Source organism: Nicotiana tabacum, chromosome 5, assembly GCF_000715075.1.
Source record: "Nicotiana tabacum cultivar K326 chromosome 5, ASM71507v2, whole genome shotgun sequence".
NCBI classification, from domain to species: Eukaryota; Viridiplantae; Streptophyta; class Magnoliopsida; order Solanales; family Solanaceae; genus Nicotiana; species Nicotiana tabacum.
Window position 1 is genome coordinate 23,145,364 of NC_134084.1, and position 72,089 is coordinate 23,217,452.

At 38.2% G+C, this 72,089-nt stretch overlaps 2 protein-coding genes and 1 pseudogene across 8 annotated transcripts; 2 read left to right on the top strand and 1 right to left on the bottom strand.

Moving 5' to 3' along the window:
• The first annotated feature begins 9,890 nt into the window (after positions 1-9,890).
• LOC107810407 (DNA-directed RNA polymerases II and IV subunit 5A-like) lies at positions 9,891-15,277 on the top strand. 2 transcript variants are annotated; one of them, XM_016635184.2, is made up of 5 exons: positions 9,891-10,039; positions 10,790-10,997; positions 12,602-12,781; positions 14,701-14,814; positions 15,071-15,277. In XM_016635184.2, the coding sequence occupies exons 2-5, from the start codon at positions 10,797-10,799 to the stop codon at positions 15,194-15,196; spliced, it is 621 nt and encodes a 206-aa protein (XP_016490670.1). In that variant the 5' UTR covers positions 9,891-10,039; positions 10,790-10,796; the 3' UTR covers positions 15,197-15,277. The 2 variants fall into 2 exon arrangements, with proteins under 2 accessions (XP_016490670.1, XP_016490671.1); XM_016635185.2 differs by having other exon boundaries at positions 9,894-10,039; positions 10,787-10,997.
• A 200-nt stretch (positions 15,278-15,477) lies between these two features.
• LOC107810406 (uncharacterized) lies at positions 15,478-27,387 on the bottom strand. Of its 6 annotated transcripts, XR_012709437.1 has the most exons (13): positions 27,290-27,308; positions 24,500-24,514; positions 23,887-24,209; positions 23,704-23,757; positions 22,779-22,862; positions 21,819-21,944; positions 20,673-20,740; positions 20,020-20,089; positions 19,848-19,913; positions 19,696-19,773; positions 19,261-19,557; positions 17,483-17,701; positions 15,808-17,401 (listed from the first exon to the last, which is right to left on the bottom strand). XR_012709437.1 is itself a non-coding variant. In XM_016635182.2 (10 exons), exons 2-10 carry the CDS (start codon positions 24,160-24,162, stop codon positions 19,516-19,518), a joined length of 864 nt encoding a protein of 287 aa, XP_016490668.1. In that variant the 5' UTR covers positions 24,163-24,209; positions 24,500-27,360; the 3' UTR covers positions 19,068-19,515. The 6 variants fall into 6 exon arrangements, 1 of the variants encoding a protein (XP_016490668.1); XR_001653638.2 differs by lacking the exon at positions 15,808-17,401 and adding an exon at positions 15,478-15,763 and having other exon boundaries at positions 24,500-27,360; XR_001653640.2 differs by lacking the exon at positions 15,808-17,401 and adding an exon at positions 15,478-15,787 and having other exon boundaries at positions 24,500-27,360.
• Positions 27,388-27,531: 144 nt separating this feature from the next.
• LOC107810404 (uncharacterized) lies at positions 27,532-42,619 on the top strand (annotated as a pseudogene).
• Positions 42,620-72,089: the final 29,470 nt, after the last annotated feature.

Consider the following 72,089-nt stretch of genomic DNA (forward strand, 5'->3'; position numbering starts at 1 on the left):
AGCCTTCAAATCAATTACCAAATATGGTGGGGAACCAATAAGCGTCACAAATGGAGACCAGCACACTCTGAATTGAGAGAGATAAAATGAGAGAGCCTCGGCGGTGAAAATCTTCGGGCACCACGAGGCGACGGGAGTAGAGAAACCAAAATGAGAGAGCTTGTATAGTAAAAACTCGCAAAGAGTGCTATCAAGCGATGACGGGAAGAGAAATAAGAGAGGTCAGCCAGCGAAAACCCGCAAAGGGCGTTGTTGACCGAAAAGGAATGACGCCACCCCAAGAAGGTCTCGGCAAAGTTCCACCGGTTTTGGAATCACAGATCTGTTCTGGTTCAGGAAAACGCAAGTTCATGGAAGGTCGGACGTCCGGTCCAAAGAGCATGTCATGTCATTTAAAGTCAGCGTTATCTTCCTCAGATAAGTCTTTCTCGTCCCGAAAAGGGTATTCCTTTTCTGATTTGTTTTCCCTTTCGTTGTTTCTTTTCGAATCCCTTTTTGCATTTTAGCCCCGAGTTCAGGACACACCGTAAAGGACAGGTGGCATGGTTTGTTTGCACGGATTCCCGTCTCATGAAGGAAAGCGCCTCATCTCGTTGGTATGATTGCCCAAGCATGATGAATCATGACGTTTGATGGCGTTTCAGAGTAAAGAGAAAGAGAGAAATCTTGAAATCTTCCCCAGCAAGTCCGCCTTCGGACAAACCCCCACAGAGTCTCCCTCTGTACAAATCCCCACAGAGTCTCCCCTTTTGAACAATCTCCCACAGGGTCTCCCCCAATATGAAAAAAAAAAATCCCCAGCAAATCCCCAGTGAGTCCTTTTGTAAATATTCCCCAACAAGCTTACTCCAACGAACCCTAGAAAGCCCGCTTTGAAACAAATCCCCAGCACGTCCCCAGCGAGCCCCTTTGTAAATATTCCCCCCACAGAGCTTCCTTTTGTACAAATCCCCACAGAACACCTCCAATAAAATCCCCGTTGAGAACCTTCAATCAAAACGGGACAAAAGAAAAAAAGGGCCTTACGAGGCAAATCATCGTAGAATCTGGAAATACAAGCCTGAACAGCCTAGAAGGGTTTCGCCATTCGAATCAAATCAATGGCGGAACTTCACAACAGAAATAAAGACGCAAGAAAGCAACTGGGAACGATCAAGGTCACCAAACCGACCGTCATTTCCGAACTAACAAACGATTCTTTGTTTGAAAGGTTGAAACAGGTCTAATCCAAGACAACCGTGCAAGAAGCAGGTGTCGCCCAAAGAAGAAGGTACACGAGTACAGGAAGTACTTCGGCAATGATGAATTCACTCGAAAGGTAAGCTTCCACGAAACTCCCTTTTATCTTCTATTAAAACAAGAAAACTCAAAAAATAGATCGTGTAGTATTCTCGAGCCTTATCCCCAGCCAGTCAGCATTAGGGTTTTAAACCCTAAACTGAATTTTCCCTTTTATCAGCATTAGGGTTTTAAACCCTAAACTGAACTTTTTCCTTTCAGCCAGCATTAGGGTTTTAAACCCTAAACTGAGCTTTTTCCATGCAACCAACATTAGGGTTTTAAACCCTAAACTGAATTTTTCCTTTCAGCCAGCATTAGGGTTTTTAACCCTAAACTGAGTTTTTCCATGCAATCAGCATTAGGGTTTTAAACCCTAAACTGAATTTTCCTTTTAGTCAGCATTAGGGTTTTAAACCCTAAACTGAACTTTTCCTTCCAGCCAGCATTAGAGTTTTAAACTCTAAACTGAGCTTTTTCATGCAATCAGCATTAGGGTTTTAAACCCTAAACTGAATTTTCTTTTTAGTCAACATTAGGGTTTTAAACCCTAAACTGAACTTTTCCTTCCAGCCAGCATTAGAGTTTTAAACTCTAAACTGAGCTTTTTCATGCAATCAGCATTAGGGTTTTAAACCCTAAACTGAATTTTCCTGTTAGTCAGCATTAGGGTTTTAAACCCTAAACTGAACTTTTTCCTTTCAGCCAACATTAGAGTTTTAAACTCTAAACTGAGCTTTTTCATGCAATCAGCATTAGGGTTTTAAACCCTAAACTGAAATTTCTTTTTAGTCAGCATTAGGGTATTAAACCCTAAACTGAACTTTTCCTTCCAGCCAGCATTAGAGTTTTAAACTCTAAACTGAGCTTTTTCATGCAATCAGCATTAGGGTTTTAAACCCTAAACTGAATTTTCTTTTTAGTCAGCATTAGGGTTTTAAACCCTAAACTGAACTTTTCCTTCCAGCCAGCATTAGAGTTTTAAACTCTAAACTGAGCTTTTTCATGCAATCAGCATTGGGGTTTTAAACCCTAAACTGAATTTTCTTTTTAGTCAGCATTAGGGTTTTAAACCCTAAACTGAACTTTTCCTTCCAGCCAGCATTAGAGTTTTAAACTCTAAACTGAGCTTTTTCATGCAATCAGCATTAGGGTTTTAAACCCTAAACTGAATTTTCTTTTTAGTCAGCATTAGGGTTTTAAACCCTAAACTGAACTTTTCCTTCCAGCCAGCATTAGAGTTTTAAACTCTAAACTGAGTTTTTTCATACAATCAGCATTAGGGTTTTAAACCCTAAACTGAATTTTCCTTTTAGTCAGCATTAGGGTTTTAAACCCTAAATTGAACTTTTTCCTTTCAGCCAGCATTAGAGTTTTAAACTCTAAACTGAGCTTTTTCATGCAATCAGCATTAGGGTTTTAAACCCTAAATTGAATTTTCCTTTTAGTCAGCATTAGGGTTTTAAACCCTAAACTGAACTTTTTCCTTTCAGCCAGCATTAGAGTTTTAAACTCTAAACTGAGCTTTTTCATGCAATCAGCATTAGGGTTTTAAACCCTAAACTGAATTTTCCTTTTAGTCAACATTAGGGTTTTAAACCCTAAACTGAACTTTTCCTTTCAGCCAGCATTAGGGTTTTAAACCCTAAACTGAGCTTTCCCATGTGATCAGCATTAGGGTTTTAAACCCTAAACTGAGTTTTCCTTTAATCAGCATTAGGGTTTCAAACCCTAAACTGAACTTTTCCTTTAATCAGCATTAGGGTTTTAAACCCTAAACTGAATTCTTCCTTTGTTCGGCATTAGGGTATTAAACCCTGAACTGAACCTTTCCCCAGCTAGTCGGTATTAGGGCTCCAACCCTGAACTGAGCATGCATATCCTCTTTCATCAATTTTATGAACTTCCTGGTAAATAATTAATGAAATTTTCCTAGTGAAACTGGGGAAGAAAATTTCGTTCGTTTGTTTTCTCCCGCAGGTCTGACCTCGACCCACATGGATCGAAATGACCCACGAGATGAGTCCCAGTACGGAATCAAAAAAAAAAGAAGAAAAAAGAGAGATGTCCCAAGATATCGGAGTAAATGGAAGGCGGATTGACTCCAACATTTGATTAAGGTCTTGAACCCTGCCAACCGCGTCTCACTCAGTATCCCGGAGATTAAAACAAGTCGCCGCAACTCGCAAGCATCAAGATTCAGATCGGAGTCTGCAAGCAGAATCAGCTAAGACCCAAGATCAAGTCGTAAAAGAGTCATAGATAGGAATCTTGTAACTAGCAGTTGACATACATATAAGTATTTAGTTCAGTTTCTAATTTTCGTTTGGTTGTAATAAGGCGGTCAGTGACGCGGCAGTGACAACAGCAACAGCAGTAGCAGCAAGCATTGCAATCCCATGGTAGTCCCAGCTACCAAAACTTCTCGAACTACATTGACCTGATTCCTGTTTAGCCCAGGATATGTAGGAAATCTTTGAAGCAAGATTCGGTCAGATCTTTCAAAAAAATGCTTCATACGGAGTGGTCCATAGGCAAAAATCGCTCATATACGCTCACTTTATCTTTGCACGAAAACTCTTCGTGTTTCCGAACAAAGAGGGGCAGCTGTGAGCACGTGATTTTTGTTTTTGCGCAACAGTCGCTCCAAAAGAATAAAATTGGTCCTGCTGTACAATTTTTGGATTTCTGTGCGGCACTTTGTTGATTTATTTGTGACTTTGGCCCGTTTTTATTTATTTACTTTGTTAAAACAAAATTCAAAAAAAATGTGTGTACGGGTCATGCATAATCTGAACCGTAACACGGTTTAAATAGAAAAGCATAAACAAGCATCTTTGTCCGTGATTTTTGTTTTGTTTAATTTTACCTGTTTTGAATTATTTTAATGTGTGTGCAAATAATTGTACTAGGTGTTTATTTTTTAATTTGATTTTACTTATTTTTGTATTTTTCATAATAAAAGAAAAAGAAAAAAAAATATAAGAAAAGGTCCCTTCCCTTCCGGACTTGGGCCAATTTGTTAAAATTGGCCCAAACAAACAGCCCAAAACCCAAGCCTGCCCAGGTCCAACACCACCTGATACCCAGGACGTCCAAACGACGACGTTTTGGTCCAGTGTGATCTGGGCCGTTGATCTCAGATTGATCAACGGCCAAGATCATTTCCCCACAACCCACTGAGGAACCCGACCCGTTTACACCCGGACCGAACCCAACCCTCAACACTTGAAACGACACCGTTCCACTTAACCATCAGATCCAGACCGTAAATCTAAATTGATCTAACGGTCGAGATCCGTCCACCTACTAACTATATAAGCCCATAATCCTACCCGGCCCCCCTATCCGAACCCCAGCCTTCGTCTTCAACCTCATCCCCTTCAAACCCTAGAGCCGCCCCTGTATCCCCCACCATGAAAACCGGCGGCATGAACGCCGGTGACCTTCCCCTTAACACCCTATAATCCCCTTGCCTTCCTGAACATGAATCTGTTAACCCTGTAGTTCGAATCCCTCCCCACCTTCTCGAATCTTCATTTGAAGATTCGAGTCAAAACTCGATCTACACAGTTTAACCCCAACTTCACACCAGACACTCCCCAGACCCCCCTCGTGACCAAACCATACTTGGTTTGGTCCGAATCTGACCAAGGAAGCATGAACCCCGGATCTGAGTTTTGGAAATTTTTGTAGTTCTTCGTCACTGGTTCATACCGGTTCAACCGAAGAGATTAAGGTCTAATGGACTTTAATCAAAGTGTTTCTCATCTGATAAACACTTCGATTAAAGTCCATTCAGCCTTAAGAAAGGTCTGTCCGAATCCGAGTCAAGGTTTTGATTTTTCAAAGATTTGAGGTGAGTCTTGTTTTCTTTTCTTTATTTTTGTTTTAGTCCATGTGATTTGTTTTTAAAAAGTCTGTTCATATTTGTTTTAATTTTACCAACTTCTGTTTGTCCACTTTGCCTGAACTTCTGTTTGTTTGAATGAGTATTTCTATTTGCCCTGATAATGTGTATGTAAGTGGTGTGCAATTAGCTGATTCTCAACATTGAACTGATCAATTGGCTTCTCGAGCACCACTTTGCTTAGCCAGTGCAATTCAAATCATATGTCGATACTGTTGAATGTTTGATTTTTGGTTACGGTTGTATGTGTTATGATTAATATAGTCGAGTCGACATATGTCGTCAATTAGTTTCAACTGTCCGAACAATAACAAATCGACTTGCTTCTGTTGAACATTTGCCTGAATCAATTAAGAACCAAGTCCAGTTACTTATAGCTGTTAATATGATTTCAGAAACCTAAGGCTTGGTCTGTTAAATGAAATCTAAGTTGATGGCATGTGCACTTGTGCACAGCATGTGCATTGTGCACAGCCTGTTTTCCTGCATAAGAAGGCTTTTGATTTTAAAAATTGTTTGACAGCATATGCTGTCAGATATATTCTACTGCCCATACTTGCTTTTAGTTAATAAAATGGGAAAGATAAGTCTGCCAGGGAATGTTGATGGGGTTATATACTTAAATAACTAATTGGAATCTAAAAATGAAAAAAGGGCACATGGGAGGGGTACTGTGAGATTCTAAAGAGGCTGTTTAAAAGGAGTAATGTGAAGGCTGATAAGGGGTACATAGAGAGACACCTAAGAAAATATACAGGATTAGAGGTGAGAGAACCCTGGAGATTTGAGAAGAGAAAAGACACACACACTGTGAGGAATTTTTGAAAGAGAGAGTGGAAATACATACAGATATATACACACAGACAGGAATAGATAGAGGGAGGATAACACAGGAAAGAGGAACTGCATCTTTTCCTCTTTGTCTTGATTCTCATCTGGCCGGATTTCCCTGTTCCATATCATTTCTCCTAAGTTCTGTTTGAGATTTTTAGTTGTGTGTAGCATCAGTGCATCCCCAGATCTGTTTTTCGCCAAAATTTTGATTCATATTACTGGGAACTTGCCACACCCTGTCATCTTTCATTGGTTCCAGCTGCATCTTGCACGGGGATTCTGCTTTCTATCTGGTTACCTGCTGTTGCTGCTGCTATTTTGGTTTTCTGCTGCTGCTGACTTTCTGCTTCACTTCTTCTTTGCATTTCAGTATTCAGTGTTTTTCCAGGTACACATTTCAAATCCCACTTTGGTGTTAACTGTAACAGTTCAAAAGCATGAAATGAAAGGAGTTCTTGAAGAAGATTCAGATGTCTGTTTTGTACTGCTTGTGATACACTGATCTCTGTTGTATAAATTGATTAGTGTAATTCAGTAGTGAAAGATTAGTTAGACAATACTTAATCAAGTTTAGCTTTTGCATCTTAGTTTCTAGTTGTTTGCTAAGTACAAGATGTAATAGTATAATATATAGAAGGTGTGGATAATTGGCATAAAACTTTCGACTGGTTTCCCATCAAATAATGACATGTATAAGATAGAATATTTCCACCTACACAATAATGTTCTGTGTTATTTTCTTTCCATTTATCAAGACCGTTAGGCAACATATAGGTACATGTTCGAATCCCCATTAGTAACAATGCCTAGCATTCAATTTCCTTAACCTAGCTTAAATAAGTCTAGTTAAGCTCGATTCGAGGAAATGTTCGAATTAAGTATTGCATTCCATCCATCTCCATATAGCTTTTTTGTTCAACCAAAATATTTCGTAAGGTATGGCGTCTTTTCATTTTTATAAGTGATTAGAAATTGATAGTAATTCGGTTTTTTATATTTCAATTAGCATACATCTTTCCTTCTTCTATTTCTGGAAACGAAAACAATAAGAAATGTAGTCATTGTAGGTTTTATTTTTTTTAAAGAGACGAGCCTCGCCAAATAAAAAGAAAAAATGCAAATTGCGGGGCCTTCAACAACTAATCATAATATTTAGAATTCGGGCTAGGCCGTTTAGTGAATCTCATGGCCTTCTCAGAAATAGTAACGCGTTAGACCCTTCAGGCGCGGCTTAATTAGATTACATTCTTAAATTCGGGTGCGCATTTATGTGACCCAAATTCAAATCTCAATGGAGTCGAAATGTGTTAACAACTACGGGTGCATTGATTGTGACGTGGTTTGAGATGCATTTTCACGACGTTGCAATTCTATAAAAATAAATGATAATAATAAAAGCGGTTTAAACTTAATAAAAGCACGGAAGTCATAACATGTATTTAAATCAGATATTTAGCCATTATAACAATTTAAGCGACCGTGAACCACGGGATTCGAGGGTGCCTAACACCTTCCCTCGGGTCAACAGAATTCCTTACTTAGAATTTCTGGTTCGCAGACTTCATTTGGAAAAGTCTAAAATTTCCTCGATTTGGGATTCAAGATAAACCGGTGACTTGGGACACCAAAAGCCAAACCTTTCCCAAGTGGCGACTCTGAATTAAATAAATAATCCCATTTCGAATATTGTCACTTAAATTGGAAAAACTCCACCGGCGCATTTAACCCTTCGGGGCCGGGCGCGCAAAAAGGAGGTGTGACAGCGGTAGTAAGAGTGCTCATGATCGATAGATATGATTAGGCAAAGATATACAGAACATAACAGGAAAAGCTTCCATCAATAGGGGAAATCACAACCTTAGATCTTTATTTTATTTGTTTACAACTCAATCATAGTTAACTTTTAGTTTATTTAACTTTATTCAGTTATAGTTCATAAAAATATCACCAAGTGCTATTCAAAATATCTGGGAAGTTGATTACGGAGAATTCAGTGAGTCTAACAAAAGTAATTGGTAGGTTAATTTCCTGTGGGATTCGACTCTGGGCTAAATACCCGGATTATATTTGCAACGACCGCTTGTCTTTTTTATAAGACATAGTTGGGCGTGATCATAAAGTAATTGAGCTGTCAATCATGCTAAATATCATGTTTAGGCTTTATACTGATATTGTTTGTACCTATAGTGGTTATTTCTTATTGTCATCTCATTGATATTTTGTACTCAGTCATATTCATGCATTCATATCGTATCTCAGTTTCAGCTGTTGTTGTTGATGCATCATATCATTGTTATCGGGCTAGTTTCATGACATTTGAGCCCATGAGCGAGACTAGAGAGAATGATGACTGAGTGAGGCCGACGACCTGATTGTGAGGATATAAATTTATATATAGATCGGGTTGCAAGCCGCAACGATATATGGATCGGGTTGCACGCCGCAGTGATATACAGATCAGGCTGCACGCCGCAATGATATATGGATCGGGTTGCACGCCGGATCGATATATGGATCGGGTTGCACGCCGCAGTGATATATGGATCGAGCTATACGCCGCGGCGATATATGGATCAGGCTGCACGCCACAACAATATTGGGTCGGGCTGCACGCCGCAACAATATAGCACTTGGGCTATAGGAGCCCCTCCGGAGTCTGTACACCCCAGTGAGCACAGTCGACTATATATATATATATATATATGGGCTGCACGCCGCAATAGTTATCAGCGTTGAGTGATTTAGTGTGCTGAGTATTGAGCTTAGTAAGAGAGGATGCAACGTAATGAGATTGAGTACTCTAAGAGTGTGAGTACATGTTTCATCTCTGAGATACATGACATTCACATGCATACATGACATACATGCATAGAGATGCATTCTTTCTCATGCTATATAGTATCACGTCATTCATGACTTATTATATACATTGATATATGGGTATGGAGAGGCACTTTATACTTGTTATTTGGAAAGAAAATGAAACATTTTATTTATTATGGAAAGGATATTTGAAAAATTACAATTTTCAAACTTACTCGTACTTTTGGCATTTTCGGTAAGAGATCTGGGATTTTCTTTCACTGAGATATTTGAAAAGCATGACCATTTTCTGGAACTGTGAACGAGCTGAGTATTTTACTTTTGAGATATCTCTTTTATACTTGCACTTATGTTGTTATGACCTGTTATGGAAATATTGGCTTTGGACCCGATCCTGTGTTAGCTCGTCACTGCTTTCAATCTAAGGTTAAGTTTGTTACTTTTTGAGTACATGGGGTCGGTTGTACTCATACTGCACTTCCTATACAGTGCGTGCAGATCCCGGGTGCCGATGTTGCTACGTTCGATGGTTGCTGGATTTGAAGGTGTACTCGCGTTCCTGCTATAGCTGCCTCTTGTTCACGGTAGCCTTAGACTATAAAATTTTGTTTGTGTACTTTCAAACAGACTGTGTGATTGTTCTATTGTTGCTTTGTAAACTCCATTCGTAGAAACTCATGATTTGTACTACCAGTCCTTGGGAAATGTATAAGATTTAGATAATTCTCTTATTTAATTATTTTATTAAGTTAAATGAAACTGAATAATTGTTAATTGACTTACCTAACGGGTTGGGTTAGATGCTATCACAACTGATAGATTTTGGGTCATGACACCTATACTATAATGAAATGGACAATATTTTTCCATGTTCTTATCATTCCCTCAATCGTACCATAGGCAAGGTACTACAACATCACAACTAGAAACTCCTATAACAAGTTTTACCACCCAGACAACGGTACAACAAGCAGAAAAAGTGAGACTATACGTGCACTTGCCCGCTAAGCTGTAACTAATTTACATTTTTACCCGTGACTATATAAGATCATCTTTAGGCTTTAAAAACCCTACTAGAGTTCGCTAGTTTGCTCCATTCAATAGCTAGTGGAGCGCCAAAACTACTCCATTTTCGAGCTTCTTCTCTTCTTTCATGGAATTTTAGAATTATCTCCTGGTTTTTCATATCTTGAGGCAAGTACTCTGTCACAGCTTCCACTTTCTTTATTATTTTCAAATTTTATGAATTACGTTGTCTTTTATAACCTTAGGTGTTAGACCTTTGAATGACGACTAGTAGTATTAATTAGTGCCCATTGCATTACTAGTCTGTTGTGCAATTAAAATTGGAAAAAATCTGATTTTGATCTTATATATCCTGTAATTTCAATCTTGATTTGGTGAAAACTGGAACCTTCTATCTGAATGTATTCTGGAAAATTTGGGTAGATACACAGCTTATGAAATTTTGGATAGATAATACATTAACATATATAATTTTTTCTGTTAAGTCGATTACTCTAATAATGTAAATGATCATCATTCACTGGACTTCATGCGATACTAGTCTGCAAAAAAAGTGAGAATTTGTTAAACTGTCTAATACATTTGATCTTTGTTTTACGATGATCTTTGCCCAAACCGATAACTGACCAATAATCGCTAAAATCAATACCCAATCTGCCGATATCTTATCGGTTTAGGGTTTAGGGTTTGTTAACACCTTGGTATATTAAAAAACTGATTAATCGAACCAATAATTACTTAAACCGGCCCGCTGATAAGCTGCCCAATTGCTGGAGGATGGGGCCTTTAGCTAAGGGAGTCGAAGAAAGGGGAGGATTGGATCTTGTCTGATGTGTTCTCAGTGTATAACCTCTAACTAGGAGTTTTACCATATTCTTTACTTATAAATGCATTCTTTCTAATTTTTGAATTTAGTAGGGAAAAGATGACTCTATCAGAAGAGGAGCTCTCAAGACTTTTCAGAGTTCGTAAGACACTGATGGAAATGTTAGCTGATAGGGGCTACCTTGTGGGAGAGTTTGAGATAAATATGTCAAAACATCAGTTCCTTCAGAAGTATGGTGACAACATGAAGAGAGAAGACCTTGTAATTCAGAAAGCCAAGCGCAACAACAGCTCTGAGCAGGTGTGTGCTCTTTCAATTTCTTTCTTGCCTAATTTTAACTAAGGCATTTGCACAATAGTGGCATAAGATGGTTTAAATGGAGTAACGTGGTCAGTGAGGATGCTTATAGCCGATCCTAACTTGTTTGGGACTGAGGCTTAGTTGTTGTCGTTGTTGCCTAATTTAAGTAAGGTTACTGTCACTTTATTTGCAGCCCTTTCTTGTCTAAGGATTTTACTCTTCCCTTAAATTGATGAATGTTTCGTGGTTTTACTTGTCAGCAATAAATTTGAACTTTTCCAGGTTTTTTGGGTTAAGTCATCCTTTTCTACTAGTATGTCAGTTTACTCTGTCAGTTTAACTGAGGATTTCATTCAGATAGTGACGACGATTAAGGGTATCTTGTCATTGCTGTAATAGATGCTCTCAACACTGTCGCGTCAACATAACATAGTTATATTTAGCACAAACATTATGCATTAAGGCTGTCTATATCATGGTAGATTTCTTTTTTTTAAAAATATAAAGGTTCTGTAAACGAAAAACTGTTGCAGCAAACAGAGTTCCCATAATGGCAATATTTAATGTAGTAGCATGTTTTCTCTGCATAAGTAATTGCTTATCTTGATTTCTAATTTGATGCACTAGTCATAATTAAGTGATCAGTAAAAGGTCCCATCAAAATTTTATTTTCTTATTGTTTTAGAAATCAGCAAAGTGTATTTTTTGAAGGATACACCAGCAATAACTATGCCCCAATCTCAAGCTAGATGGGGTCGGTAGTATGTATCCTTATTATCCATGTCACTCTATTTGGACGTATTTTTTTATGGATATAACAACGAATTCAATGTTGGACTTGTTCACAACAAAAAGGAAAAATATCGGTGCATTTAATTTTGTTCTGTTGACATCTGAATAATACAGGCTGGAGGATATTTTTGCTCTCTGATTCCAAGTGACTCGACAATAAAGTGATTTGGAGAAAATGTATGATGAAATGGGCAAAGGTTAATTAGTAAAAAAATCTAAATATCTGTACGAACCCCCTCCACCCCCACCCTTAATATCAAGAAAAAAGGCACTAGATAGGGGGAAAGAATGTCTATATTTTTTGAAATGGAAAGGGATATCTTTTCAGTTTGTAGTTCAATAATGGAAAATAATATGCATGTAGTTCAGAATGCAGGAACACTAAAGTAGGGAATTGGAGTTGTAGTTGTGTTTGCAACTCTACCGTGCATCGCTAAATGTAAGGTTACAATCTCATTGGAGGCTCTTCCCGCATCTTCCTTTCCCTCCCCACCCCACTTTTCACTGGCATCCAACACCAAATGTTTCTAAATTGCTCAACATGAAAGCAACAAACTTTTGTAAAAATGTGTAAAAAGGTTTTGTAATAAATATAGTAACCAATGAAACAGCTGTTGGGTAATATGATGTGACCATTTGTCCTTTGAATCTGTTTTGGTGTGTGTGTAGTTTGACAATTCTCAGATATTTCTAGCTACTTCAGTTTTCAGTATTTGAGTTTCTTGTGTTTCGCTAAGGCATTATTTGCTCATAATGTGTAAAAAGTTAATGCAAAATTCTCACAGAAATTATTTGCTACCCATGTGAATCAGATATATGTGTTCTTTCCAGAGGAGGCAAAGGTTGGTGTTAAGACAATGAAAACTTATACAGAACGCATGAAAAAAGAAGATGTCTTCCAAGCAATCTTGGTTGTACAACAAAATTTGACTCCCTTTGCTCGTACTTGCATAAGTGAAATATCCACAAAATTTCACTTGGAGGTTTTCCAGGTGATTACTCTACTATTTCTACTTAAAGTTTGTCCTTACTACTTGAATGGAGGATTGAAATTGTTATGAAATAGCTGAGGAGCTTAGTTCACTCCTAGTGTTTAATCATTTTACTTTTTGTACCTTTTGATATTTGGTTTCTTCGATTTTGGACTAACTATTATTCACTTGAGCACCTGACGCTACTCAAGTAGTAGGACCACCAAAACCAGAGGCACAACATGTTATTATGATTTGCAACCATTTACATTTTGATAAGGGGATTATCTGGTAGGAGTACGAAATTTATGAGGTACATTATGTTATTATGAATTGCAACCATTTACGTTTTGATAAGGGGATTATCTAGTATGAAATTTATCAGTTTGTCTTCTTTTGTTTGCTTGCTGGTTGTTTTCAACATTGTAAATATTTATTCTTGTTTTAATTGTGGGGGGGGGGGGGTAACTCTATTTGCTTGCAGAAAAAGGGTCAATATTGCATCAAAACGGCATTGATCATTATTAGAATGGTGCTGCCACTTCATGTTACCCTAGATATGTCTTCTGAACGAGAAGTTTGTTGTCTGGCATTTCTCACAATTAGTGTCGTTCTTATTCTTTGGGGTGAGAGGGGGAGGGGGACACTTCAGTTATTCGTTTCACTGCAGAAGTTTTTGAAATTCATTGGGCTTCCAATTTGCTGTTATCTTGCATGACTAATGCAATTGGATTGCATGACTAGAGCAATCCAATTGGTCTGCTATACTAAGAGTGGTGACAGCTCATTATGAAAGAGTTATCATTGAGACTCTGAATTGGTAATGAGAATTGAATCTACACTAGGTTGAATTTTTTGAGATTTAGGAATCTGATTATGTTATGTAAGTTGCAAATGGTTGATACACCCTGGAAAGAAAGTCTTCGATGTGTGGCCTAGCTTTTGAAAATTTTATATCTAAAATATCCTCATCCAAACATCAGATTGATATCCAGAATCATCAAATCAAAGTCTATGTTAAACAAGAGTCTTTTGACTAGTTCTTAATAGAATTCGTCTAATCACTTTCAAGATATTGCTTATTACAAAGTTTGGAGGGAGATATTGGTGTCTATACCACCGAGTGTCGAAGCTAAAAGCAGCAGATTTCTATAAAAAAATTACTTGATCTTGGTCTCCAAAGTTCACCAGACCTTGAATCTGATTAGGACAAGACCTTTCCATTTGAGGACATTTTCAAGCTTCAGAAGGATAGATGTTCAATTTCTCTCTAGAATTTGAATAAAAGTGCAAGATCCCAAATGTCAAGTTTAAGAAATCCAATTCCTGAGAACAGTACAGGAAAGTGCGGCAAATTTGGGACTGACCTTCAACAGTTTTGAAGCCACCTACTGTGTGCAAGTATATCCAATATTCCTAGCAGCCGTAATGGGCTACCAACTCTATGCCACTGCCAGAAAGCAGTTAAAAGGACAGGCTGCTAAGGGAATCCCGACTCGGTTACAGCTAAAATGATGATGGAAATTAAAAGTGGATTATTCATGAAGAGGAAATAAAATATCTTATATACCATTATTAATTATTCCAGCTTTAGACAACCAATACTTGACTGCATAAGCCACAAGATAATGGCTTAAGACCATTATGCATTATACGAGCCAATCGACATTCTGTTCAGAATGACTTTACATATACTTTTTCAAAACAATCTGTTCAGACTGATGTGCCTCTTCATGTCATTCAAGGCTGGTTGGGTTTTGACAGAGGGTGATTCTACTGGAATTTTCACTCATATAAAGGGTTATTTGGTATTCCTCTTTTTCATTTTTGTGTGTTGCGGGTTACATTTCTGTTTTAGTTGCTTTATGTGATTGATAACTATCTATTAGATAGTAAAAAATGGTGTTTAAAATCACCGTGATGTGTGTTTAATGTTTCAGGAAGCAGAATTGTTGGTAAACATAAAAAATCATGTTCTAGTTCCTGAGCACCAGCCACTTACTCCTGAAGAAAAGAAAACCTTGTTGGAACGATATACAGTGAAAGAAACACAGGTTCGTGTTGATAATATTATTTGCACTGTTAAACTTTTGACCTCATATAATACACTAAAGACCAGGAGATACGTGATGCTTGCAAATTTTTTTAAGGCATGTTATCTTTTGCTTCTTGTTTTTGGCTGATTGTTTTATTCCTATTATCTTGATTAGCCCTGCCACTGTGATTTATGCTCGTAAGACAGGTGTGGTTGGTTACTATCATCAGTTTTCTATGTAATCGAGTGCCTAACAATTTCTTCTGTTAAAACAGCTTCCTCGAATTCAGATCACTGATCCTATTGCGAGATATTATGGGCTAAAACGTGGCCAAGTCGTGAAGATTATCAGACCAAGTGAGACTGCAGGCCGTTACATTACTTATCGATATGTGGTTTGAATTAGTTTTTGATGTTTTCACCAGTTGAAATGTAAAGCAGTGACCAGAAAAGTCAAGTGATGCGGTTGTTTGTTATTTGCTTTTTCTTCTTTGAAGGGCTTTTTTGGGAGGGAAGTTGGAGGGGTGGGGGGTGGGGGGTGGGGTGGGGGGTCCTAGTCTTTTTCCTATCCATTTTCTTTCTGTCTATTGCTGTTTTCTTTTCATATGAAAACTGCATCTCTGGGCTCTGCATCTGTTTTTCTAGGCTCACCTGTTTCTGACCTCTAAATGGTGCACAAAACTCGACAAATAATGACTTATAATCAATTAGCATAGTCATCATGTGTAAGAATCTGTTAGTTTGTATTGTTGCTTATGCTATACCTAGGAAGTTAGCTAGTAAAAACGCAAATGAACACATTCTATTGTCTCCCAAAGCAAGGCTGGCTCTGCTGCTGCTGGGGTTATTCTAGTAACTCCATGTAAGATCAATGTGTTCTTGTAATAATGAATTCTCGTTTCCTGTCCATACTAGAGCAAATTTGAAAATAAGAATGTATTTGTTGCTGCTGTCTTCACTCTGTCAATCTACAAGATAATCATGAAATGTCACTGCAAAATCAGCAATATTACACACCATATAAGCTATCTTTATATCATCGAGAGTGAGAATGATGAGCAAATAAAGAGTTAATTTCATCTTGTAGCCATGAAAAGCATCCTTATAACCAAGACCATCAACCAGCCAAAAAGAAGAGGTTTTGTGCCCTACTAAATTCTACTCCCGACTTCTAAATCTTTCCTCTTAATTTTTGTAACCATCTAATAAAAGGAATCCACTAACCTGACTAAGATGAAGATTCATGTCTTAAAGAGAGGCGGTTTCTACTGTGAATTTGTCCACTTTTACGACTCCTGAAACTTCTAGTTATGGTGGAGGTCCAGTCTCATGTCTCCTAAAACTTCTAGCTAAGGTGGATGGATCCCAGAATCTTTTTGAATCGTGACTGCCCGTTTTTGTATAAAGCTGTTTTGCTTCCAGCAAAGTTGACCATTTGCCTAGAGTACTTGCTACTAATAATAGAAAAGGTTCACAACAGGTTCACTCTGTAGTGACAAACAAAACGTTTCCGTTATATCCATCTCACCACATCCCTTAGTAGTCTCTCCCAGTCTATAAGGGGTCGTTTGGTATGAGGTATATATAAGAAGGTATAGGGGGTATAAAAATTTAATATCACATTAATACTCTGTTTGGTTAGCAAACTAGGTATAAGTTATCCCAGTATTAATTTTAACACTGGAATAACTTATACCTTATAGAGGGTGGGGTAATTAGCACTGGTATAACTTATACCTTCTTCTTAGAAATTATGCAATTGTCATTCTTAATACAACATACCAAACAGTAAATAAACAACAATCCCAGCATAACTAATCCCAGCATAACTTATCCCAATATAACTTATACCGGCATGTCGTATTCCAACCAAACGACCCCTAAGTCTAATAAGAGTAGATGAAGTTCAAATTAATTGAGAAACAATGTTCTAACTTCTTCTGGGATAATGCTGAGGGAGGGACAAAACATCATTGGTACTCATGCACCTCGTTATGTTGGGAGAAGAATGAAGGTGGTGCAGGCTTAAGGTTTATCCATGAGATCAATAAAGCCTTTGATGCAAAAGCCTTTGCTAATTGAAGCTTACAAAAGAAAACATATACTTTCTTCATGGAGGCTGACATCTTGCCTGAAAAGGTGAGAGCTATCCTGAAGACAGATAGCAATCAACTTACCAAGTTCCGAATTAAGTCTAAGAAGAACCAGTCTATTTTATAACTTTTGAGATTGGTTCCTCGCTCTTTTAGGTAAAAATTGCACGGAATGCCCTATTTGGTCGCCCCTATTTAACTATAGGTAAAAATTGCACGGAATGCCCTATTTGGTCGCCCCTATTTAACTTATACCCATATTTTTAAAATTATTTAACCTATACTCTAATTTTTACAACTTCAGGCGCCTCCTTCTTCCTGCTACTTGCACTCCTTTCTTCCTCCTTTCACTGTTTGTCCGCTGTGTTACTGAGACTACTAGCCCTTGCCACAGATAAGAAGCTATGTTTTTGTCTATACTACAGCAGGAAAACACCTCGGAAGCAGCCTCGTGACATTCAAGAATATAGCAGATAACTTGTTGTTTTTCTTCTTTTGAATAAGACCAGGTAACTGAAATAAGTATAAATGTTCTTGTGTTAAAGTAAAATGAATGAGTGGAAATGTACTCAAATGAACACGTAAAGTACATACCAGATAAAAATCAAGGAGATGATCCTCTAGCCCAATCTGGAGGGTGTACTGTAATTGTTATCGCATCATTTGTCATATCTTCATGCTGCGTTCTTATGAATTAGGGTTAATCCTTTGCTATCATGCTTTGTACCAACCACAAAGATCGGAAGGATTTTTATGAACTGTATCAGTAGAATGATGAGAAATTCCATCTTCAACGCAAAACAAACTTCAGCCCTGAAGTTCATCACAAACATAACAATAACAAAGCTTAAGCTAAAACATGCTGAAGTTCAGCAAATATATAACAAAACTTCAGCTAAAACATGTTGAAGTTAAGCAAATAGAGAATAGAACTTCAGCTAGTAGAATGCTTAAATTCAGCAATTACAAACAAAAACTTCAACCAACACTAAGTTTACGCGAAAAACTTAAGCTAAAACATGCTGAAGTTTAGCAAATAGAGAACAAAATTTCAGCTAGTAGAATGCTTAAGTTCAGCAATTACAAACAACTTCTGACCCGTCTACTAGAATGCTGAATTTTACGTGATTGCCTTCTACTTCATGAAGAAAAGTGGGTACGCTTGCAATTTTTTTTGCAAAGCGGGTATAAGTTAAAACGTGACCCAAAAAGCGGGTATAGATGCAAATCCCCCTCTTTTAGCTTGTTAATTATTCCACATTTTGTATTGGGCCTGCTCTATGGCACATGGCCATATATATATATTCGGTCAAAATCTACAATATATCTACAACTTAAATACAATTTTGTTTTGCATAGAATCCGATTAAAAACTACAATTTACATACAATTTATATATAATTATACATATATACAATTTGCTTATGTCTTCCCTTTCAAGTTTCAATCTAAAATTCCAATCAAAACCACCTCAAATCTTCACCAAATTCTCTCAAAATTGAGATATAAATTTCAAAGGATATTCTCAATCATTTGCAACATCTCCCAACCTACACAAATAACTATTATAATTAATGATTTGATTTTGCTTTCCCAGGCCATCAAAGAATATGGTGACGTTGATGTTTATCCAACAAATTTTAGATTAAGTTAAAACTTGATTAGTAAGAATTAATAAGTTTGATAAATAGTATAGATAGGTAAAATTCTCTTTTGTAAAGGATGTGTACAGTCACGTGTCTACTACTACTAGATTTTGCCCGCTGTTGTTAATACACAACGTTATGCTCTTAAAAAAAAAATTCAAATAAATACAGAGATTCAATCACAGCTCGTTGCGTTTTTAAGACCGTTTCCACATAATTCTTGTATTTCAAGATGGTGATTTTCCAAATACAAAAGATGAAGTTTCACAGCTTAGATGCAACAACGAGAAATTTCAGCATCCAGATGCTTCAGTTATATATATCAGTCATCTCTAGTCGGAGACAATGGTTTAGTTACCTACGAAATCGAGAACTTTTCTATATGTCCAACCATGTAAATCAATTTTCACATAACTGAGTTCAGCAGTGTCCTGCACACAACTTTTCATGTTTTAACCTATGAGTTTTCTCATAATACTCATTGTCATGACCTTCATGAGATGCAGAATAACAACTCTATAAGGTTTATGGTGTATGAGAAAAAAGAATCTAAATTTTGCTCTATTAGTTGTCATCTAGTCCATTTTGCTTCCGGATCTTAAACACACACAGCATGAAGGAAAAAGATCAGAGAATACACAAACACCAAGTGAGAAGTAAGCTTCTTTCTTTTCAAATGAAAAAGTGAAACAATTTTTTTTTTTTTTTTTCACACTGGAAGCTTACTCCAAGGGCAGCCTGGTGCACGAGGCATTCCACGTTCACGCATGATCCGGGAAAGGGCCACACATAGACAACCTACCCTAATGCAAACATTAGTGGCTGATTCCACGGCTCGAACCCGTGACCTATAAGTCACACGGATATAACTTTACTATTGCTCCAAGACTCCGCATGTGGAAGCTTACACCAAAGAATAAACAAACCACCATGAAATGGCTGTATGGAGCAGTTCAACATCCAATCTCTTTGTATTAGGATTTATCTTTTTCGGCAGATCGTCATACCATCACCAATAGGCACCTTAGCAAGGCCAAAGAAATGATGTCAGAACTTCATCCGGTGTTTCATATTTCTTGGTCTAAGAAAATTCAAATAGAAAAATAAAAAGAAAAAAAAATCCCCGAAAGAAGAAAGGAACAAGAAAATTCTCGTGCTTACCATACTGATGTCAACGCGTTTATCCTCCATCAAGTTTTGATTAAAATTTCTGATGCTAAGAGTCTTGGAATCAATCACCTAACAATAGAATGGTTAGGAGCTGAATAATTTTTTAGAATTGGGAAACATGTGAAAAATGAAAATGTTCTTACCAGTGGATCGGCAACTCTTCCATGCCATAGGACATTATCCACTACAATAAGACCCCCAACTCTCACCTATGGAAGGGGACAGAATTTATAATTTCAAAATTGCGAGGCATACTAAACTATGCCGCAATTTTAGATGTGAATGAAGATGGTTTGAGATCATGTAACTCCTCACCAGTTGTAGCAGCAACTCAAAGTACTCTTGATACATTCTCTTTTCTGCATCAACAAAAGCAAAATCATATCTGCATAGAATTGGAGTTATATAGTGAATAACTTTCCTCTTTTTGTCGATGTCACTGAAGGGACAATAAATGGTTTCCTCTAAATATAAATATTTGAGACATCTGAATTTGTACTCTATCTGACAGATAAAACCAATAGCTACTATCGTTTCTTCAATCCATCTACTCAGTCTCGTGAACAGTTCAGTTATTTTAAAAGGTAAATGGCTGACAAGAGGTTTGAAGTAGTGCAAGTTTATACACAGTGAAGAAAATTTGTCTGATAAGGTTTATAGGAAAAAAGTAACTTAACTGAAAAAAAGGGTTTACAATGTAGAAGTATTGCCACATTGTAGATTAGAAAGTATCTTAATCCAACCATAAGACAGCAGCTTTTCCAAAACTAGGTATCCGTCTCAAAATCACATCTTCTATACTTCGTAATGGTGCTAAGAATAGCTAAAACCAATCCTTAGAAAAGGAAAATAAGTTTTATAAAATTTGTCACTCCTATATGGAGTCGATAGAGGATCTACTTATATATTTATAAGAAAAAACTCAAAGTCGACAACCAAACAAGAATTGGCCCTAAGCCAATATGTACCTGCAACTTTCACCATTATGAATTAAAGACTTCAAAGTATCTGCTGCCAGACCATGTCTCACGTCCACCTAATAGCAGAATCAAACCATCAGTGATAGGAATATCAAGACATATTAGACATATTTGCCATGCTTCAGCCATAAACAAGCATGAATAATGATAAGTCGTAACAAAATGAGAAATACAGTTCACATTCCAGTAATTAATGTTAGGTTGCCATACAGAAAGAATCTAATGGGTTTAAAATACACTAAAGTGCAAGAATTCTAGCATATACAGAATTAAGACAAGACATGCACGTTTAGCCTCCATAAAGAGAACAAAGGGTGAAAGTGAGACTGAACAGGATTTTAGTGAGTAGATGCATCAATCTTCCAAGAGAATGGTATGCGAGATGACAATATAACAGAGGATAAAAAAGGATGGTTGAAAGATACTACAGGAGTGCTATAGTATCGTGACTAGCATGCTATGCGGGAGCAGATTTGAGGCCTCTAAGGCCCATCATATCCACAAGATACGTATTGTGAAAATGAAGATATGTGTGGACATACAAGATCGGATAAGATTAGATATAATTACATCATACAAAGGGTGATAGGAGCATATATAGAAGAATAAATTGAGGGAATGATGCCTGAGCCTGAGATCATTTAATCATGTCTTTAGTAGACTTCCAAAAACACCGACCCATTGATGCAACAACATGGTGAGTGGAGGTGCTAAATGAAACCCATAGATCTAAAATCACATGGAAAAGTTGTCTAGAAAACATTGAATTTCTATCGATCAATGGGACTTACCTAGGAGCATAACAGAATGTGAAAGAAGGATCCATTGACGCGATATCAACTAGTTGAACTAAGGCTTAGTTGACTTTACTCTTAAATCAGGTCCAGGTAGGATAAGTGTGAGATATAAATAATCTCTAGTGTTAAAAAGCCCCTGATTTCTCTTAGAAGAATTTTTTTAAACCATTATTAGGACGCGCCTCAACACTGAAACTGTAGAGAATTCATATAACAAACCCCAAATTTGGAATTGAGGAATGGTTGACTGCTTGATTGATGGATAATCACAAGGTCGACAACTACTTCATCTATAGTAGATACATCTTATGAATAAAAAAGGAGACACTACAATCACCTTATGTGAGACGCCAGCTTGGCCATAATATCTTTTTGCAACTTCAATTGATTTGCCATCTCTTTCACAAGCAACTAAATGACCCTCTTCTGGAAGGACCAAAGCAACAGCCAAGGATGAATATCCCTGTGACAAGATCGACTCATATTAATGATCGATAGTACCGCCAATAGCAGAGGAAAAAAACAGCACTCAATTTACTAACAGAGAACGTAGATAAATATCATGAGACCCTCCTATTCATGCCTTCTCCTCTTCAACCGTGAGCCTCTGCCACAACTGCACCAGTATTGAGCTCCCGTCCCCTGGGTTGCGATCCTTCCGGTATCCCCTCTATCCCTCCTGTCTTCTCCGTTTTTTCCTTAACATAATACCTACCCATTAGCCAATATGCAATTATATTCTCTTTTACGAATATTTTCAGGCCAGCTTTTCTTTAGGCCCTTCACCTCTGTAAGGGCCACCTTATGCCTATACTCTTCAGTATGAATAGTCGTATGGTGAATACACGGAAATATTTTTCCCTTCACGTAATAAAATTGGAACTATACGAAGAAGATATAAGAGAAGATCAAGTTCCCTCCCTCTCCTCTTTATCTTAAAATTCTTTTAGTTACTTTTGGCACCATAAACATACTTGAAGGATAAGAGAGGTTGGATAAGAGAGGTGGAAACTCCAATTTTGTGCCATACTCTAAGTACGACAGGAGAAGGTGTACATACTCAAACACAGCCAGCGCCACACTCAAATTACAAATCCAATCTATTCAATTAATTGTCTTCAACAAATTCCTGGTTTCAACCTCAGTTTTCCAGCTTTTGGCATTTTAAATTTGCTGCTTGAGTAGGTTTTGCAGCATAAATTGTCAGCAGTGCACCAGATATTTAACAAAGAGAACGTATATGAGGTAAGAAAAGCATAAGACAAATATATAAACCAAGATGGGTTCATATACATACAGTATACGTGCCCACTTCAATGCACCTTTTTGCCCCAAGAATCTGGACGAGCATAGCAAGTAGTTGTGCTTGATCCGGTGACACCTATTACTAAGAACAGTCAGCCAACATTGAAGTCCAAATAAATCATTTTGTCAATTTTGTCACGAGAAAAATCATCATCACTAATAACAATCCTATCTTATAAAGCAAAGTTCTAAAACACCAAAAAAGGAGGGAAATTTAAGTTCCAGTTGACCTTCAGAGATTTTTGCAGAGGGAGAAGATTTATCGCCTCAAGGTCTCAAATTACTAGCATAAAATAGGAGAAGGTAAACTTTCAAGACTCTCAGTTGAAAGAGGAAGAAGTTTCCTCCCCACACCACCCATTACTATCAAAGTACATGCTAAAAAAGTTTTTCACGACATATTCTTTCATAAATAGATTCGAAATAACTGCATCTCATCCACTCCATCATGTGATGAGTGACTCGGATTGTGTTTCACTTAAACTTACAAATTTTCTTCAATTAAACATGAAGAGTCGGTTTTCATATATTTACTCGAGTGAATTCCAAAGAATGAACTTAGTATACAACCACTGAGATCTTCCTATTCAAGTCGGACTCAGTCAGTAGTTGTCGTGTATGACTTGGAGCCACACATCCAATAAATTTCTGAGGGGGAGTCATATTTTTTTTCTTTTTGATAAAGAGAGCCAAGGGTCATAATAAACCATAAATAACCCTTTTTGGAAAAGATCCTTAGTTTTTTGAGGTATGAAGAGACTCTCGATATTCAAATACAGAAACTTAAGAGGTTCTAAAGTCTTACACCAGAAAGGTATCATGTGCCAAAACTATGAACAGCAGAACAGCAGTAATGTGTAACTTACTTAGGAGGTAAAGGAAAACAACAGTTAGCAAAGCCTAGGCTGACGAATTACCTGCATCTGACTGCCTCGCATTGTTGCTGTCTCCTCCCTAAGTTCACGCAAAATCTGAATGCAACCAAAAAAAAAAAAAAAAATGGAAATGAAGTCCAGATAGAGTACCTCCTTTCTTTCTTTCTTTTCCCAATGTTTGCTTCTCTTCTCAAATTAAAATGGGTTTGCAATCAGAGCATTCACCTTTGGTTCTCTAACGTTTGACAATATGTAGTCATAAAGTGGTGAATCGACACTTATAATTTGTTTACCACCATATCTAACATCACTTGCAACAGTAACTGGACTATCATGAAGTTTTGATGCCTGAAGCTGACAAAAGGAGAGAGCAGTTGCGGGCACATGCCTCGTCAAGGCTGACACATTTATGTGGTATATCAACGGAAAGAAACACCCATTAAATTTAGGTTGAGATAATGCAAATGAGTTGGTGCAGCGAAGCACCATTCGGCTGGACATGGGAGAAGTAATCAGCAGCCAATAGAGTTCAAGGAAAGTTGAACTCCCTGCAAGAAAACAAGTATAAAACGAAGCACTTAGGAGAGTTAAAAAATAGGACGCTAAAACTTAAATTAGCCAAGTGTTCAGTGTTCTGACAGTCTCCCAGTACCTATTGAGTGCTATGTTTTTTTATATTAAATTACAATTTACAGGCAATAGAAAGAGTTAATATGAAAGAAAACAAACTTCTTTCTTTTTGGGATTTATCAACTCATTTTATATAACAAAGATAATGAGGATATACTAGTGGTGGGTAATGTGTTATATGGTTATCCATCTAGCTTAGGCTTCTTACCATCTCCAAAGTGGACTCCATTCGGTTCCCATGCATCCAGGCAAAGAATGAGTTAGCTTCAGCAAAATAAACTCTTTATATCTTATCATCAGGCAAGTGCAATTCACGTAATGGCATATTGAATCACAAATTTACATGGGTTATATTGGTAACGGTGTTACTTTGAACTAAATTTGTACATTTATATATATTAAACTTTTTAGAATAAAAGAAAAGTAGGTAAAAATTTATTGTTTGACTATCTCGAAATAAGTCAACAAAACAATAACTGTTAGATATGAGTTAATCCAATCAACATGGGTAAAAAGGAAGTAATAATATGAGAATGTAGTGTAACAGTGAGAGTAATCATATAACATGTTTATTACTACTACTTGATGGCCCCAAAAAGTGCAGAGACCGAGGTATGGTTCACTATGAGGAGGCAAATTGATTTTCCATCCTGTTTAAGAGCGACTGGGGAGTATATTCTGTAGTTTCATATTCCGCTTTTTGGAGCTGACAGTTCATTTGTGGAGCGAAGAAGCAATCAGAAATTCTCTATTAACTAATTCTATAAAGTGCTATAATTAGTTAGAACAGAGCTGAGCCCCCTTGTAGCACATTCTGAAAAACTTTATTCAGCAAGGAGGCAACTGTTCGCTGGGAAAGCTGCACCAAAGTACCCAGAAAGAGGCACAAAATCCATGTTGACTCCTGCATCTTTTGTTAAAGAAGCAACAATATCTTAATCCATTGTCTATGGACTTGTAACTACTGGGGATAAGCAAGCCCCAGTTAGTTAAGATGTGCTCTTGACTTGGAACAGTTTGGGTGTTGGAGAAAACATGGAAATTTGGAGGGTCTCCGAAATGCTTATTTTGGATTATCTGGTTGGAATGAAAGAAGGATATTGCTAGGTGAAGATTTTTCAACATCAAGTTTCAATTACTCTGTATACAAACTTGTAAAGCAAGCGATAAATATCTAAAATCCCAGATTGACATTTATGGCTTTCTGGAAAAATTAAGCTTGTACAATTGACTAAAGGGCAGCCTGGTGCACTAAGCTCGCGTTATGCCCGGGGTCTGGGGAAGAGCTGGACCACAAGGGTCTACTGTATGCAGCCTTACATTTCTGCAAGAGGCTGTTTCCACGGCTCGAACCCGTGACCTACTCTGGTCACATGGCAGCAACTTTACCAATTACGCCAAGGCTCCCCTTCAATTGACTAGATGTATTTTGTGTAATCTCCATACAGTAGTCTAACTTTGTACAATGTTAAGAAATCCAATAGTGCCATATTAAGCAAATTATCAATTACTTATAATGCCAGCGCTCTAGGTTATTCAGCCAGCTATACCTTCTGCCCTCTTAACTGCTATTACTAATGCCAGGAAATGAAGGTCCGCTGGTCCAGACACCATGTTTTTCAGACAATGTAACTAAGTGAATTTTGACAGATTTTGTAGTATGCATTATAGAAGCTACAGTTTTGAATAAAACATCAAAGCGAAGAAAACTCATAGATCGGCACAAATAGTAGGATTGGCGTGATCTAGCTTCCCAACTTGAATCATGCATAACCTTACTCGAATGGTACAAATTTTATATTATAAGTTGACATCTGAATCAATTTGGAAGGTAGGATTGTAGCATCTTATAATCCAGACCACAACAGAGGTAGATCTTCTAGACTTTTAACAATTTTTTATGCATCAACGATTTCCTCTTGGGATTGAATTGATTATAGAAACATGAGTTTAATTACTCGATTTATTAATGAACAAAGAAAATATTATCAAGACGTGTGAAAGAGCCTAAAATAGCAAAGCTAAGAGATAATTGAGCATGCCAATAGTGTTGCTTCAGTTGTCTGGAGCAGATTTAGAGGAAATGAGGAATCAAATATGTGGTCAAATGGAGCATAATCAACATATATATGGTACTTGAGAAGAAGCATCATATCAAATGGATACTCCCCTTTAATTCCTGATACAAAATAGGAGTAACAGTTTGCCTCTATCGGCTAAATCTAACATGGTAGCCCAGTCACTGCTCAAGCCTATGGTTAAATAATTCAGCTTCTGCAAACCCCCCACATGCTACCCTATGTTTCCCACCCAATTATCCGTCTTATTTACGAACAACGGAGAAAGAGTTAGCGGACCCAACTCCAGTAGATCCACAGGTTCAAAACTCGAAGAGTATGCCCCGAGGGCTCTACCCTACTCCCACTAAAAAACCATATTTCAGTCAACAGTAGGGTTCAAGCTCGTAAAAGTGTACCATACTCACATATCCTACATTGCATCGTTACCACTGAACCAAAGCTTGGGTGCCAACCAATTATCCATATTGTGAAATGTTTCTTCTCCTGCTTTCGCAGTTACCTCATATAAGTTCCTACTCGTCGCTGTCGCCAGCCACCACTAGTGGCGGAGCCAGAAATTTTACTAAGGAGTGTCAAAATATAGTATGTATACATAGTGGACTTTCTAAATTTCTATAGCTTTCCACCATCTGGGGAGTTCACAACCCTCAGAGGCTCATTACATCATAATATCATCTTACTCAGCTATTTCTAATTCTCCACTGATAAAACATCCCTTCTAACCAATATGATATATTTCATAGTGGACCTTGGTTTTCTGATTTTCAGTTCTTTGCATTAACCGGTCCTAAATTAACTGTAGCTATATCACAAGCTCATGTAACAACTAACAAGCGAGAAAAAAAATGCTTTATTCAACGAAAATAAAACTTACCCAGAAAAGGAAAACGAAAAAGAAATAGAGAGAATTACCGAACCTCAAAGAAATCTCTGGTGAACTGTTGGGAAAATTAGCCCAGAAAGAAGCTCTGGTTCTTCAGTTTGCTTTGTTTTCCATTTAATTCCACCAACAAAGATAAAGCTGTACAAATTCTCAAATTTAGACATCATTATGCCAAATTGTATGACAAATTTTTAAGGGCATAACAGTAATTTCAATTGTATTTTTTAGTCGTTTTCAATAAACTTTTTATCTATTTACAAAAAGAAACGAAAAATATTTACCTTCCATCTTCACTAACCAGTGACTCAAAAACAAAACAAAACCTAAAACCCCTAAACCTCAACACTCAACAATGGCAGCAACAACAAAGCTTCTCCAACTCCGGTCACAACTCAAACCTTTCCCTGAACCCAACCCCATTTTCCCCCATTTCTTCTCTCCGAATTCAAATTCCGATCACCCCCAAATCCCTAATAATACCCCACCCCCTCCCTCAGAACCACCCCACCACCCCCCCACACCTAAACCCTTCTCTTTTTCCTCTACCGCCAATAATCCCAGAAACCAAAATCCTTCTTCTAAAACCCCATCATTAGAAGAAATTAGAAAAAACCTCGCTGAATTCCGCCGCCGTACTGATTCTATTCCTCCACCGCCGTCATTTCAAGAAATCTACAAAAGAAATGTCAATAATGCCCCTAGACCGGGCCCCACTGGAAAGTTTGACCTCAGCGCCATTCGTGCTAACCTCCGTAACTTCAACAACAATAATAACAGCAACAACCAGAATGACAATAAAGGGAAGTTTTTTGACGCATTTTCACTCTCGCGATATAAGGATAGTTTCAAGTTGAGACCCAATATGGATAAAGTGATTGGTGGGAGTGAGAATTTGCCTGTGTCGATTTTTGGTAAGGAAATGATGAGGGATAAAGATGGTGGTGATAAGGAAGGGATGAGGCCTGAGTTTGTTAGGATGTACAGTCATGGTGAATTAGGTGAGAAGTTGAAAATGTTGAGTCCCGCAAAAAAGAAAGAGGGTGAGAAGGGTTGGTTTTCCTTGAAAGAGTTGAACGATAGATTGGCGAAGCTGAGGGAAACTGAGGAGAAAGAGAGCGAGTGGAGGATGGCTGACTCCGTGTTTAGGGAAATAAAAAAAACTCTTGTTAAGTTGAATACTGATGATGAGGAGAAGGCTAAGAGAACAATGAGTGAGTTTGCCTTTTTTTTTCCCTCATCATATTTGTGTGCAATTTCGGTGGTTGCTTATGTATTTGTTTATTTGGATAACTTGTGCAAAACCAAATATAATAGATGTGATGCTGTGAATTGTTTAGTTATATTTATATATGCAAGTGTGATCAAATGCTAAAAGCTTAGAGAAGCACCTATGGCTACCAGAACTTTAAGCTAAAGGTGTGAGGTAGAAAATACATGGGACATATATGTATAAGCAGAAACAATTATATATACACAAAGGAATTGAAAACTACAATTAAGTGGTTTTGGGAGGTTAAGTTTTGATTTATTATTGCTGAAAGAAATGTAAGTGTAGCTGCACCTAAGGGTGTGGTCTAGTGTTAAATTGGGATGAAAATCATGGGGGATCAAAGTTCAAATCCTAGCCGAGGCAAACAATTGCTAGGTGATTTCTTCCCATATGCCTAAGAATTGGTGGTTGAGTTACTTGATACCGGTTCTTTTAGGATTTAGCAGGTATTAGGTGAAATAGTTGAGGTGCGCAAAAGCTCGCCGGACGACCTCCATTATATATGTAAAAAAGAGATGTAAGTGTAGCTTTTATGGTAATATAAAGTATTTGGAATAAATTGAGGTCATACAAAGTGGCTAATGATTGAATCATTGGTCTGATTCATCTCTTATGAATATAACATTTTCCCCATGAATCTTCCATAGGAACCCAGTTCCATAAGAGCTGCTCTTGCAATTACCATTTATAGAAGAGTTTCTTGTAAAACTATACTCATAAAATGTATATATTGTGGAAAATGTGCAAAGCCTTCACAATGATGTCAAAGGCTTGTTTCTATGTTTGCAATCTTATTATGTTCAATTAGTGTGCCATAGGCCACTTTGCTAGTATTGCGCTTGGATTTCTTATTCATTAGTCAATGCAGTGTGCATCGACGGCTAATATCACTTCTTGTTTTCTTTAATATAAGCTACAACTAGATTTAGGTCTGGCGCTTCCTTCCTTGTGAGCAGCAATGCTTGTATTTTTCGAGAAGATGGTGCGAACACATTTATGATACATTGATTACAATTACTTTTTACAGTTCAGAGACTTGATGTCTTGGGGCAGCTGGGTGGTACCCCAAGCTTTATGTTGCATCCACCAAAAGAAGAAATGGTTGAAAAGGTAATAAGTATTTTGTTCTCAATTATCTTTCTGTCAATGATTCTGCTATTTCTAATTTGATTACTCATGATAAACCTTTTTGATGTCCAACCTGCACTCAATAGTTTTTAAGTATTTGGTTTTTCTGAATATGAGTCACCTATGAAGCATTCATTTCAGGGATCTGAATGGTATTTTGCCTTCAGTGATGATCTGAGCAGCAAGCATAGTCTTTTCTTTTTTTAGTAGAAAATCTAGGAGTGGATGCATTTGGCTTTAAAATCTAAAAGCAACATTTGAGACACGAGAGATTAAACCAGACCTTAACACTAAACATGATACTTTTTGCTGATTTTTGGGAATTTTAATAATTAAGATGTTATACATAATCGTGAACTGCATTAGAGCAAAAGGCTAAGGCAATTATGTGAGTTTCATTTTTGCTTTACCATCTGTATAAAAAATAATATCTTGAGGTGGCTTTCTTATAATCTGGACATGCTATTTTGGGGTCAATCTATTAAGAATAGGGTTGCATAGTTATGGTTCTTTTCCATCAAAATTTTATTTTATTCAAGACGAGTTATTACAAATACAAGAGCGGGCGACGATTGTATGAACCAGCGTGCGGACCGTGTGAATCAAATATTGTATTGATGATTCACATGGTTTTCTACCATATGTAGTTCATTTTCATTGTTCATAACCTCCATAGGAAGGTGTGGAGGTTGAGAATAAAGGCCTATCGTTGTCCTTGTCTGTAACAATAACTTTAGTAAATGAGTTAGCATTAGTTATGTATTTTCGTATTTCTTGATTATTACTTGTCGTTGCTTTCGTTTCGGTCTTCTGATTACAATATTCAGTTTTAGTTTTGTATCTTTGTATTTTTTCTTCGGTTTTAGAATTGGTGTGATTGCTGCTGCGCTTCCCTTTATCTTTCCTAAGCCGAGGGTCTTTTGGAAATACCCTCTTTGTCTTTTTGAAGGTAGGGGTAAGGTCTGCGTACGTACTACCCTCCCCAGACCTCACTTGTGGGATTACACCGGGTTTGTTGTTGTTATTGTTGTTGTATACTTAACTTAAGACTAAGAGTTAAGAAGAAAAAAGGTCTTTTTTTTCATTGTCCAACAACAACAACAACAACAATGTAATCCCATAAGTGGGGTATGGGGAGGATAGAAAGTACGCGGTCTTACCCCTACCTTTGTGAAGGTAGAGAGGCTGTGTCCATTACACCCTCGGCTTAAAGAATCATGCATAATCACAACAGTATAAAGAACAAACATAGGTTTTTATTTATTTTGGTCATCCAAATTATCTATAAAAAAGATTAATATGTATATTTGGTCAGGCTAAAGTGCTCTTTGTCATATTGCATATCAATTTGATCTATTAGTCCAATTTTTGTTTAATTAAGCAAAACAACAAAAAAAAAACATAAAAGAAAGGAAAAGGGGAGGCATGGTTGATGGTTGTCTTGATTTGCACCAATAATTTACAGAGCTCATCCATGATTTTGTACTCTTATTGTTCTTTCTGTTCATTACTTTCTTCAGCTCAGCAAGTAGCATCAGTTATCTGATTTCTATTGTCCATGTGGCTGTCATTCATTTAAGTGAATGTAATAACTTATGGACAATTTTGAACAGTATTTCCACCCAGATAACATGTCATCTGAGGAAAAAATGAAACTGGAGTTACAAAAAGTGAGATGAATTTAAAATGTCAGAGTTGGATTGTGGCTCATCACGTGTTCAAGGTCAGTGGTCTAGTTTTATGGTGTCTTGTTGTTTAAGGTTGATATTTAATATCTTTATTTCTTTAGTTGTTTCCTTTTCCCCCCCTATACTTTATATTCTTGGTTCTCTTTTGTACTTTTGAGGTTCCGTTGGGTAGTTTGTATCTTGCTTTAATATGGAAGTTATTCTAGATACTTTCCACTTGAGCAGATTCTATGTTCTTTTCTGTTTCTAGAGTATATCTTTTTCCTAGAAAGAGCTTTTTGTCTGCACTGATACACAGACCCATCCATATATCAAACATCACCCACAGTCACTCTTCCTTCATTGGACATTATCCTCTGCCCCTCTCCTAACATAACACCGCTTTCCAGCATTTAAATTCAAGCTGATTCCCATGTTCTTCCGAAATTATTCCTCTGATTTTTGGTAGTTAATTGCAATGCCATGGAATAATCTATATCCTGTAGAAAGCAGTATTAATTTGCTTGGAATCTGCTTTTCTTCTGATTGTCTACAATATGGAGACCAAGAAGGGTAATGACTTCCAAGTTCCAAGTCAAGCTAGCAAGCTGAGTGTAGTCAGTCAAACATTTAGGTTCGCAGAGATCTTGACCCAAGTTTTTAGGATAACTAAAAGACCAATAACATTAGGTTATGAGACTTGGAAGACAAACGGTCTAACCAAGTTTGGGTGTTAAAAATTGGAGTCCATCTTCCATCATTTCCGAAGGTGCAATTACTGCTCACAAAAAAGAGAGGTGCAATTGACTGCATCGAGTTTGTTCAACATGATTTGACTGATAGTTCCCTTGTGATGATTTACTTAGGAAATACATTAAAAATTTGTAATGCATTTGAAAAGGGGGAATCTATGTTTCTTTGACCAATGAATTCTGATTAATAAAGGTTCATCTAAATCTGTTCTGTCAACATCGTATTTGATTGACACTTGGTCGCTTTGAGCAAATAGTTTCTCTGCCAATAGTTATGGAGCAATATGGGTCTAAAATCTGATTTTGTCTAAAATCTGATTTTGGCTGAGGAAAAGAAAGAGAGGAAATTCAGCATCTGTTTCAAATGAAACTATAGATGAGAATTTTGAGTACTTGAAGGTTCTATTAGAAGCCATTTTTGTTCAATAGGTCCCTAGTAAGTTGCTCGGACACGGGTGCGGATCTAGGGTTGGATCCTTCGAAATGTAAATTCTAAGATTCATCGATACAAATCCTAGTACGGATACGGGTGCAGGGATACGGCTAAAAATAATTCAAAAAAATAAAAATATAAAAATATCTCTAAATTATGAGAAATTTTGTGGAATACTTATGCATAGCTTGTAAAGTGTGGATTTTCTTTTTTATTCTCAAGTTGTAGATAAGTAAAGGATTGATTTCGTAGATAAGGTATGCTATTTTCTTCAAATTTACTCTAGTTTTGGTTCTGATTTCGAGAATCAAATTGTATCTCGCCTCGAATTTTTTCGTATGTCGTGATCAAAGTACCCAAAATTGTTTGACCGGATCCGGCCATACCCACACCCAACTAGTGTCGTGTCGACACGGGTGCAACACCTAAACTGCCGTATCGGAGCAACTTAGGGTCCCTATGTAGCAGTTCTGGATTAATGCAGCAAGAACTTCTTTTAGTAAAATATACCAAGGATTAATGCCGGAAGAAGTCCTTTTATTGCGGAAGAATTGTGTGCAAAAGCTGTCTTTGGGATTCAAATGTTTGAGGGAAAGAGCGAATGATTAGTTGAAAGCTTTAAATGAGAGTGTATAGTAGTCTCTTATGGGATGACCTTGCAACTAGGATGAAAAACAAACCGAAGAGCTACTACATAAAGTTGTGACCCTTTGAAATCACTTGGTACAAAAAGCCCCCATGGCTTAGTTGAAATTGCAAAGGTTTAGGGACTTGTGACTTAGGTCACATGTTTGAGTCCTGCGCCATGCTAGTGGAAAAGGGCAGGGGTCGGACACATTATCCCCGAGTTCTGAAGGCTGCGATTGGTCCTATGACCCCATATGGATTTATCGGTCTCAATTTTTTTTATTATTATTTTGTTTTACACATAATTGACCAACCAAAAGAAATATAAATTGTTTATCTTAGCGATAATTGTTTTTTGTTAGTGGCATGGGAGCTGATAAACCTTGGTTGTAGTTTTTGTTCCACCTCTTGCATATTGTGGTAATAACGATAATTGTTTATCTTAGCGATAATTGTTTTTTGTTAGTGGCATGGGAGCTGATAAACCTTGGTTGTAGTTTTTGTTCCACCTCTTGCATATTGTGGTAATAACGTTTCACCGGAAAATTCCACTTCCCATGGTCTTTCCTCCAAGTGTCCTTTTCCAGTTGTGATTCGTTTAGTTTGTAGATACTTCCGTCGAATTTTAGAGATCAATTGATTTCAACTTCTTTACGTTTGGTTGAAAGAGAGAATACAAACAAAAGTGGGTAGGCTTTGTTGATAACCTAAATATATAAATCAATAAAATTTCACTCTCTAATAGCTTAACCTTTTAGATGAGTGATTTGCTTAAATCAATAGCATACCAGAGGAAGAAGAGCATTTGGAAGTAAGTCTACAGAAGCAACTGCTGACCTTTTTTTTCTGGTGGGGGGAAGTCTGATCCAGTATGCCGACATTGCTAGTTCCTTCATGGTCTGAAGCAATCTAGTATGCTGGCATTGCTACTTCCTTCATGGTCTGAAGCAATCTCTACAAGGTTTGTTTGGCTGGTTTAGTCATCTAGTTTAGCAATTTGTAGATGCACAGTGAGTCAAATCACTCGGTGATGATAAGTAACACGGCATTGAAACAACTTGTTTAAGAATTTAGGCCAGCTCAAGTATTTCTTCGGCATGGAAATGGCTTGAGCTATTTCAGGTATGATTATCTTGTAAAAATAAAAATGTCCTTGATATCTTTTTTTTTGATAAGGAAAGAGTGGTACTAAAATGACACTATCAACCAAATACACACATCAAGAGTGGTACATCCTTCGTGAAGGGTGCTCCTGGTTAGAGATTCATATATGAGAATTAAGGAGACGCTAAGGTTAACGTTTATGTTTGGAATCTCCTTTTGATAGAGATCCAACTAAAGATATCGTGTTACAGTTAGAGGAAATCCGCTAAAAGTAAAATAGCATGGGGAACTCATGAATGTTGTTAAAGCAGTGGTTTAAGGAATTGAAGTTTGAATAGACAACATAGATGAAGTTGTCATAATCGAGCAGCGATGTGTATTACTTATAATCGCTGTGCTATGAATGAACCAGACATCGACATTGGTATATCATTCACGAGAAAATATAATTTGGGTGCAACTCTATTTAGTTTTATTAGTTCAAAGATGAGCTTATTAATATGTTAATCGAAGCATCCCAAGGGCCGAGGGTTAAATGTATATGTAGCAAGTTTGAAGATATGATTTTTATCCTCTACATCGAGGGAAAGTGTAAGATTGTCCCAAATTTATTTTACATTAATAAGTATATTGTAAATTTTATAATTTGGAAATGCAATAATTGGCATCCGTCTTTTGCCCCCTCTCTATGGTCTTTCAAAGGCTAAAAGAATAAAAGAGCACCAAAGTAGGCTTTAAACGAAAGCACGAAGAAAGCTTGCTTAAGCGAAAGGAGGTGCAAATAAAATAAAACTAAGAGGGTGTTTGGCTAAGCTTATAAGCTGGTCAAACTAGCTTATAAGCACTTTTCGGCTTATCTACACGTTTGGTAAAGTTAAAAGTACTTATAAGCCAAGTGCTTATAAGTCAAAAATAAGCCAAAAGCCATAAGCTGGTCACCCCCAGCTTATGAATTTTTAGCTTATAAACACTTTAAGTTTGACCGAATTTTTTACTATTTTATCCTTAAAACATTCCTTTTTAGAACAAAACTCCTACATCGATACTCACTGCCTCAAATATTTTGTCCTATTTAGGTTTATTTTTATTGAGAAACTTTTGTCAATTTATTAAATATTATAACTTAGTATTATATGCTTAACATAAAATAAATTATATTTATCGTAAAAATTATCTTATCTAAGCATAGTTATATTTAAATAAAATGATAAATAGAATATTTTGTATTTGAATCAGAATCTAAAATTTTAAAGAAACTACGCCCTTATAAGTGTAAACAGTTCTAAGGTTATTTAAGTTATTTTAATAGAAAAAGAGCTTATCAGTATTTTTTTATCAAATACTGCAGCAACTTATTATCAATTTAGCACTTGTACCAAAACACGTAACTGCTTATTTATTAAATCAGTTTCAACACTTAAAAGTGTTTTTCAGCACCTAATTCTTATCAACTACTTCAAATCAGCTAATCCACATGGGCTCTAAAAAATGTGTAATTTCATAAAAAGTAACTAGACACGGACAACAGTTGTATATCAAAGTGAAAAACTACAATAAATGAAATGTATGTAAGATGAAGTAAAAAAAACTGTATCTTTGCATCTAATTCAATTGTTTTATTGGGAATCAGAAATAAACTCAACCATTAAGGGGTTGTTCACTCGTTTGTTTGGTTGTATTAGTATAATTAATCTCAGTATAAAATCCCGTATTAAATAATATAGCATTTGGTTGGTTGCCAAAGAAAAAAAAGCTTAATAGGCAAATAGACAATCGTGCTTGCACGGAGTTCTGCTCTAGTCCCTTAAAATCCATAAATTTTCATCTAGATTCCAGACACAGACACGTGAACTTATCCAAGAACTACGTTTTAAACACTTATGTCTCTATATGTCTCTCAATTGAGCTAATGGAGATAAACGTCAGATAAATATCAGGTCACATCATCATATATTTTCACTTTTAAGCAAATCCCAAATCCATCCCAATTCTTTTTCCTCCATTTGTTCCACCCATCACCATCGCCGAGTTTTGTGAGTTGGATAGTTTTTTCCAGCGAGGTTGGGAGAAAAGGCTCATGAGGTGTAGTTCTAGGGTTGCTAAAACTCAAACAAAAGGAACAAGGGATTACCGGAGAAAGATGGATCTAGTCGGTGTTTTTTTTTCTGGCATAGATTCCGGCCAAGAAAAGTTTTCCGGCCATCTCCATTAAAAACTCCTCCAGTAATCTTCTTTTCCATAAGAATCTAACTAACAATAGAACTTTTCTTTAATAATATTGTACCATACCAAAACTTATGGCTCCATCATTTTTCAACACTGGTTTAGCTCAATTCACCTATCATAGCTCCCCCTTGAATCCTTACCAATTCCTTTCTCTTCATCAAGAACGCACTCCACCTTTACCACAAACAACCCCCTTTCATTCCCTTAAGGCTTAAAATCAATATAACTGAACACCTTCATCCACTTGCTACAGATAATCATTAGAAACACTCGTGCTCATCCACAAAAGAGTTTGGTCTCAAGCCATCCCCCATCGTTCCGTTCAAGAAAACAATTGCGTCTTTATTTCCTCCACTGCTCATGCCTCCTTATACATGTTCATACCACGTTTTTATCCAGCTCAGTTAAGTTAGTCCCGCGTAAGCACAATCAACATTTTAAGGTGTTTAAAATGCTTGTTTTGAACATATGTTTCGATGTCAGGATGAAAACCGTGGAGGTTGGAAGGTAGGGAACCTATGTTGCATGGACTATTCGAAAATGTCACTAGGTGCGCAACGTAGCGTGGAACATAATTCTGTGCAAGTATGAGCGTCTATTTGCCAATAAGTTTGGAAAACAAATAATTGCCATATTAACAAATGTTGTGTTTGGTTGACTGCATATTGAAGTGGCGGTATTAAATAATATCTGCATTAAGTTATGCGATATGTCGGTTTTGGCTTTGGGATAGTAGCGGAGGTGGCACTTCTCTGTTGGATTTTGCTAAGGCTTTTGAGTTGGTGATTGCGAACTCTAGTTTTCTGAAGAGGGAGGAGCATTTGGTTACTTTTCGAAGTTCGGTGGCTAAGACCCAGATTGACTATCTCTTCCTAAGGAGATCTGATAGAGGGTTGTGCAAGGATTGCAAAGTTATCCCAAGTGAGACACTCGTGACCCAACATATGTTCTTGGTGATAGACGTCAGCATCATGATAAGGAGGAAGAAGAACGTGGTTCGGAGTCGTACGAGGATAGGTGGGGTGCCTTGACGAAGGATAAAGCTCAGGAGTTGGAGGGGAAGTTGTTGGCTATGGGGGCCTAGAGGAGTATTGGGGACGCGAGCGGTATGTGGACAATGACGACGAACTGTATAAAGGAGGCTGCGGGAAAGGTGTTAGGGGTCTCGAAGGGTTACTCAAGCGGTCACAGGGAGACTGGTGGTGGAGCGCCGAGGTCCTGGGAAAGGTGGAAGACAAGAAAACGGCGTACCAGAGGTTAGTGGAAAGTACAGACGAGGAGGAAAGGAGGATGAACGGTGAAAGATATAAGAAAGCTAGAAAAGTGGTGAAGTTAGCAGTCACGGAGGCTAAGACTGTAGCGTTTGGTCGTTTGTACGAAGAACTGGGGGACAATGGCGGGGTCAAGAAGTTATTCCGGCTGGCCAAGGCGAGAGAGAGGACGACTCGTGATCTACACTAATTGAGGTGCATCAAGGACGAGGAAGGCAGAGTGTTGATGGAAGATGCTCAGATTAAGCGGAGATGACAGACTTACTTTCATAAACTGCTGAATGACGAAGGGGACAGAGATATTGTGCTAGGGGAATTGGAGAACCCCGAGAGCCATCGCGATTTTAGCTACTGTAGGCGCATTAAGGTCGAGGAGGTCGTGGGGGCTATGCGGAAGATGCACATGGGCAGAGCGACCGAGCCCGACTAAATTCCGGTTGAATTTTAGAGGTTGGTGGGTAGAGCAGGATTGGAGTGGCTAACTGAGCTATTTAATATTATTTTCAGGACGAAAAAGATGTCCGAAGAATGGAGGTGGAGTACGATGATACCGTTGTACAAGGACAAAAGGCGATATCCAGAATTATAACAACTATAGGGGTATTAAGTTACTAAGTCATACCATGAAAGTTTGGAAAAGGGTAGTGGAAGTGAGGGTAAGGAGGTCGGTGTCGATATCCGATAACCAGTTTGAGTTCATGCCCGGTCGTTCTACTACAGAAGCTATCCATCTTATAAGGAGGTTGGTTGAACTGTTCAGGGATAGGAAGAAAGATATGCACATTATGTTTATTGACCTAGAAAAAAACATATGATAAGGTCCCTAGGAAAGTTCTTTAGAAGGTGAAAAGTGTTTCAGTTGCTTATATTAGGGTGATTAAGGACATGTATGATGGAGCTAAGACTCGGGTTAGGATAGTGGGGGGCAACGCGGAACATTTTCCGGTTGTTATGGGTTTATACCAAGGATCTGCGCTCAGCCGTTCTCATTTGCCCTGACGATGGACGCACTAACACCAACATATTCAAGGGGAGGTGCCATGGTGTATGTTATCCGCTGATGATATAGTTTTGATCGATGAGACGCGAGGCAGTGTTAACGAGAGGTTAGAGGTTTGGAGACATACCTTGGAGTCTAAAGGTTTCAATTTGAGTAGAACTAAGACAAAATACGTGGAGTGCAAGTTCAACGGCGTATCGGGAGAAGCGTACATGGACGTATGAGGCTTGACTCTCAAGTCATCCCCAAGAAAGGGAGCTTTAAGTACCTAGATTCGCTTATCCAGGGGATGGGAGATTGACGAGGATATTACGCACCGTATAGCGGTGGGGTGGATGAAATAGAGGCTAGCATCTGGTGTCTTGTGTGACAGGAAGATGCCTCCGAAACTTAAAGATAAGTTCTATAAAGCAGTTGTTAGACCGACCATGATATATGGTGCATAGTGTTGGCCAGTCAAGAATTCTCATATCCAGAAGATGAAAGTTGCATAAATGAGGATGTTGAGATGGATGTGCGGGCACAATAGGCTGGATAAGATTAGGAATGATGATATCCGGGTGAAGGTGGGTGTTAGGGTGTCAATGGTTCGGTTCGGTTGATTATTTTGTAAAATTTATACCATACCAATTTTTCGGTTATTCTATTATATATAATCAAAATTAGACTTTTCAAAACCGTCCCAATCATATCGGTTTCTCTTCGGTATTGGTACGGTTCGGTTAATTTTCGATAGTTATTTTAAATATCATGTAAAAGTCACTAGGAGAAGTATAATGCAATAACATACATATTTTTATAGGACTTAGCAAAACTCTCTAGACATTTTTACATTTTAAAGGGTGATGAATTAAGAAAATATGAAAGATGGTAGAGTATAGATCTATCAACTATTCTACAACAGCGTAAAAGAAACTAAGCAAATTAATACAAAAAAATATAAATCACACAAGTGAAAAGATATTAACCAAGCTGGGACTGGGACTGAGACTCAAGAATAAAATATATAGAAGATTAAATATTCAAAATAATAAACCTAAATCATACGAAAGGAAACATATTTAATACATTATAGTCTGCTACTCATAATCGCTTCAATACCTTGTGTCTTGCTACTGAATATGCTGAAAATAATTTAGTTTAATAGGTTTGAGAATTAGGATTTTGAGTTTAATTACTTGTTGGCTTGTAACTCTTTTCATAGTTTAATAGGAGTAGCATAATAGGTTTGAGAATTAGGATTTTGAGTTTAATTACTTGTTGGCTTGTAACTCTTTTCATAGTTTCAAGATCCAAGGAAAAAATTAATGCTTTATTATTTTTAAACTTAATATATAAATATAATTTTCACATGTAAATTTATTCGGTACGGTTTGGTATTTTTTTGGTTTATTTTTATAAAATAAAAAACCTACCCTAATTATTGGTGTGATTATAAATTTATATAAAAATCTATAGTTTTATTAAAAGAAACCTAAAAATCGTTTCGGTATGGTTCGGTCGGTTTAGTTGGTTTTTAAATATTCATTGACGCCCCTAGTGGGCATGGCTCCCATGGAAGATAAGATGCGGGAAACTAGGCTTAGATGGTTCGGGCATGTTCGAAGGAGAAGCATGGATGCCCCGGTAAGGAGATGTGAACGGTTGACTTTGACGAGTATGAGAAAAGGTAGAGGGCGGCCAAAGAAATATTGAAGAGAGATGATCAGGCAGGACCTGACGCGACTTCAGATTCCGAGGACATGGCCCTTGATAGGAAGTTGTGGAGGTCGAGCATTAAAGTTGTAGGTTAGGAGATAGGAGGCTAGCCTGATAGTGTTTTGTCTTAGGCTGCTAGTGGCTTCAGTTATGTCCATATTACTTCATTAGGGTTGCCGGTTAGGTCGTAGGAAGCTAGTCTGATAGTGTATTGTTTTAGGATGTTAGTGGCTTTTGTTGTATCCATATTACTCCATTGTGTTTGTAGTATCGTGCCATTGCTACTACTTATTATTATTGCTTTTCTCTTTTTTTTTTTGGTTACGTTGCTGGTGTTATCTTTCTTGCTTCTTTTGCTATTAATGCTCCACTATCTCTTTTCATCTTCTTGAGGCGAGGGTCTATCGAAAACAACCCGAAGGAGTAGGGGTAAGGTCTGCGCTACCCTCCCCAGACCCCACTTGTGAGATTCCACTGGGTTGTTGTTATGCGATATGGTAGAATGTGTAATCAGAATATGCGAATTAGTAATACCGAAAATTATTTAAAGATAACATTGCCCTTAAAGTAAGTTATTCTTGCATAAATAATAGGCCTTTCATTCTCTACCTTCATAGATAGGGGTAAGGTCTGCGTACAGCCGTACACACTACCCTTCCCAGACCCACTTGTGGGATTCCACTGGGTTGCTGTTGTTGTAAATAACAGACCTTTCATTATTAACCGCCGCATAATAATTCCTTCATTTATTAATCATCGCATAACAGTCCTTTCATTTAGCATTGCATAAACATGCATTATAATCCCAATTACTAGCATGTTAGCCAAATGGCTCCTAGTGGTATAATTTTGGGGACTGAGTGACAATTTAAGCCCGATTGTTGCAATCTATTCCTTATTTTGGCAACAATCTGCTGAGAGGCTGTTGCGTATAGAGTCTTTTGCTGTTGATAGATACTATTGCTCTTAAACTTATAACAACAAACATTTATAAGAAGTTGCTTCAATTTGATTTTTGTTTAAAGGTAATACTCAAATGGAAGTAAAACACCATCATGCCTCAACATGTGCCGCTCCAATGGTGTTCTTAGTTTCTTACATCTTAAATTGATGTTAGCCTTTTCTTGTTTTCAGTGGCTCAACTTACAACGAAAATAAAGCACCTATCGTCAGTTCTGCACAAAAAGGTGAGTTTTCTGCTGAATTGTGCCCAATTGAGTATCTTTGGTAAGAATACAGGTCATGAAATTTTAATTTATAGCATGTTGTTGTTCATTGTCATATGGTACGCATGATTGCTGTTCTTGAAATGCCAAATCAGATGAAAAGAAGAAAGAATGGACGATACATCTACTTGCGAGAACTTTTATCATACATGTGCATTAAGTGTTTCAGATATATATATATATATATATATATATATATATATATATATATATATTATATCATCATTATAGAGCTTTATTGCTTAGATTAGTGCTAACCTGGCTATTTATAACTTGATGCTTGATAATAAAATGTTTTAGGATAAGCACTCTCGTAAGGGTCTACAAGCAATGGTGCAAAAGAGGAAGAAGTTGTTGAAGTATCTCCGAAGGACAGACTGGGACTCCTACTGTCTCGTTCTCTCTAAGCTTGGCCTTCGTGACAACCCAGATTACAAGTTCTAGACCAGCCTGTATGACATCGTTTTGCATTGTGGAAATGCAAGTTTTACTTTGACAGATTGCTCGAAGTCCTTACCTTACCAGTTACCAAGACCTTTCTTCTTGTTGTAGGGAGAGAAGCGGCGAGGGTGATGGACTTTTGTTGTTGGTTGACTCCCTCCCAAAGGGAAGCTCATAACTGGATCTTTAGTATTTGTAATTCATTTAGTCTTTGAAAGGAGAGCCATTTGTAGGAATTCAAGGGTTGCTTATACCATGTTTTTTTAATGGTGGTGTCCGGAATAGCCACCTCCTTATCTGGTTGGTGTTACTACGTGTTGTGTTGTGTCTGCGTCGTTTACTTTTATCTTGAGCCGGGTGTCTATTGGAAACAACCTCTCTACCTTCACAAGGTATGGGTAAGGCCTGCGTACACCCTACCCCTCTAAGACCTTACTTTGTAGAATTACACTGGGTTTGATATTGATGTTTTGTCCGGAATAGCCCCGTCGACGTGTTGCTTATTTATGTAACTTCATCTACTTGAGCTCATGGCATTTTTACCTTCTCATAATTAGTTTGAGTTAATTCATCTAGATTGACAAATTGACTCAGTAATTGGTCTTCAAGGACCATTGAATTTTATTTCTTGTTTTATTTCGACGACTTTCAGTGCATTTTTACCTTCTGAATCTTTTTCTATCTATCCTGATGAGGGATTATACAGTGGGAAAATAGTATTGTATAATCGCTTTCAAAATAATAACCGAAAAAGTGTATATATATGATAGAAAAATTATTTTGATATCTTAAAAAGGAATATTCCAAAACTATGTCTAGATTTATTTTCTTAATATTTTATTAATAAGTCTTTATCATGGTAGTTATTTTGAATATTTTTTGTAACAAATTATAAATTAAATGTGACTACTTGATTAGCCTTAATGGCTTTCATTTTGAAACCACCTTTTGAATAGTCTTTATATGACTATTATAAGATTTGCACGTTACTATCCTGAAAGTCAAAATAATGTTTATTTAATATTAATGGCTTAATCTTAATGGATTTGTTTTCTGCAGTTGCTTCCTAACTTATGTTCACTTTTGGACTATATAATTCATTCTACATTCACTTTGAAAGGTAGACAAACAAAAAAAGTGTATGAAACAGAAAATAAAACTCTTCTTCTAAACTGCTTTCATTGCTGGTGGGTTTTATTTTGTTTAAGCTTTGTTGTTTTTGCTCCTAGTTATAATAGAAGAGTTTGTTGAATCCTATGGGATACGCCTAATATTATTCATCTCGGTGTGGGCAAAATATCCTTAAGAACAGTGTCTTTGACACGCCTCAAGTTAAACCGTTTATTCTCCATAATCTTTCAATTTTTTCCAACAATCTTAAGGATATTTTACGTTGTTATTATGGAGAATAACGCTGTTAATGTTGTTGTTGATGCTACTACTCCTGCTGCACCAACTATTTCTGTTGCTGTTTTTGGGGGAGATAATTTGAACCGCAAGCACGCTGTTGTTGACAAAGGAAAAGAAATTGCTACTAGAAGCAGCTTTGTGGAGGAGAACAACCGTCAGAGAAGATCAAGTAACAGGTATGATAAAAGAAATTGTTATAAACCCAAACCAACAATCAAACCTTCAAGGAAAAAGGCAACTGCTTTGTGTGTGGCACACCTGGCCACTATGTTGCTCAATGCCGAAAAAGAGTTGGGAATGACAATCCCATTAAGGCTAAAGTAAATTTGACTGAAGCCAAAGTGGATGATATAATTATTGCGGTTGTTTCCCAAGTGAACCTTGTGGCCAATGTGAAAGATTGAGTGTTAGATTCTGGAGCCACTAGGCACATATGTGCTAACAAAAAAAATTTTGTGTCTGGCACCCAAGTTGAGGAGGGAGAAGAAATTGTCTATCTTGGTGACTCAAGAACTACTCAAGTTCTTGGAAAAGGCAAAGTTCTTCTCAAACTCACATTTGGTAAAACTTTGGCATTAAATGACGTGTTGCATGTTCTTAGTATCCGAGCCAATTTGGTCTCTGTGGGATTATTAGGAAAAGTGGGGGTGAAGGTTTCTTTTGAATCTGATAAGGTCGTGTTGACCAAGAATAATAACTTTGTTGGCAAGGGTTATTATAACCATGGCTTGTTTGTACTCAATGATATCAATGAAAATGCTAGTACTTCTGCTTACTTGATTGATTCTTTTAATTTATGGCATGTTAGATTAGGATATGTTAGTTTATCTTATATTAAAAAATGCATTCTGAAGGTCTTATTTCGAACATTAATTTTTTGATATTGATAAGTGTGAAGTTTGTGCAGAAGCTAAACAAACTAAGAAATCATGTGCTTCAGTATTTAGAGAATCTGGATTATTAAGTTTAATTCATACTGATTTAGGAGACTTGAAACAAACTATGACTAGAAGAGGGAAAAAGAATATTATGTGACTTTTATAGACGATTTTTCTAGATATACAAAAGTTTATTTGTTGAGAAATAATGATGAAGCTTTTGATAAGTTTTTAATTTATAAATCTGAAGTAGAAAATCAATTAGATAAGAAAATCAAAAGAGTTAGATCCGATAGAGGTGGTGAATTTATTTTGTTGAATGATTATTGTGAGAAGGAGGTATAATTCACGAGATAACTCCGCCATATTCTCCACAATCAAATGGTGTAGCGGAAAGAAAAAATAGGGCTTTAAAAGAAATGATGAATAGTATGATTGTTAGTTCTGGTGCTCCGGATAATCTTTGAGATGAAGCCATTTTATCTGCTTGCCATTTACAGAATAGAATTCCTTAAAAGAAAACGGGTAAAACTCTGTATGCGTTGTGGAAAGGGTATCCACCTAATTTGAAATATTTGAAAGTGTGGGAGTGCCTTGCTAAAGTTATGTTGCCTGATCCTAAGAAAAGAAAAAATAGGATCTAAAACATCTGATTGTATGTTTATTGGGTATGCTGAAAACAGTGCAGCATACAGATTTTTAGTAGTCAAAAGTGATATACTTGAAAACAATACTATTGTTGAAACAAAAAATGCTGAATTTTTTGAAAATATTTTTCCTTTAGAATTTGAGAAAATTTCTGATGCTCCTATTATTCCAAGTGATAATATTTCACATGTTCCAATTGTACAAAATGATTTTGAAAGTGAGGATTTAAGAAGAAGCAAAAGACCAAGGAAAGAAAAATCTTTTGGTAATGATTTTTATACTTATCTTGTGGATAATGATCCTTTAACATATCCTGAAGCTATTTCTTCGTATGATGCCTCATTTTGGAAAGAAGCTATTGATGTAGAATTAATTTCAATTTTACAAAATAAAACTTGGATTTTAGTTGATTTACCTCTGGGAGCTAAACCCATTGGTTGTAAATGGATTTTTAAGAAGAAACTCAATCCAGATGATTCCATTGATAAATACAAAGCTAGACTTGTTGCAAAAGGTTTTACCCAAAAGCAAAATGTTGATTATTTTGATACTTATGCTCCTGTAACTAGAATTTTCTCAATTCGTGTTTTACTTGCCTTGACTTCAATTTATAAACTTTTTATTCACCAAATGGATGTTAAAACTGCATTTTTAAATGGTGATTTAGAAGAGAAAATTTACATGGAGAAACCTGAGGGTTGTATTCTGACCAAGAAAATAAAGTATGTAAATTGCTAAAATCTTTATATGGTCTAAAGCAAACGTCTAAATAGTGGCATGAAAAATTTGATCAAGTATTGATTAGTGATGGTTTTTCATCAATTGAAGTAGATAAATGTATTTATACAAAATGTGTAGATGGTACATGTGTTATTATTTGCCTTTATGTGGATGACATGCTTATTTAGTTCTAGCCTTGATTTGGTACATAAAATCAAAATTTTCTTGTCTTCTAATTTTGAGATGAAAGACATGGGAGGAGCTAGTGTTATTTTAGGCATGAAAATTATAAGAGATGGCAATAGTTTAGTGTTGACTCAAGAACATTATGTTGAAAGAATTCTTACAAAATTTGATAATTTTGATGTGGTACCTGTAAGCACTCCTTATGATGCTAGTAGTCAATTAAAAAAGAATAAGGGAGATCATGTAGATCAAAATAAATATGCTCAAATTATTGGTAGCCTAATGCATTTGATGAATTTCACTAGACTTGGTATTGCATATGCTGTGTGTAGATTGAGTAGATATACTCAAAATCCGAGTCATGATCATTGGATTGCATTAGTAAGAGTAATGAAATATTTGAGAGGTACCATGAACTATGGTATTAAATATAGTGGATTTCCCACTGTACTAGAAGGATACAGTGATGCCAACTGGATCTCTGATTCAAATGAGATAAAATCCACTAGTGGTTATGTGTTCACCCTCGGTGGGGGTGCTGTGGTATGGAAATCAGCTAAACAAATTATAATAGCTAGATCTACCATGGAATCTGAGTTTATGGCATTGGAATTAGCTGGCAATGAGGCCGAGTGGTTAAAGAACCTTTTAACGAGTATTCCAGTAGGAATTAAACCAACACCTTCTGTGTCGATGCAATGTGATTGCCAAGCTGCAATAGCCATTGCCAAAAATAAATCCTTTAATGGGAATATTAGACATATCCGATTGAGACATAATGTGATAAAACAGTTGCTGAAAGATGGAATTATTTCCATAGATTATGTGAAGTTAGAAGTGAATTTGGCCGATCCTCTAACTAAACCTTTGGAAAGAAAATTAATATCTGAAACATCGAGGGGAATGAGATTTTTGCCAATTTGAGTTATATCAACTATGATGGTAATCCAACCTATGTGATTGGAAATCCCATGAAGTAGGTTCATATGGGTAATAACAAGTCATTAGTTGATCAAATGTGCACTATTAAATTATGTCCCTTCCTACGGTGTATGTGTATAAATAGTGCAAGACTGCAAGGAATGGGAGGCTGAGTTATTAAACTCTTAATCTAATCCATAGCCTAATTTTAGGTGGTGTATTGCGCTGCAGAATACACTTGATGGATAGACCTATATGAGTGTGGAGTGGGGCCGCTCCTATGAAATTTATGGAAATTTTTTTTCTAGAGCACTCATGAAAACCAGGCGCGCGCATGGCATATTAGCGCAAAACTGCGACAAACAACAAAGTGTGTACGTGTATAATATGATAGATAAGATGTTACACCTTGTGTATTCGGCGTTATCATGCTGTAAATGGGCTAATTCGATAGGAAGATAATTTCTATAAGATATTTAAATGATGTGATAGTTATACGTTAAGATTGGAAGTCATTTGAGTTGTGATTAAAAATTCGACAAAGATCGCAGCAAGTTACGAGTTTAAATTTCACTGGAATTTGGATAAAAGGTTGACGAGATTTTCTCTCAATATACTAGGAATTATGGTGTGTTCTACCTACCGAATCGAAGGCCTATGCGTCTAGTTTCCAACGCAACAAACCGTTTGTTAATACGACTTCAGAGTAGAGAGATATTAACCTTTTCGTATAGTGGTGCACACTGTTACGGGAACAATGTGCTTAGTCGGGTTTAGTTAAATTTTTTTTATTTATGTCATTCTTTAAAACTGAAACCCCTGCGTTTTATCCTCTCCAAAACAGAACCTAACACCTAGGGATTTCCTCTCAAACTACTCCCATCCATCTAGCCAATGATAACAGCAATTTAGTCATCCTCAAGATGGAGAACACCATGGTAACTTCAGAATCGTGAATTCTTCGGTGTTTCACTTTTCATAGCAAGACTTCGCTTTGAAGTAATTTCGAATTTTGAGTAATTCTGGTCACATAACGTATGATTTAACTTCCTCTTTTATCTTTGTAAACTTCTACCATAAGAATTCTTAAGAAATAGTTGAAACCTCTATAGAAATGTTCTTGATTTTTTTAAGAAACCTCTCTTAATATGGCTTAATTGTTGGGGCTGTTCTATATGGTTTTATTGTGTTGTTTGGATCTGTGAAGACATGGATGGAATTTTGTCGATGAGGAGATGTAGTAAAGTAAAATTTGGTGGTGTGTTGGGGGGGAATTAATCTACAAAAGAGTCTACAAATTCATGGCCATAAGTTGTTCGCGTAAATATCTAAATGAAGAATTATATAAGCTATGAGCTTGAATTTAATTTTGAATGGTTCGTATTATGTAGGAAATCATTCCTAAGGCTTTCGAGGTGTCGTAAACAGTATATAACTCCATTGACAAGGTATGTAGGGCTTTCGCTATACTTTTCGACATGACTAGAATTCGAATAAACGTTTATCGAATTGTCTCGTCGGATTCGAGTTATTTCACCTTCAACTTATAAAGATGCTTAGACTTGATCCTTTCTCATAGATTGCTTACTCTAGAGGATATCTATGAATTCTCGGATTTCCTTGTTTCTTGCTTAAAAAGAACTAGAGCCTTTTTACTCGTTCTCCTTTCGACATTCATATAAATCATGAATAAGTAACACTTACTTCAAAGGTATTCATAATACATAACTCTCATGTTCTTAGTACTTGTTGGCTCATAGTAAAAAAAATTAAATATTTTAGCAACAACCATGATAGTCGAGGAATAATGATGGTAGGCCACTTTGACTCTTCTTAGAATACGTCTTTTAAGGTTGGTTTCGTATTGCACCTATATAATTCATGATTTAGTATATGTATGTATTTACTTTCATTACCGAGCCGCACTATAGATGGCCGGGTATGACACATATTGTGTAACCACTGATCAGTTGGGATTACCGAGCTTCACGTGGCCGGGTACGATTCTACCGAGCCTTTATTATGGCCGGGTATGTTATGGATATTATAGCCCCACAGAGGGATTTATTATTATATAATGTGATATATTATAAGTAGCAATAGTGAACGACGATTTCACGAGCATACATTTATATCCATGTTGAATTTTAGTTTCCTACCGAGGCTAGTTTCAGAATTCAAATTGTCTCTATATCTCTTCTCTTGTTAATTACATTTTTCATGTTACACTTGTCGCCCTACATATTCAGTACATATTTCGTACTGACGCATTTTTATGCGCTGTGTTCATGCCCACAGTTTCGGATAGACAGAGTGGCGTGCCTCCTCAGTAGGACCCCCAGGATCAGCGTTGGGTTTCGCACTCCACTTCTTCGGAGTTGCTGACTTTGAGTCCATAGGTACTATTACAGATGTATATGTGTGGTTTTGGGCATGTCGGGGGCTTTGTCCCGCCCTGTTGAGATTGTCTTACACTTTTAGAGGCTTGTAGACTAGCGGTCATTGTATATATATATTTTTTATATGGCCCTATCGGCCTCCTGGATAGCTGTTATACTGTTGTTGCAGCCTTGTTGGCCTAGGTTATATGCAGCCTTGTTGGCCTAGTTTATATATATATGTCGTGTTGGGCTCTTCTGCCTGCAAGTTATTATATTTCAGATCATATCTCATGGTTGGTTCGCTCGGGACTTCGGGCATCGGGTGCCAGCCACACCTCCCAAGGTTGGGGTGTGACAAACTTGGTATCAGAGCAGGTCAATCCTAGGGAGTCTGCAAGCCGTGTCTAGTAGAGTCTTGTTTATGGTGTGTTGTGCACCGCACTTATAAACACGAGGCTATTGGGCATTTAGGATTATTACTTTCTTCTTGATCTAGATCATGCAATAGAGACTAATCATAAGTGTTCATTCCTAATTCTCTTTTTGTTTACCTTCTCAGTGATGCCTAATACTACGAGATGACAAGTGGCTATGAAATTTATTCAAAGGTTGGATGAGGAGGCGGAAGAGGGCACAAGTCAGGTGCTACCTGCTAATGTAGATCAACATGAGCCACAGAATGAGGCTGATTCTCAGGCTTCCGGGGCAGCACCCCCACCACCCCCGGAAGGGCGTAGAGAAGCTAACATACCTCCAGTCCCTCTCCCAGTTGTTCCTGATTAGGACCTAGACATACGGAGTGTTGTACAATTGCTGACTCGAATAGTAGCCTCCCAGGCCCAACACCAGACCCTCGGTATTGCTGATAGGTCCGTGAGTGCGAGAGTTTGGGACTTTATCAGCTTGGATCCTCCAGTATTTACAGGGGTTGATCCTAATGCTGACCCACATGATTTTCTGGATCTTATGCAATGGACCTTACAAATTATACATGCCACGGATATTGAGTCAGTGGAGGTTACTTCTTATAGACTACGTGATGTTGCTGTGACATGGTATGAGACTTAGAAGCAGACTCGGGGGCCTAATGTGCCACCAATAACATGGAAGGAGTTCTCTGAGGCATTTTTACAGCAATATTTGCCAATCGAGCTTTGAAGAGCCCGACGAGATAGGTTCTTACACTTAGAACAGGTTAATATGAGCGTTTGGGAATATAGCATGCAGTTCAACTCTTTGGCTAGGTATGATCCTACGATTGTTGCTGATATGAGTGATCGGGTACACCAGTTTGTTAGTTGTTTGGGGGCACATTTGATAAATGAGTGCACTACAGCTTCTCTAAACCAAGTAATGGCTATTGCCCGTATTCAAGCATATGCAAAGGGTCTAGAGGATCGCAAGAGGCAACAACGAGCCAATCGAGAGCATGATAGAGGTCAGTAGAAGAGGGCGCGGTTCGCAGGTAACACAGAAGAGTTTTGAGGTGGATTTAGGCCACAGTTTCCCCGGCGTCAATCTTATCCGGTAGCCAGTGCGCCGCCACATTTTCAAGGACATCGACATGATCGGACCACTTATTCTAGTCCAAGTCAGAGTTCACGTACCCCAGGTCCACAGTTTAGAGGCGAGTTCAGTCAGATGAGGCCTCGGTTTCCTAGATGTGATCGATGTGGCCGAAATCATTTTGGACCATGTCGCCAGGGTTCTGATGAGGCAGAATACGCCTCAGTACCAATTGTCCTACTTCGAAATTCCGGGGTCGGACTTTCTTGTTTTAAGCACGGGCCATCCTTCGTTGGTATAACTGTCCGTGACAAACTGCGGCCATCCGCTTTTCATCAATCAACGTCAATTGCTCTAACCGAGTCTTGACCCACTCACTGTCCTCGATTTCTGCTTCGACAATGATTCGAAGCGAAGGAATTTCCACCTCTGCCGGTATTACAGCCTCGGTCCCATAGACCAAAAGGTAAGGAGTCGCTCCCACCGATGTGCGTACCGTAGTGCGGTACCCCAATAATGCAAAAGGTAACTGCTCATGCCACTGTCGGGAACTTTGGATCATTTTCCTCAAAATCTTCTTGATGTTTTTGTTCGCCGCTTCCACGGCACCATTGGCCTTTGGCCGATAAGGCGTGGAATTCCTATGCGTTATCTTGAATTGCTCGCATACATCTCCTATCAAGTGACTGTTCAAGTTTGCTGCGTTATCTGTAATGATAGTCGCAGGAATACCGAAGCGACAGATAAGATTTGAGTGTACAAAATCCACCACAGCTTTCTTAGTGACCGACTTGAGAGTGACAACTTCTACCCATTTTGTGAAGTAATCGATGGCAACCAGTATAAACCTGTGTCCATTCGAAGCCTTTGGTTCAATTGGTCCAGTGACGTCCATGCCCCAGGCGACAAATGGCCAAGGTGCGGACATGGGATGCAGTTCCGTGGGAGGTGCATGAATCAAATCACCGTGCACCTGACACTGATGACACTTCCGAACGAAGCTAAAGCAATCCTTTTCCATGGTCATCCAGTAATAACCTGCTCTAAGGATCTTCTTTGCTAAGACGTACCCGTTCATGTGAGGTCCGCACACACATGCGTGTAACTCGTGCATGATCTTTCTCGCTTCCTCGATATCGACACATCTTAGGAGATTGAGGTCAGGGGTTCTCTTATATAACAATTTACCGCTCAAAAAGAAACCATTTGCATGTCGCCTAATGGTCCTCTTTTGATCTCCAGTAGCGTGCTCGGGGTATTCTTGCATCTTCAGGAACCTCTTGATGTCATGGTACCAAGGCTGCGTATTTGATCCCGCCTCGATTACACTGCAGTAACCGTGTCTTTCCTTGATTTGGATTTCCAAAGGATCGACGTGGGCGTTGCCCGGGTAGGGTAGCATTGAAGCCAAAGTAGCAAGTGCATCTGCCAGTTCATTGTGACACCTCAGAATGTACCTGAATTCTATTGATGTAAAGCGCTTGCTGAGGTCCTCCACATGTTGTCGGTATGGGATAAGTTTGACATCCCGAGTTTCCCATTCGCCTTGAGCTTGCCGGATGATCAGGTCAGAATCTCCCATAATCAGTAAGTCTTCGACATCCTGATCGATTGCCATATGCATGCCCATAATGCAGGCTTCATACTCAGCTGTATTATTTGTGCAAAAGAAACGAAGTCTAGCTGTGGCGGGATAATGCTGACCGGAAGGCGAGATCAAAATTGCCCCAATCCCTACACCTTTGGCGTTCACGGCTCCGTCAAAGAACATCTTCCAAACATGAGCTTCCTCCGAGATCACTTCTACGGTATTTACCTCTTCATCTGGAAAGTAGGTATCCAATGGCTGGTATTCCTCATCGACCGGATTTTCGGCCAAATGATCTGCCAACGCCTGGGCTTTCATCACCGTGCGAGTGACATAAACTATGTCGAATTCCGTAAGCAAGATTTGCCATTTAGCCAGTCTCCCAGTAGGCATTGGTTTCTGAAATATATACTTCAAAGGATCCAACCTGCTTATGAGGAATGTAGTGTGGGCTTGGAGATAATGTCTCAGCTTTTGAGCAACCCATGTGAGAGCGCAGCATGTCCTTTCCAGCAGAGTGTATTTGGCCTCGTAGCCGGTGAATTTCTTGCTCAAGTAGTAGATTGCCTGCTCCTTCTTTCCGGTTACGTCGTGTTGCCCGAGGACGCAACCGAAAGAGTTCTCCAAGACTGTCAGATACAAGAAAAGTGGCCTTCCCGGTTCTGGAGGGACCAAGACCGGGGGATTCGAAAGGTATTCTTTGACTTTATCAAAGGCTTCTTGACACTCAGTTGTCCATTTGATCGCCGCATCTTTCCTTAAAAGCTTGAATATGGGCTCACACGTGCTTGTCAGCTGCGCAATGAACCGACTGATGTAATTCAACCTGCCCAAAAGACTCATCACGTCTTTCTTTGTTCTCGGGGGAGGTAGATCTCTGATAGATTTTATCTTAGTTGGATCTAGCTCGATTCCTCTCCTGCTTACGATGAAACCCAAAAGTTTTCCCGACGGAACTCCGAAAGCGCATTTGGCTGGATTTAGCTTCAAGTCATACTTCCTTATTCTCTCGAAGAATTTCCTCAAGTCTTGGATGTGATTATCCTGCGTCTTGGACTTGACTATCACATCGTCCACGTACACCTCTATTTCCTGATGCATCATGTCATGGAAAATGGCAGTCATGGCCCTCATGTAAGTAGCCCCCGCATTCTTCAGACCAAATGGCATGACCCGGTAACAGTAGGTGCCCCAAGGCGTGGTGAAGGCAGTTTTCTCGGCATCTTCTTCATCCATCAATACCTGGTGATACCCAGCATAACAATCTACAAAAGACTGTATCTCGTGTTTGGCACAATTGTCAACGAGGATGTGGATGTTGGGCAGCGGGAAGTTATCTTTGGGACTTACTCTGTTCAGATCTCGGTAATCTACACATACCCGAGTTTTCCCGTCCTTTTTCGTTACTGGAACCACATTTGCCAACCAAGTTGTATACTGGACTACCCGAATCACTCCCATTTTTAATTGTTTGGTGATCTCCTCTTTAATCTTGTCACTGACCTCAGTTTTGAACTTTCGTTGCTTTTGTTGAACTGGAGGACAATCAGGATGAATCGGCAATTTATGAACCACTAGATCAACACCTAGACCCGGCATGTCATCATATGACCAAGCAAACACGTCTTTAAATTCAAAAAGAAGTTGAATTATCGCCTCTCGCGTTTTCTTGTCCGTGTGAATGCTTATTTTGGTCTCCCGGATTTCTTCCGGGGTTCCTAAATTTACCGGTTCAGTGTCATTCAGATTTGGCTTAGGTTTATTCTCGAAATGTTCCAACTCTCGGTTTATTTCCCTAAAAGCCTCTTCTTCGTCATATTCTGGTTCTGGGTTCATTAATTCGCAGTTAAATACCTCATTGTGATCTGGGCGTGAAGTCCGCAAGCATGTCATATTTAAAGCCGCATTATTAGGACTGAAAAGAAAGATAAAAGGCAAAAATAACAAAAAATTAGAACAAAAGAAAGAATGGGAAAGCAAATGACGATTTTTTTTTATTTTCTTTGGAAAGCTGGAAGACAACAATGTTTACAACTAGGAATTCAAAGCAATAATTGAAAAGAAGAAAACGTTCAAGTTATGTCCTGGAGATAACTTGTGACACAGGAAAGGTGGCAGGACAGGTCTACCCGGACTCCGTCTAGTCGGGAATGGCGTGGCCTCCCAGTTTTGAAGTTGGGCGCTCGGCCCCATGTACAGCATCTCAGCAGTGCTTGTGCCTTCACCTGGTTGAACCATGTGGACCTCGTAGAGCATCTCTCTCATTGCCCCACATATCTCCTCGATTTCCTCAGCTGTGAAGACTTCATCATCTTCTTCTTCAATGTACCTCGGCTTGATGAAAGTTGCGTATAAATCTGGCAGTGGTTGTGGTAACTTCCAACCCTCATTTTTCCTTTTCTTTGCCCACTCTTCGTCTGCTGGAGTAGGTTTGAAACCTAGTCCAAAAGGTTTCTTGATGATTGGCAAAGTAATGGGTTCTGTTATTCCCTGAAGGGTTCGTCCAAGTCCCTTCCCTGGCCTAAATCTGTGCCGGATCATCTCTTTGGCCACCATAAACGAGGCGTTAGACAGGAAAGGCTGGGGGCAGGGCATTCCCTCTTCGTGCTGCTCTGCCAGTACAATCTCGAAAGCTTGATAGATCGTATGTTCACTTCCTTCTCTCAGTTCAAGGTACGGGATGGATGGGTCCCGATAAATGGCATGCTCATCCTCCCCGTGGACCACGATCTCTCGGTCTTCATACTCGAACTTTACCATCTGGTTAAGAGTTGAAGGCACGGCTCCTGCCGCATGGATCCAAGGTCTGCCAAGGAGAAAATTGTAGGATGTGTCCATGTCGATCACCTGGAAGGTTACTCAAAATTCGACTGGTCCTATGACCAACAACAGGTCTATTTCTCCTATGGTATCTCTCTTGATGCCGTCGAAAGCTCTTACGCAGACATTGTTGGGTCGGATTCTTCCGGTCCCAATTTCCATTCTTTGTAGCGTGGAGAGCGGGCAAATTTCAACGCCTGAGCCTCCATCCAACATTACCCGCTTGACATAATAGTCTTCGCATTTAACTGTTAGATGCAAAGCCTTGTTGTGTGCTGCTCCTTCCGGGGGTAAATCATTCTTGCTGAAAGAGATTTGGTTGACGGCGAAGAATCTTTCTGTCATCCGCTCTAGTTGCTCCACCGAGGTTTCAACTGGTACATATGCTTCATTCAGGGTTTTCAGCAGGATCTTTTGATGCTCGGTTGACCTCATCAATAATGACAGCATGGATACTTGCTCAGGGTACTTGCGCAGCTGATCTATCACTTCGTAATCCGGCATTTTCATTTGTTGGAAGAACACTTCCGCTTCTTCAACACTCACGGGCTTCTTTAGAGGGAAGCGCCTTTGTGTAGCATTGTTCAGTTCTTGGGTATTTGAATACCTTCCAATGAAAGTATTTTCTGGAAGTTCTCCCATGACCTCTTTACCTTTGTATATCACCAAAGTCTTTTGATAATTCCACGGCACTGTGGACGGGTTGGTCATTGGCTTTTGTGGCACGCGTCCGATAACCACTGGCTCATTCAGCCGAGGTGGTTGAATCGTCCCTCGGACCACATAGGCCCCTTTTGGCACGTACATAGGTTTTGTCTTTTTGATCCCGGAGTTCTGCGTCTTCTCAGCCTGACCTCGTGGTATGTAAAGAACTCCACCTTTTGCTGGTACCACTTTCTTCTCCACCTTCTTCTCAAGCACTTTCTTTATAGCTTTGGACTCTTCCCCCTTTTCTGGTTTCTGGTCTATTTCAGGCCTCTTCCCTGTGTCGACAATGGCAATTATGGCTTTCAGAGCAGGTTCGAACTCTTTGTCTTCACAAATCATTCTGATCAGCGGCCCATTATGGTGAGCGGGTAATGGATTGTTAGTTACATTCGGGATCTCCTCGTCCCTTAGCACTATTTTCCCCTGCTCTATCAAATTTTCGACCACTCTCTTCAATGACCAGCAGTCGTTTGTATCATGTCCCTCGGCCCCTGAATGATAGGCGCATCTGACTCCGGCTTTGTAAGAAGGCGATGTTGGGTTTTGCCTCGTTTGGGGAATTGGTTGCAAGAAACCCAACTGGACTAGCTTAGGGAACAAAGTAGAGTATTGTTCACCGATGGGCGTGAAAGTCCGCCGTCGAGGTGGCTCCTGGGGGCGGTAGTTATTCTGCGGGGGTTGTGGGTTATAGTGGTTGCGGTAAGGAGGCTGATTTCTGGGAGGTGGAGCTGGGCCTCGGTTGGCTTGTTGTGGTGGATGGTTATAAGGTTGGGCATTCATGACCATATAAGGTTGATGAGCATATGCCAAATTTGAGTGGGGGTAGTAGTGTTGTGGGGCTCTTTCCGGAAAATGGGGCCTGGGATGACGATACTCCCTTGCTTCAGAGGCTGCCATAGTCGTTTCTTCTTTCTTCTTCCCCCTTGTCGTTCCTCCGGACCCGCTTTGGACAGCCTGGGAGGTTGCCCTTATGGCTTCTTGACTCAGAATCCTACCTGTTTTCAAGCCATTTTCCACCATCTCTCCAATCTTGATCGCTTCCGCGAATGGCTTACCCATGGCTGACATCATGTTTTGGAAATAGTCAGACTCTTGAGCCTGGAGAAAGGTAGTGACCATTTCCACTTCATCCATGGGAGGCTTCACTCTCGACGCCTGTTCACGCCACTTAATAGCATACTCTCTAAATCTTTTCGAAGGCTTCTTCTTCAAATTCGACAGAGAGTTTCGGTCTGGCGCAATGTCGATGTTATACTGGAATTGTTTTACAAAATCTCTGGCGAGATCATCCCATATATGCCATCGGGACATTTCCTGATCCATATACCATTCCGAAGCTATCCCTACTAGACTTTCCCCAAAATATGCCATTAGCAGTTCTTCTTTTCCGCCGGCTCCCCGCAATTGGTTGCAGTATTTCTTAAGATGTGCAATGGGGTCACCGTGCCCATCGTATTTCTCGAACTTGGGGGTCTTGAAACCCGTTGGCAGGTGCACGTGAGGGAACATGCACAGGTCGGCGTAAGAGACGCTCTTTTGTCCGCTCAATCATTGCATATTCTTCAGACTTTGTTCAAGGCTTCTCATCCTTTTGGCAATCTCATTTTGTTCTACAACTCTGGGGTTCTGATCCTGCCCGGGTGCAAGCTCGCACTGAGGCGGTAGAGGATTAGTACTGGTAGCGAACCTGGTTGGTTCCATTGAGAACGATGGTGCTTGGAATGTAAAAGAGGATGAGTCAAAGCTTGGCTTGTACGTGGTAGGCTGTGCCGTAACTGGGCAAGGCGATGCAGTAAAGATGTTCATGCTTGCATCAGTGGCCGACATTTGGGGATGAGGTTCAGAGGGCAATCCAACGGAGAAGGCTGAGGTGGCTGGGTACCCGAATGGGGTAGCATGATAATTTATGGGGACATTAGAAGTCCCACTTGACCTGGAGAATAATTCAGGGAATCCGGGGACGACACTTGGCGGCTCTTTCCCATTGTTCCAGTCGTCCAGCATTTCCAACATGCGGAGCCGTAGGATTCTATTTTCCTCCGCAGTTGCGGATTCAGGTGTGAGGACGGCTGAGATTGAGCTCTCCTCGGAAACAGGGATTGTTTGCAATGGAATTTCTGAAGACATTTCCACACTTCCTTTTGACCTGGTGAAGTAAGTGTGAGTATTGCTTCTGGCCCTAACAACAGGTAGTTGAACACTTCTCCTTGACCTCGTGAAATATGAGTGCGAGGCCAGACTTTCACCAAACTAACCGTCCTTTCAAAAACCCTGGAGAAATGCTCAATGACAAACGCACGGTTAATTTGTAGCAAATAACAGATAGTTAATCTCACGTTGGGCATGATGCACCTATACAGTTAAGTGGATTACTATATGTTTGCTACGAGAGCATGCGTCATTCCGGCATTTTTTTTATTATTATTATTTTTTTATTAGTTTTTTTTTCTTTCTTTTCTTTTTCTCTTTTGTTTTTCTTTATGTTGTTTTTTTTTATTTTGCAGTAAAAGAAATGCGACCGGATCCGATGAGGATTGCCTACGTATCACGATGCCTACGTGAATCAGATCATTACGTAGTTCGAAAAACACAAATGAGCGTAAAAGAAACAAACTCTTTATTGTTGAAAATGTTCTATTACAAACTACATTTTGCAAAAGAAAAAAAAAGCGAACTTTGAAAACAAACCTAGATTCAAAATAGACTAAAAATCACCCTGATGGGAAAAACAAACAGAAGATGCTAAGATACAGATTTGACCTATGATCGCATTATGGTTTGGAAAATTGGTGTCCGCGGGGCATCGTTCGGCCTCACCGCGGTCCTAGGCGTGAGATCCCTCTCAAGTTGCTCCAGCTCGTGCATAGTCTGCTTGACATAACCCATTACTGCCGAGAGGACGGTAACGTCGGACATGTTCTCACATCGTAGGCATCGTCTGGTGATGGCATGGGCAATGGCCTTGATCCTATCTCTGGTTTGCTTCTTTTCTACGAGCAGGCGTTTTATCTGATCGCTGCATATCTTGAAGACTTGAGCATCTTGTACATGCTGATGCTTCAGTCGCCGTACTTCCAACTTCATCTGGGCTATTGAGTCATACCAGTATCTGCTCTCAATTTGGAAATCTTTGGCCTGATTAGCTGCTTTGATCTTAAGTGCAGCCATCTCTCTCTTTATTTTAGCAACAGTTTTGTCGTGGTCGTCTTCCAATTGATTCATATATCGAAGATGCTTATCTGCTCTTGTATCCCACTGTGCCTTGAGCTCTGCTATGGCGTTTTCAGATTTCTCCAAACCATCTTGCCATTCCCTGATCTCGCTTTTTAGCCTTTTTATCAGGTGCTCGTCTGATCGACGCCTTGGCTGTTTATCTGCATCCAACCTTATCTGTTTGATCTGGGCTCTGAGCATTTCATTTTCTTGAATTAACCTGTTCCGCTCTCCCAGATCGGTAGCAATTTGCACGTTGTGCTCGTATTTCATGCCTTCCACTTGTTGCTTTAACCTGCTGATTTCGGCACAATAGCCTCTTTCCTTTGCTAACTAATCCCAGTGCCTTCGTGATGACTCGGTGAAATTCCGGATGTGGGGTCTCTTAGCTGGCCTTTCATGCTCAAGTTCCCTTCTGTACCATGCAAGGTAACCTGGCGCCGTTTCTCCTTTGGCTCGATCCCGCACGCAAGTATCTGATTTCAAATATTGACCCTCATTCCAGATTTGGCGAATCTTTGCTTCTGGGAACTGTCCGTTAGGACTTATCTCAACTGCTTGAGCGCTAAGATCTTCCTCGTGAGGTACTGTCTGGCATTTTCTGAACTGTCTCAATACTCGGCATGGCGCGTAAGGTTGAATGCTCTTAAGCCCCATCAGTAAGAAATGAGTTTTAGCTGCAGACATATATAGGATCTCATCAACAGGCAACCATCCCAGCGTCCATTGTATTTGGCTGGCAGTAAGATCTTGAAAGAACGAGGTCCATGCCAGGACTCCTTTGGGCAAAATGATCTCTTTGGTTCTCGTGTAAGATTCTTCTATGCGGGTCTTTTCCGGGGAACCATGGCTCAAAATCTCGGAATGATGGCAGAGGTGCTCGGTCATCCATATCTGTAGGAGCAAGTTACAACCTTCGAAGAAATTTCCCCCAGCTTTACAAGCTGTGAGAGCTCGAAAGATGTCAGATACCACTATTGGCGCGAGAGTACTGTCACTTTGCGTGAGTAAAGTGCTGACAACCCCAGATATCTTCAAATCAATGTTTCCATCTTTCCTTAGAAATACCAGAAGGCCCAGGAACATCATCATGAAGGCTACCCGTCTATGCTTGTCCCACTTCTGACGAACTCCTTTGCTGCACAGTTTGTTGATTAGATTATTGAATCCCCCTCATGACCGTACCTATCATATATGAAGCAGGGAGTACAAAATCCGGCTGCCAGATCCGGGTTGTGGACTGTTCTAGGTATCTTCAATGAATCTAGGAACCGATGTATCGTGACGACTCTTGGGGCGACCAAGTATTTTTCCCTCAAGGGAAGCTCAGTATTCCCGATGTATCCGGCCATTTCTTCCAAAGTCGGGGTGAGCTCAAAATCAGAGAAATGGAAAACATTGTGCGCCGGGTCCCAATAGGTAACCAAAGCTCTTATGATATCTCCTCGAGGCTGGATTTCCAACAGACCCACAAGACCTTTCAGATATTTCTTAACCTCATTTTGTCCTTCGACACCTAGATCATTCCACCATAGCCGTAACTTGACAGGGATTTTGGTCATTATTGAAAAATGTTCATTTTGCATCGTGCTCATCCTGCACATTTATTAAGGTGATTTTAACAAAGATGACTGACTCAAAAAAAAAATATTTTTACAGAGGGGATCAAGTTTTGAACACGGCCTTTAAACACTTCGGGGACGAAGATTTTAAGGCTGTGTGGGTCAACGGGACAAAAATGCTAAACAAGACCCAAAGGTGGCTGTTTATGCAAAGTCAGCCTTCCGGCGTCCCTTTCGGGAACATTCGGCTATTTATGACAAAACAGCGTCGCCTGATTTATTTACGACTCTTTTTATCGTTTTTTTTTCAAATTAGAAAACTCAATATTGCCAACACGACCTTTCAACGCCTCGGTGACGAAGATTTTAAGGTTGTGTGGGTCAACTGGACTAAACCTTAAAAATGACCCAAAGGTGGCTGTTTATGCAAAGTTAGCCTTCCGGCGTCCCTTTCGGGAACATTCGGCCATTTACGACAAAACAGCATCACCTGACTTATTTATGACTCTTTAAAAATTTGAAACGTATTATTTTTTTTTTGATTTTGGCTATTTTAGCAAAAATGGGGGTTGAACCCGATGAGGGTTGCCTACGTATCTCACATCCGGTGAGAATCAAACCGGCGTAGTTCGGGCATATCATGAATAGAGAAAATCAAATAAACCTAGAAATCAAGAATAAGTATTTTTATTATTTTTTGAAAAAAGATAAAGACTAAAGAAAAATATTTTTTTTTAGGCAATATTCGGACTATTAGTCTGAATTTATAAAAGGGGTACTACAAAAGAAACAACACATTTTTTGAATTATGAATTTTCCATTTTTTTTTAAAAAAAATAAATACCTTTTTTTTTAGAAAAATTCCGGCGAGGTTATGACACTACTTGGACATTGATTTTATTTTTCAAAAATAAGTAATTATCTCCCCTACGCTGCTATTTTCCCCTTTTTTTTAGGAACCGGTCGACATGCGGAACTGAAGCAAATAAATGCACAACACAGATAGGAATGCAGCATGATGGTCTTTTTCATTTCAGGTTGCCTGTCCTAGACGGACCCAACCCCTGTGTTGAGTCCCCTAAGTCAAATGCAATATGATGCAAATAAGCGTTCCTACTAGGGATCCGGCATGAAGTCAAGTTATTCTAGGTTCGTAACCTGGGTATTTGTTCTAGACTGTGTACCCGAGCGGACAACTCGAGTCGAGGAGGGGGCTATGTACTGGGGACCCGCGAGATCGTCCGGCTTTGTAACTTGTCCGACCTCTTTCTTATTTCAGGTATTGACACTAACAGAATAGGGAGTCTCGACCAGCGAGCTTCTCCCCGGAGGTAAGAAGAGAAGTGGTTTCGACACAGTTTATATACAGTTCAGATAATATCAAAGCGGTAAAAACAACATTTGGCACGTTATGCAAAAACATGTAATAAAGATCAGATAGTAAAGCCAAATATAACAATTATTCTAAGCTTGAATTCTTGAACCCTGAACCAGTGGTTCTGGGAACCTCTCCCCAGCAGAGTCGCCAGAGCTGTCACACCTCCTTTTTGTGCGCCCGCCCCGAAGGGTTAAATGCGCGAGGGAGTTTTTCCAATTTAAGTGACAATATTCGAAATGGGATTATTTATTTAATTCAGAGTCGCCACTTGGGAAAGGTTTGACTTTTGGTGTCCCAAGTCACCGGTTTATCTTGAATCCCAAATCGTGGAAATTTTCGACTTTTCCAAATGAAGTCTGCGAACCAGAAATTCTAAGTAAGGAATTCTGTTGACCCGAGGGAAGGTGTTAGGCACCCTCGAATCCCGTGGTTCTAGCACGGTCGCTTAAATTGTTATAATGGCTAACTATCTGATTTAAATACATGTCGTGACTTATGTGCTTTTATTAAGTTTAAACCGCTTTTATTATTATCATTTATTTTTATAGAATTGCAACGTCGTGAAAATGCATCTCGAACCACGTCACAATCAATGCACCCGTAGTAGTTAACGCATTCCGACTCCGTTGAGATTTGAATTTGGGTCACATAAATGCGCACCCGAATTTAAGAATGTGATTTAATTAAGTCGTGCCTAAAGAATCTAGCACGTTTTTATCTTTGGGGAAGGTAAGAGAATTCACTAAACAGTCCATCCCAAATTCTAAGCATTTATCATGATCGATTATTGAGGGCCCCGCAATTTGCATTTTTATTTGGCGAGGCTCGTCTCATTATTTTAGAAGGGTGTCCTACAGTGACTACATTTCTACTACGTTTGTCTCTAAAAAAAAGAAAGATAATACCGAACTTACTTGTTTGAACAAATACAGACTGAATCTTTATTATGTTTGCCGAACCTAAATTTGTTTGATTACCTGATTGATTGTTTATGAGGTGAGAGTTACCTCATGCTTTGTCTTCATCGAGTAAATACGCTTATTAATCTGCTAAGTGAGATTGCAAGCAAACCAACAACATATACTGAGTTATATTTAACGACCTCCAAGTTTTATTTTAAACTCTAACCTATCTGAAATTGATAAACGAAATTGGCTGTTTATTAGGAAAATTGCGACTAATTGAACTCAAAACGACTATTAGTTTTTCTCAAAAGTCATCGCATTATTTCAAAACAAGGAATCTATACCGAGACCCGATATCAAACCTATATCGGAACAGATAATCTGACAGGAGAGCTGGCATTCATAGCCAGACTCTTAATGTGACTGCTTGAGAGTTTGTTTGGGATACATTTATCCCAGACCTAGTACCACAGATTTGTCAATTCAGTGGTCTAGGCAAAAATACATACAAGTGCTTGCCATGACTCTATGTTATACAGTCATAACTAAGCCAAACAGAGTGTTATACTGAACTGAATGTATACTAAATCAAACATACTGTCTATGTCATACTGTCATTACTATTGAACAATGCTATCTAACAGTTCATCTCAAACAGAATGTATGTTAGTTTATACAGAATATTTGCAGTTTGCAGTAAAAAAAATACAGGCCCAACTAACATTCGACCTATTTTTAACACCAATGCTATAACATAAACTGATGTTCATTTCTTTATTTCTGCTTCAACTTCAAACTTTCAACAATACATGGTTCAGAGGTTGTGTACCTGGGAATATTTGACAATTGAAGAAGAGGGCAATCAGCAGAGTAACAATGACAACAAATGCAGCAGCAGTAACAGCACTAACAGTAGCAGCAGGGCAGAATAGCAACAGCAACAAGAAACAGAAGAGTAGCAGCCACAACTCACAAAACAATTGGAGTGAGATCAACACCCCAACTAAACCAAACTCTCGAGTAGAACAAACAACAATCCAAGCAGACTCAGTTGGGAGAAATCAGTGTTGCACAAAACAGGTCCAGATTTAGTGAAATCAAAACAAAAGGAAAGGAAGCAACTTCTAGTTTTTGTCTGTCTGAGTTATCAGACAAAAAATTCTTTTCCAGTTTTCTGTTTCCAAAATTTGAACTCTCAGATGTTCCCTCTCAGTATCTCTCCCTATCTCCGTATGCTCTGTCTGTGTATCTCTATCAACTCTCTCTTTTCTCTTCTATCCTCACAGTGTGGTGTTTTTTCTTTCCTCTCAATCTTCAGGGTTCTCTAACCTCTAATCCTCTCTTAGGTGTCTCCTCCCCCTCTATCAGATGTCCCTTTCTTTTTATAAGCCTTCCCCTCCCCCTTTTAACAGCCTGTTCAGAATATATCAAAGTACTCCTCCCATGTGCCTTCCCATTTTTACATTCCAATTAGTTATTTAAGTATTAACCCCCATCAACATTCCCTGGCAGACTTAACTTTTAAAAGGTTTAATACTTTTAAAACTAAAGCAAGGTATGGGCAGTAGAATATATCTGACAGCATATGCTGTCAAACCATTTTTAACTCAAAAACCCTTTTATGCAGGAAACAAGCTGTGCACAATGCACATGCTGTGCACAAGTGCACATGCCATCAACTCAGATTTCAATTACAGATCAAGCCTTAGGTTTCTGAAATCATATTAACAACTATAAGTTACTGAACTTGGTTCTTGATTGATTCAGGCAAATGTTCAACAGAAGCAAATCGATTTATTTTGTTCAGACAGTTGAGACTATTTGACGACACATGTCGACTCGACTATATTAGTTACAACACATACAATCGTAGCCAAAAATCAGACATTCAAAAGTATAGGACACATGACTCGACTTATACTGATTAAACAGAACTGTATTTCGAGGAATCAGTTAATCAGTACAAATTTGAAATTCAAACTAATTGCACAACAAATACATATGCCTTATCAGAATAGGAGGGGGATTCAGACAAACACAGAGGTTCAGGTAAAGTGGACAAACAAAAGTTGATAAAATTAAAACAAATATGAACAGACTTTTACAACAAATCACACGGACTAAAACAAGTAAAGGAAAGAAAGCAAAACTCACCTCAAATCTTGAAAAAATCAAAACCTTGACTCGGACTTGGACAGACCTTTCTTAGGGCTGAACGGACTTTAATCGAAGTGTTTCTCAGATGAGAAACACTTCGATTAAGGTCCATTAGACCTTAATCCTTCGGTTTGAAACAGAACCACGGACCAGTGACGAGGAACTACAAAGTTCCAAATCTCAGATCTGGGATTCATGCTTCCCTGATCAGATTCGGACCAAACCAAGTATGGTTTGGTCACGAGGAGGGTCTGGGGAGTGTCTGGTGTGAAGCTGGGGTCGGTTGGCGTAAATCGAGTTTTGACTCGAATCTTCAAATGAAGATTCGAGGACCTAGAGGATGATTCGACCTAAGCGGTCAACAGGTCCATGTTCAGGGTGGTGAGGGGGTTCTATGGTGTTAAGGGCGAGGTCACCGGCGTCCGTGCCGCCGGTTTTCATGGTGAAGAGTACAGAGGCGGCTCTAGGGTTTGGGGGTTCTGGTGAAGACGACGAGGCTGGGGTTCGGATAGGGGGGCAGGGTAAGATTATGGGCTTATATAGTTAGTGGGTAGGCGGATCTCAACCGTTAGATCAATCTAGATCTACGGTCTGGATCTGATGGCTTAAGTGGAACGGTGTCGTTTCGAGGGTAAAGGGTTTGGGTTGGTCCGGGTGGAAACGGGTCGGGTTCTGTTCGTGGGTATGGGAAATGTGATCTTGGCCGTTGATCAATCTGAGATCAACGGCCCAGATCAACCTGTGTCAATACGACGTCGTTTGGACTCTCTGGGCATCAGCTGGACTGGACCAGGCAGGCCTGGGTTTTGGGCTGTTTGTTTGGGCCAATTTTAACAAATTGGCCCAATCCGGAAGAAAGGGTCTTTTTCTTTTTTTCTTTCTTTTATTATTCTTATTTTTTTTAAAAACAAAACTAAGCAAAAAAAATCAAATTAAAATTAAATACACACTCAACACAATTATTTGCACACACACTAAAAATATTTCAAAACAGGTAAAATCAAACAAAATAAAATCACGGACGAAGATGCCTATTCATGATTTTCTATTTAACGACCGGATTACGGTTCGAATTATGCATGACACACACATTTTTTGTATTTTGTTTTAATAAAGTAAAAATGGGCAAAAATCGCAAATAACCAACAAAGTGCCATGTAAAAATCCAAAATTTGTACAGCGGGGCCAATTATTATTATTTTTTATTTCTTTTGGAGCGATTGTCGTGCGAAACAAAAATCACGTGCTCACAATCACGCCGATATTCAGATGACACCTTATAAGGCACTATATGGGAGGAAATGCAAATATCCTATTGGCTGGTTTGATGTTGGCGAGACAAAGTTGCTAGGACCCGAATTGGTACAGCAAGTTGTAGAAAAGGTAAAGTTGATCCAGGAAAGGTTGCGTACAGCTCAAAGTCGACAGAAATCATATTAAGATAACCGACGTCGAGACTTGGAATTTGTTGTGGGAGACTGGGTATTCTTGAAAGTGTCACCTATGAAGGGTGTAATGAGATTTGGCAAGAAGGGAAAACTCAGCCCTAGATATGTCGGGCCATATCAGGTTCAAAGAATTGGGCGAGTAGCCTACAAACTTGACCTGCCACCGGAATTAGAAACAATCCATCCGGTAATTCACATTTCCATGCTTCGCAACTTCTTAGGTGATCCTTCTTGCATCAGCCCTATTGAGGATCTTGACGTTTTCGAGAACTTGTCATATGAAGAAATACCTGTTGTCATTCTTGACCGTCAAATCCGTAAGCTACGGACTAAAGAGGTAGCCTCAGTAAAAGTATTTTGGAGGAGCAATAATGTAGAGGAAATGACATGGGAGGCCGAGGAGGACATGAAGTCCAGATACCCTCATTTATTTTAGTCTTCAGGTGATATGCTTGAGACAAATATGGCAGGTGTTGCACAGATATCAACCAGTGACAACTGAGGTAATTAAGTTACGACTAACCTTCTTATTATCATTATTGTATAAGTAAATGGTCGTGTGAGGCCAAGTTGATGTTATTATGATGATGTGTAGCCCTGTGTGGCCTTAGATATGTATGTTTGGGCTGATGACAGGTTTTGGATTGTCCTATTTATAGGGGAAACTCTGGCGAAAATTTTTTTAAAAAAATAATTCAGAAGTTAGGTTAACCGTTAACATTCGAGGACGAATGTTCTTAAGGAGGGGAGAATGTTACACCTTGTGTATTCGGCGTTATCATGATGTAAATGGGCTAATTCGATAGGAAGATAATTTTTATGAGATATTTAAATGATGCGATAGTTATACGTTAAGATTGGAAGTCATTTGAGTTGTGATTAAAAATTCGACAAAGATCGCCGCAAGTTACGAGTTTAAATTTTACTGGAATTTGGATAAAATGTTGATGGGATTTTCTCTCAATATACTGGGAGTTATGGTGTGTTCTGCCTACCTAATCGAAGGTCTATGAATCTAGTTTCCAACGCAATAAACTGTTTATTAATACGACTTCGGAATAGAGAGATATTAACCGTTTCGTACAGGGGTGCACACTGTTACGGGAACAATGTGCTTAGTCAGGTTTAGTTAAAAAAATTCATTTAAGTCATTCTTTAAAACTGAAACCCCTGCGTTTTATCCTCTCCAAAACAGAACCTAACACCTAGGGATTTCCTCTCAAACTCCTCTCATCCATCTATCCAATGATAACAACAATTTAGTCATCCTCAAGATAGAGAACACCATAGTAACTTCGGAATCGTGAATTCTTCGGTGTTTCACTTTTCATAGGAAGACTCCGCCTTGAAGTAATCTCGAATTTAAAGTAATTCTGGTCATATAAGGTATGATTTAACTTCCTCTTTGATCTTTGTAAACTTCTACCATAAGAATTCCTAAGAAATAGTTGAAACCTCTATAGAAATGTTCTTGATTTTTTTTAAGAAACCTCTCTTAATATGACTTGATTGTTGGGGCTGTTTTATATGGTTTTATTGTGTTGTTTGGATCTGTGAAGACATGGATGAAATCGTTGTCGATGAGGAGATGTAGTAAAGTAAAATTTGGTGGTGTGTTGGGGGGGGAATTAGAATTAATCTACAAAAGAGTCTACAAATTCATGGCCATAAGTTATTCGCGTAAATGTCTAAATGAAGAATTATATAAGCTATGAGCTTGAATTTGATTTTGAATGGTTCGTATTATGTAGGAAATCATTCCTAAGGCTTTCGAGGTCTCGAAAACAGTATATAACTTCATCGACAAGGTATGTAGGGCTTTCGCTATACTTTTCGGCATGACTAGAATTCGAATAAACGTTTATCGAATTGTCTCGTCGGATTCGAGTTATTTCACCTTCAACTTATAAATGCTTAGACCTGATCCTTTCTCATAGATTGCTTACTCTAGATGATATCTATGAATTCTCGGATTTCCTTGTTCCTTGCTTAAAAAGAACTAGAGCCTTTTTACTCGTTCTCCTTTCGACGTTCATATAAATCATGAATAAGTAACACTTACTTCAAAGGTATTCATAATACATAACTCTCATGTTCTTAGTACTTGTTGGCTCGTAGTAAAAAAAAATTAAATATTTTAGCAACAACCATGATAGTCGAGGAATAATGATGGTAGGCCACTTTGACTCTTCTTAGAATACGTCTTTTAAGGTTGGTTTCGCATTGCACCTATATAATTCATGATTTAGTATATGTATGTATTTACTTTCATTACCGAGCCGCACTATAGACAGCCGGGTATGACACATATTGTGTAACCACTGATTAGTTGGTATTACCGAGCTTCACGTGGCCGGGTACGATTCTACCGAGCCTTTATTATGGCCGGGTATGTTATGGATATTATAGCCCCACAGAGGGATTTATTATTATATAATGTGATATATTATAAGTAGCAATAGTGAACGACGATTTCACGAGCATACATTTATATCCATGTTGAATTTTAGTTTCCTACCGAGGCTAGTTTCAGAATTCAAATTGTCTCTATATCTCTTCTCTTGTTAATTACATTTTTCATGTTACACTTGTCGCCCTACATATTCAGTACATATTTCGTACTGATGCATTTTTATGCGCTGTGTTCATGCCCACAGGTTCGGATAGACAGAGCGGTGTGCCTCCTCAGTAGGACCCCCAGGATGAGCGTTGGGTTTCGCACTCCACTTCTTCGGAGTTGCTGACTTTGAGTCCATAGGTACTATTACAAATGTATATGTGTGGTTTTGGGCATGTCGGGGGATTTGTCCCACCCTGTTGAGATTGTCTTACACTCTTAGAGGCTTGCAGACTAGCGGTCATTGTATATATATATTTTTCGTATGGCCCTATCGGCCTCCTGGATAACTGTTATACTGTTGTTACAACCTTGTTGGCCTAGGTTATATATATGTGTGTATATATATATATATATATATATATATATATATATATATATATATGTCGTGTTGGGCTCTTCTGCCTGCAGGTTATTATATTTCAGATCATATCTCATGGTTAGTTCGCTCGGGCCTTCGGGCATCGGGTGTCAGCCACACCTCCCAAGGTTAGGGTGTGACATAAGACACTAAACTTACAAAAGAATTCTTGGTTCATAGAAGTTTTAAACTTCACCAATTGTTCTGTAAGTTTAATCTTATTTTATCTAGGTCTGGTTCATAATCCAAGAGACACCAGATTCGACGCATTATGCTCATTTGTGAAACCCAATAAATTATTTTATTATTATTTTTTTTATATTCTTTTTGAGATATGTGGGGGATTGATAGAAAAATTATTTTGATATCTCAAAAAGAAATATCCCAAAATTATGTCTGGATTCATTTTCTTAATATTTTATTAATATGTCTTTATCATTGTAATTATTTTGAATATTTTTTGTAACAGATTATAAATTAAATATGACTACTTGATTAGCCTTAATGGCTTTCATTTTGAAACCCCCCTTTGAATAGTCTTTATATGACTATTATGAGATTTGCACGTTACTATTCTGAAAGTCAAAATAACGTTTATTTAATATTAATGGCTTAATCTTAATCGATTTATTTTCTGCCATTGCTTACTAACTTATGTCCACTTTTGGACTATATAATTCATTCTACATTCACTTTGAAAGGTAGACAAAAAAAAATTGTACGAAACAGAAAATAAAACTCTTCTTCTAAACTGCTTTCATTGTTGGTGGGTTTTATTTTATTTAAGCTTTGTTGTTTCTGCTCCTATTTATACTAGAAGAACTTGTTGAATCCTGGGGATACGCTTAATATTATTTATCTCGGTATGGCCGAAATATCCTTAAGGACAGTGTCTTTGACATGCCTCAAGCTAAACCGTTTATTCTCTATAATCTTTCAATTTTTTCCAACAATATATATATTCTGTTTGTTATATATAAAAATTATATAAATTTTATATATTTTATGTACTATCAAAAGTAAATAATTTCGGTGGTTCGCACTAGCTTCCAGTATCTTTGCTTCCCCTTATAGCTATGTAATCAGCCAACTCATCTGTATGGAAGATTTTCTTTAAAACTAATATACTAGGCAGGATACTTAGTGGCTTATTTTATTAACAACTAGCTTTAGTATACGTGCGTTATATGTGCGTTGCGCATCTATTAATAAAATATTGTATACAAATACAGAAAGTAATTCAAATTTCAATGATAAGAAGTAATAACATATAACATCGCTTTATTATCAATTCTTTTAAGAAACTGTTAAATAGTATGATACCAAATTGTCATATTATTTTTTTTAGTATTCATCAAAAAGAGAAGATTTATCCCCAAAATAGTGTCTTGTTATAAATTGTATAGTAGTTATTTCAGAAATTGATTTGGACTTAATAATCAGAGTATTGTCGTGATTTAATCAACAGAATATAAAACCAAAAGGAACAATTATGTATTATCATTTTGAAGTGATAATTCAGATTATTAGGAAAATTTAAAAATTATTCTATTTACCAAAGTAGTCTATAATTTGTTGTTAAATTTAGGTAGAATAATTAAACCACTCGCAAACCTGACACCTAATAAGAGTCAATCAATATTTTTAAATATTTTTGTGATTGACATCCCACTTTAAGAATTCATTCATTTTTATTATAATGGTCTCTATATCCATTGCTAAGAGCAATAAAAGTAATAACTACACTCATATTTGTTTCAAACATGAAACAAAAACTTGGAAAGAAATCAATGTGGAGATGAATCCTTAGGAAAATTAATATGAAATGTATTATATTTATATAAAATAATTCAAATAAGGAAAAAAATTATGTAAACTATAATTGATTTTAAATTTTTAAGTTTTAGAATTTTTACATAGTTCGAATAAGGAAAGATGTAGTAAGCAAAATTTTAATTGATTTTAAAATTCTAAATTAAGAAAAAAAATTAAATTACAAGTTTGTAAATCTATTTTTAAAAGGTACCACACTTGGTCCATGGGTAGATATCTTCTAAAAGCAAAAAATTATTCTCTAATCATTAAAAAACAATCCACAATAATGAACAAACATGAATAAGAATTCGATTTCTACATTAAGCTAAAATCTTCTGCGATACCTTAAAAATTACAAAAGCAATGAGTATATGATTGCATACAATCTGATTCAGAAGATCTTTTTGGGTTGAATCTTTTGCAGGGAAAATAGAAAGGCATTCAACGACAACATATAATCTATGAACAAACAAATACAAACACTTTGACCATGTTTTATAGTCCTCTTTAATTTCCGTAGTCTCTTACTGCATATGCACAAAGCATCCATAGTCTAATCAACCTACCTACAAAATCTTCTGATACTATGTGTTGCACACAAAGAACGAATTATTAAAAATTAATAATTAAATACATGCGGGATAGATCAAGTTTATTTTTTAAAAAAATCTAAGAAAATAAGTTATATATAAGATTAAAAAAAATGGTAACAAGGTGTGAAAAACATAACTAAAAGTTTTAATACGACTCATTCTATTTCGCCTAAAAT

Bases quoted from the DNA above. Each gene is read 5' to 3' on its own strand.
- LOC107810406 (XM_016635182.2), bottom strand. From the start codon at position 24,162: ATGTCCAGCCGAATGGTGCTTCGCTGCACCAACTCATTTGCATTATCT. The intron at 21,945-22,778 runs GTATGTATATGA...ATCTTGTCACAG, and splicing joins TTGAAGTGGGCACGTATACT to GGATATTCATCCTTGGCTGT. The intron at 19,914-20,019 runs GTGAGGAGTTAC...CCCCTTCCATAG, and splicing joins TTGAGTTGCTGCTACAACTG to GTGAGAGTTGGGGGTCTTAT.
- LOC107810407 (XM_016635184.2), top strand. From the start codon at position 10,797: ATGACTCTATCAGAAGAGGAGCTCTCAAGACTTTTCAGAGTTCGTAAG. The intron at 10,998-12,601 runs GTGTGTGCTCTT...CATGTGAATCAG, and splicing joins GCAACAACAGCTCTGAGCAG to ATATATGTGTTCTTTCCAGA. The intron at 12,782-14,700 runs GTGATTACTCTA...TTAATGTTTCAG, and splicing joins TTCACTTGGAGGTTTTCCAG to GAAGCAGAATTGTTGGTAAA.